The 72089-nt window shown below is 40.2% G+C and overlaps 1 protein-coding gene across 1 annotated transcript; it reads left to right on the forward strand.

Moving 5' to 3' along the window:
- The first annotated feature begins 26261 nt into the window (after positions 1–26261).
- TRIB2 (tribbles pseudokinase 2) lies at positions 26262–47203 on the forward strand. The gene is made up of 4 exons (XM_050315921.1): positions 26262–26330; positions 27204–27622; positions 31606–31898; positions 44853–47203. The coding sequence occupies exons 2-4, from the start codon at positions 27353–27355 to the stop codon at positions 45319–45321; spliced, it is 1032 nt and encodes a 343-aa protein (XP_050171878.1). The 5' UTR covers positions 26262–26330; positions 27204–27352; the 3' UTR covers positions 45322–47203.
- The last annotated feature ends 24886 nt before the right edge of the window (positions 47204–72089 follow it).

The following is a 72089-nucleotide window of genomic DNA, read 5'->3' on the forward strand; positions in this document are numbered from 1 at the left end:
AGCAAAATATATGCCTATTATTTTAGTTTTATTGTTTTAGTGGATCTGCTCCTACGTGTATTACACCAGCAAAGTGTAATAGAAGTAATAGAACTTTTGCAAGAATTTAAGCCACAGAATCAAAGCTAAATGTACACTGAATGGTTCCTTTCTGCCAATAGTCAAGTTACATGCCATCAGAATTCCATGGAAAACAGAAAATGTTTAATTTGGAGTTTAACAAATTAATTTTTAAGGAGTGAGTATCTGCCTAAAACCTGTCTCTTTGTGCCACAAAATCTCTGAGAAAGCAGGTGATTTGAAAAAAAGGGTTAATGAGACTACTTTTGGAAATCTGTTTTAAGCTGTACCAGAGATAAAGATCCAAAAGTTTAACTTAAGCAGAAAACCTAAGATTGTACTCCCTGAGGTATGAGCCAGTGATCAGTTCAGCTGCGACCGGTTCTGTTTCTATCCGTGTTCAGCTGCATCCCTTTCTTCAAGTGCTAAGCAACTCAATACCTGGTTTATGACTCAGCCTACAGAGATATGTGACCTAAACAAACTCTTTTCTATCTCCCAAAGGATTGTTCTTTCCTTCTACCAGAGGCATAGACTTAATTTTTTCTCAGTAGCTTAGTCATCAACTAAGAAAGCAGAGTTCCTTTGCTCACAGAAGGAACTGAAATCCACACCACTGTTTATTAGGAAAGGACACAACACCCAGCTGCAGACTGCCATAAAGTGGGTGCATGGCAGATACCTCTCTCCTCATGACTTTGATATTCCAGTGGGCCTGTATCCATTAAAGACAATTGAGTAAAGTTGCTTGCTAGTGTGAAGACATGAACTTAGTTCTTATTCAAAAATTTGAAATTGTTCTTTGAGCAAGGAGTATAACCCAGGCTGCTTCCATCTTCTAAGGAACCTGGCCTATAAACCATACACTTGGAAAAACTGACTCCACTGAACATAAGATAATTGTTTTTTCTCACCTAAGCTGACTTCCACTTTTTCTTTTTCAGGGTCTGGTAATGACCATCTCAGACATTAAACTTGCTTCTTCCCTGTTCCACAAGCCAACAGTTTTCCTTATAAACCAAATCCTTTGAATGATCAGGAACATCAAATTGCCTCATAAAGCATGAGGGTTTGGGTGGACTGCCTGCAGGAGCTTTCCTGGCAAGGCTGAGTGCTTCCCATGCCAGTAATGAAGACAGTCAGATACAATAATATGCTGAAACTGTACAGGAAATGTAATTACTGTTCAGAAAGTTTTGCTCTACTCCTGACAGCAATCAGAGGTGAAATAGACCCTTTTTATTTCCACAGAAATTCAAGGACTTCTTACACAGGAAGAACGCTCGGTGTCAGCAGAGAATTGATGGGAATCATGAATCTAGAGACACATATAAGGAGGGCTTTGATTTTCTTCTGTTAGGAGATTCAGGGAACAAACCAATTAGCAAATATTTGGTATACTCAAGACCAAAAAAATAGATATCTTATTTTCCCTTTGATCTCTCACAAAAACTTTGCCCTTCTTAAAATTGCTAATATGCACATACCTTAATCTAATTCTGACTTCTGTGATTGTACCTTGAACTCTTGTTAGTCAGTAAAGCCAACTTTCACTTGTTTCATGACTATTTTCTAGCACATGTACCTTATTAACTGTATCCAGAGTAACATTAAGAATGTTGGAGTGGATGGTTTGTTCATTAGTAGAAAAGTATTAGATCTATATTTCTAAGTTGTTTCAGGTCCAGTCTGAAACAGTCCGTACGGAAACCTGTGTGGATAAAATGGGTGTCTAAAATCTAGATCTCGATGAACAAGTTCCATGTTACATAAAAATCTTTTTATCAGGAGCTAAGGCTAAACATGGTGCATCACCTGTTCTGGTTACTGTCCATGGAGAGAGATGAGCCATACACTAAGGAAGACTGCTGGATTCTGTCAGAGGAACTAGTATAGTTTTTTCAACAATGTTGTTGACAAACTGCCATTCAAGAGCACTATATGTAGATGAACAGAGAAGTAAACACAAGGAATGTCCTACAATCTACTTAAATGTGAGATTCCATTTGACCTTTCTGATTCTCAGATGGAGACCAGAGAAGTCACTCTTCATGCTTCCCTTTCTTTTAAGGCAAGTTCAATGAGGCTACATCAGTTTTCACCTGATGGGGATTTGGCTCACTGAATATGAAACTAATGGCTTCAGAAAAAACTTCAGCCTTGGCAACGATAGTGTTTCATGTTAGTTATGTATACCTCACACACTTAGCTCTAACTTACTGTAAATAGAATGAAGAGTGCTTTGTTGCTGAATAATTTATTACACATTAAATATGGCCCAAGGCAACAGAGTTTTCAAGTTCCACAAAGGCCTTATATATTTCCTGCTGTTATAATTATGCAAAGGAAATACTGACAGTCTGAATTATGAAATATAGATTATCTATTCAGCAACAGTTCAAAGATGTATTGTATGTGAGGGTAGTGAGCAAAGACAGGGGATTTCAAGCATCATGTGTACTCCTACAGAAGGTACAGTATTTGTTTAAGTACCTCCTTGCTGCATAGCAAAGTTTTAGAACATGAAGAGACCTTCAGTTACCCCAACAAACAGGCATGGCTGACACTACTGACTCATATACCCTTTAAAGCCACATTTTTTTCTCTTTTCTTTGTTTCCTAGTCTTGCTTTATCCTTCTTTTCATGTTTAATGAGACATAAAAATACCTTTACTTCACTGAACATCTTTCATCCAAGCAGCTCAAAGAATACCACATTAAGGCTCGCAACACCTCTCTGAGGAAGGCAAGAGGTACCCAGAGATTTTTTTCATGTACTATAGGTGCATGTATCTCGGAAACAGAGGGTAGTAGCTCTTCTGAGAAGCAATGTATCTCAACATTACTCTTATACAGCATTATACATTGATCTAAAAAGGTGCTGCAAGACAGATCCTTCCTCAGTTAAGAAAAATACTCAATACTTGTGCTTAAATTAGATGTGTAGATTTGTTGAAGCTAGATGTTCTTAAAATGGCAGGTGATTAAAAGTTTCACTTCTATACCTCAAAGAAGTAAATATTTTGGGAAATCAGGATCAATGGATTATGAAGTGAGATTGAAGAAAATACCAAGCAGCATGGATGGGTTTTCAGCTACAGACAGATTTTAAGAATACTTTGCAGTTTTGCAATGATTTTCATCAGAGTTCAAAATGCATTATAAAAGTTATGAAGCACATTAGCTCTGTTTTACAAAGGAGGAAGCTATGCACAAACAGATGATGTCATTTCCAAAGGCTGACAAAAAACTAGCTTGGCACAAATGGGAGCACCCTGCTAGCTTCCTGGCTGCTACTTATTACACTGGGTCATAATTCCTCTCATATACTTTTTACATAGACTTATGTGTTCTCTTTTGAATCTGGAAAAGATATGTATTGATCTTAATGCTGGAAATTCTGATCTAGGATTTATACTTTATTTTTTAAAAAGTCTTCAGGCAGGGGACAAAGTTTTTGAAAATTATAAACATAAAAATGTATAAACATTTTGATTATTCAGGAGTGATTTTTGTGTGGGTGTGTTTATGTTTCTGTGCTTTTGAATTGGAAGGCTTTCAGAAAATCCTCACCTTTGTTAGGTAGTTTGCTAACTTTTCCAGATCCTGCTAAAACATCCATGTCCAAATGGAATTTGAAAGTTTCCTATGATATGTTTGAGTGACATATCATATTACCTGTGGAGATGATGCATCATAAGATTTCTGTTATTTTAGAGGATAGAAAAGGAAACAGTTTGACAACCAATGACATGCCAACATTCTAATACAAAAGCTACTTGTTCTGAGTGACATTCACTGTCTGAATGTCAAATCAAATGCACTTTGTTCTATATATGTCATATATCTACCCTTAGTCATGCAGTCATGGAACTTCACCCTTGCTATAACACTGTATGAAAGGAAAACAGTCTGAGAAAGCAATTCCAGCTTTTATAATAAGGATAGGTTGGATCAAGTTGAACTGAATCAGAATGCACTGCAGCCACTGGGAGGGGAAAGTGAGAGAAGATATTCTTGGCACCTGTGAAAACTAGCAAAACAAATGTGGTTTGACTAAATGGAAGATTCAGGGAAGGGGGCTTGATTTGCCCATACAGCCTCTCTGCTCTTCCTTGTACTTAGGCATTATGACTGAGTATTTAATTATATTGATCATGAACAATTTTTTTTTTTAAATTCTGCAGAATCACTGCCTCATTTAGTGGGTGGTACTCAGTAAACAAGGCAGCTGTTCAATATTTCTTTTTATCCACTTCATTCACTGTGTGTGGTCTCATGCCTTATTTAGTTCACACAATCCCAAATCAGCCCTGGGTCTGGAATTATTCACCAAATAGTATGTGATTATGCAATTAAAGACTGTATCAAAACACACAAAAGGGTAGAATTAGGATCGCACACAGTTTAATTTAAGTTAGTTGAATTCCCTACATTTTGCGTAGTTGATTTTTCCACCTTAGTAAACTTCATGTAGTTTTGTTTTTATTTTTGCTAAACTTCTGAGGAAATGTCTGTGGTGGCCCCTCATAAACCTCAGTTACTAGAACTGCAAAACTGTGGCCTAATTTGTGAATGGTGGAGCTATGTGGAGCTAAAAAGTCTTAATTCTCAGTGTATCCCCATAAGAGTCTCAGGACTTTCTCTGCTGGGTCATTGCTTGATGCAACAGCATCGTTATTTCCTATGCCCTTCTCCTAGTAGAGCCTTCTGAGAAACAACCTCATCTTTGCTGAAGGAGTAAAAAAGACTCATTGTAGATCTTACCTAATATAACTTTGTGCCTTACACAAGGAAACCCACACAGGTCTGGAGAGAGATGACACATCCCATTCAACAATTCCTGGCCAGATGGGGATACCTCAGGTATGATGGCATCCCTGATCACAAACTCTGGCCTATGCTTGTGGATTACCAGGGTCACTCTGTATTCCTCACTCAGCAAACAAAAGCTACAAGCTGGCTCTCTATAATATTAGAGATAAAAGACTTATGCTGTCACCTACTTCATTTCCACTGTGGTTTTCACTCATTTTTGCCATATTCCCATGTATAAGGGATCTTACTGTTAGTGTGGCTGGTTTTTTCATGCTGCTTTTTTTTCCCTTCTATTTAATCCAAGTCTAATTATACCCAAGTATGTCTAATTATATCCCCTAATAGCAGGCTAAATAATTTCCAACCATTTTTGGCTTTTACCCTGTTCAAATATTTAAAACCAGGGCCAGAATCTCCTCTCATTTCTACTAGGCTATGCCAGCAAGTAAAATTTAGCTTAGACCAACGGAGCCACAGACTCACAGTAGTGGCAACGTGGTGTGAGAAGAGGGGAGCAGTTCATTCTACAGGATAATTCTACAATCACTTTGGTAATTGAGGCCTAAATGGATTCAATTTGGCAGTTTTCCATAACTCAGACTTCTGAGGCTTTGTGGGGTCTGGGAGAGAGGAGGTGGAAGGGAGCAGGAGGATTAACTCATCAAAGGGTAAACTGATTATTTTGAATTTCAAGGGCAGAGGCTTTGGTATATGAATGAACAGAGGGCCTCAAGCCCACACTTAGAAGCACTGATTTGTGGGCACTACAAAGGGCTAACTGTTAATTAATTATTGTCACATATGTTGTGTGGATTGTTCAACCACAATTATTTTACATTGGGGTATAGCTGGAAATGTTATCCTTGTTCTTGCTTTACATGACTTGATGCAACAGATGAACATTCAGCTAACTTGTGCAAAGTAGCCTGTGTGTTGGCTGCTGCTCACATTTTTTTCCTCTTTATGTTGGCTGTCTTCCTAAATCTATTGCAAAATCCAGCGTCCTGCACTTACCACCACTGCCTTCTCTTCCTCCTGTTCCACCTCAAACTATGAATAACGAAAAGCCACTGGATTTTCTACCACTTTACATATTTAACAACGATGTAAATTTACTCCAAAACCATCCACCCAAAACCAGACTTGGCTGGGAACTGTTCCCACAGAAGGAATCCTAAATAGTCTCATTGACCAGTATCCAATATCAGTTATCCCATACCAAAACTGAAAAGATAAAGTAATATCAAAGGAGACTTTCTGATGAATAGGAGCTGAAGTCCTTGTTTTGAAATAAACATACTGGAAGTTCTTGTTTCCTAACCTTGCAGGGAAAGATTATCCCATAAATTTATGGGGAAATTACATCTTTGTAAGTTCCCCATAAACAGAAACAGGATGTTGAGGAAAAAGTCAATAAAAATAATTTTAACCAACATTAAAAAAAAATCAAGATCTGTCTTAGATGCTCCTCTGGAGATTTCATAAAGATTGGTCTTCATGCATGAATATAACAGATTTGTTGAACAACATAGTATGAAAATGTACGAAAAATACAGTATTTCCACTTCTGTCTTTGACTCAGACTGAAACGCTCAAGAATATACAAGTAAATTAGTATATTTTTAAATTAATTTTCAAACACAGCTTTTAAAGAACTGTGCACTTTGTATGTTTCCTTTTTAAAGAAAAAAGCCTTTTCTTCTCACTTTTGTGAGAAGGCTTTATAAGAGGAATATCAAACCCAAGCCTGAGGGCTGGGTCCAGTTTGCAATGCAATACACCTGGCACTACCATTCCCTGATTGTCCCTTTCCAATTAGCCCTTAGTCAGGAACTCAAAAACACGAAAGTGTTGCCTTCAGCTGAAATTGACCCTGAAATGGAAATACAGAAAACAGCACAATATCACACTATATTTCTTATACCCTTCTCCTCTTGACCTTGATCAATCTCTGGTGTTACCCACTACTAGCATTGTTTTATATTTATATTATATTTGATTGTATGACAAATTCATTTCTAGTCTCCAAATAAAGGTATGTGGACTGAATGATCAGAAGGGTGGACACCCTACTGCTGTGAACCACTAACACAGCCAGAACTCACTGAGATTTTCTCTTTCAACTGCATTTCAAACAAGGGATGTGGAAGAAGGAGGAAATTAATTACTTTATTGTTACATTAATAATTATATCAATGTCTTTCATAGAATAAAATCATAGAATCAACCACATTGGAAAAGATCTCCAAGATCATCAAGTCCAACCCTACAAACACCGCCGTAGTTACTAGACCATGGCACTAAGTGCCACATCCAGTCTCATCTTAAAAACCTACAGGGATGGCAAATCCACCACCTCCCTGGGCAACCCATTCAAGTGCCTGACTACTCTCTCTGTAAAAAATTTCTTACATATATCTGACTTAAACCTCTCCTGGCAGAGCTTAAAATCATTATATAATTGTTATATTATTGTCTATTATATTAGTCTTCTTTATAAATATGGTTATAAAGTGTTCCTAAATGACAGGAAACTTGGAGTTGACTGTTCCTTCACTGAGAATTCCATAAATAACTTTTTTTTTTCAAATTAGTTATTCAAACCTCACTGTTTTCCAGGAGAATGAAGTTGCAGAGCTTCCATTAGCAAACATTATTCTTTGAAAAGGACTTTTTCTTCATCCTCCTATCCCAAATTACTGAAAACAACTCACTTGGAAAATATGATAGCCCAGTGTACTGGGCTTTGAGGGGCAAGGTTTTTGCAGGAGTGAGGCTACAGGGGGTGGGGGCTTCTGTGAGAAGCTGCTAGAAGCTTCCCCTGTGTCTAATAAAGTCAATGTCAGCCAGCTCCCAGACAGACTCATTGCTGTCCAAGGTCAAGCCCATCAGTGATGCTGGTAGCACCTCTGGGATAGCACAGTTAGGAAGAGGAAATAAAACCAGTCAAACGAAAACAGCACAAAGAGGAGTAAAAATACATTTAAGTAACAACTCTGCAGACCCCAAGGTCAGTGCAGGAGTAGGGGCAGGAGGTGCTCCAGGTACCAGAGCAGAGATTCCCCTGCAGCCTGTGGTGAAGAGCATGGTGAGGCAGCTGCTCACCTGCAGCCCATAGAGGTCTATGGTGTAGTAGATATCCACCTGCAGCTCATGGAGAATCCCATGCTGGAGCAAGGGAAGAGTTCAAGGAGTCCTCCCCTTGAGGAGGAAGGAGTGGCAGAAATGAGGTGATGAACTGACTACACTCCTCAGTTCCTGTCCCACTGTGCCTCTGGAGGGAGAAGGATAGAAAGAAGATCAAGATGGAAGTTGAAACTGTGAAGAAGGAAGTGGTGGGAAAGAAGGTGTTTTAAGGTTTGGTTTTATTTCTCAATATCCTTCTTTGATTTCACTGGTAATAAATTAGGCAAATTTTCCCTAAGTGGAGCCTTTTTGTGCATGAAGGTAATTGGTGAGTGATCTCCCTCTGCCCTTACCTTACAGCTTGCAGTTGTGCTTCTCGGTGCATACTAACTTCCATCCAGCATCATGGAGGTCTTATCTGGGAATTTCAATAGAATCCTATGATTCCCAGGCACTACTTAGCATGCATCTCACATACACTTTTCAAGTCTGGAGTGATTCTTTGCTTGAAGGTTTGCTCATAGTTCTATGGTAATTCTAAATTCTGCAAAGGATAACACAGATGCTTTAGTCTTTGAGTGAAACCTCTGCAATTCTGCAGACTGTTAGTGACAGTTTATCAGCTCTGGTAAAACCAGTAGGTTTATATATGGACCATGATAAATCTTCCAACAATATAATACTGTGTTCCAAAACTTTGGGCTCTTCAATATCTGTGCGCTATTTTATTTCCAAAAAGACTTCTTGTATTCATTCCACTCATAATTTTTACAGTTGGCATGGTAACTGCCTAAAAATGTGCTAGAGGCATTACAGCTCCAAGCTTTTCTTGTAGCCTATGATGCTTAATCAAAAAGTTTGCAATACATCCCAGTACTGTAAGTGGTAAAGCTAAAAATATTGCTCTCTTCAGAGCATAAACAACTGCAACATGCTTTCAGGAAAGAGTTTATGCTTACAATGAAATGGAGAAACACCAACACTTGCCCCTTTATCCACTTCTGCACTCCAGCAGTGTGCAGCAGTCCTGGAAGTCTTGAATGTGTAGTATTGAGTAAATTTTTCCCTTACAGTACTATATTCTTTTAAGATTGAAGTAAGTATGTAGGTTGAAAGAATTTGCTCTCTTTAATATGTGACAAAGATGCTATTTAAAACCATGGTATTGCAAATGTGTACACATGGTGGGATTAGCACAGAAGTGAATAGTAGCACTGAACTCATGAGGATGCCTTACAATAGCAGTAACTTCTACGTTCAGCTACAGAATTTGGGTCCAGCCCTAATATATCATTCAAGTGGCCAAATATTTTCTTAATAAATGACTGATATTGTTATATATTCAATATTTATTAGAAGACATAGATGCAAACTTGAAGAAGGAAGATGGAGACTGTGAAACCATCACAGCATAATGCAGAAACCTGTAATGCCAATGGAAAGCTTACCTGCACAAATCTTAGATAAATCTGAATCTGTCTAAAGGATGGAACTGGAACTAGGGCTATCATAACAACAAACTGTATGAACATGGAACCTTCCTTGTTGGAGGGAAATTCCTTTTGCACACAGCGAAAGTGACACAGCTATTTGCAGGGCCTGTTATCTCTCCTAAGATGCTGGTCTTCTTGTTCTCACTCCTTTTTCTGATGATTTTGAAACAGGGATATTATGCCTACTCCAGTGTAAGAAGCATGATTAGTAGTGCACTGGTGGTAATGGTGGTGCAACTGATGCAGACTCTGAAATTGTTACTTAGATTTGCTGGAAAACCCTATGCTGCAAAGCCTTACCTTTTTAATATGTGTCAATTTGAATGTTTTGATGGCAGTCGGAGGTGCTTAGAGCTTCTGAGGATCAGGTTTTTTGATGACTTTCAAATTTGCACTTGAAAACCTTGCTTTGAAAGGTTTGGCCACAACAAGGTGTTGTACTCTAATGAGAATAGGAAAGGCTTTTTGACTGTCATTACAAAAATTTCACTATAAGATTGTGTCTTAGTTGATGCTAGATAACCTATTTATAGTTATAGTGCCTCACTGGTATGGTTTCACTGAGTTGTAGCAAAGGCTGAGCTGGTCTTGAATTTTAGTGGAACTCAGGTGAAAAATTTTCCTCTATTTTCTGTTTATTACCAGAAATATCCTGTAATTTTGTAAAGATACTGATTTTAGGTCCATTTTGATTTTGTACAACTTTGTCTATTATCAATTTCTCTCCTGTGAGTGGGATGGACCTTTTTGGAATTTGAGGTCTCCTGTAACTGTATGTGTTAGCAAAACCTCATTTTTTTTTTCAGTAGGCAGGTAGGTTGTCACCCAGCTCTGGGGAGACAGAGGTTGAATTCAAGGTGGTCGCTTCTCTGACTCAAATGAAACAAGATGGTGGCTTCCATGACAAGAAGAAACACAGTGATCCTACTTCCCCAGGAGTCTGAGTGACAACCTAATACTGAATAATTATAGTCTTGGGATGACAATGCTTTAAAATCACTGCCTTTCATTTGCATACACTTAAAATACACTTAAAGTAAAACAAAAAACCCAGGATCTTCTAAAGGCTAAACTATTATGTTTTGTAACATGTTTTCCATTTAAAATATAACTTTATATATAGAATGTGTGAGATACTTTATCAAGGAGATTTGAGGGGTTATTGTAATTTCTTTCTTACTTTGCAACTCTTTGGTGGTAATATTCAACTTAATTTATTTGGTTCAAATGTTAAGACTTTCTGTTAAATGCTACCTGTGCTGCACTAGCCAGGAAAGCCTCTCTCCTTCAGTGGCTCTGATTCCTGCAAGAGAATTCAAGATACAAACAGTCTCAGACTTTGAAGACATGTAACCATGTCTATCCTTAAGATTAATGTGAAGTTACATATGTTAGTAAAATATGTGGATATGGGCCAGTGTAACATCAAGGGACGTTTGCCAGGTCCTAGTTGAGCAATAAGGCAGGGTGTAGACTCTGATCCCATGCTTGGGTATGTTGCTAGGCACAGGGCAAAAGCTCTGCACTATCACTCAACAAGGTGTGCTGTCATTGCACAATAACTCCGTCCTGTGCACTGGGATGATTATAGAGTGCTATTTTCAGTGTGTGGAAGATATTTTATTTATGTGTATTTTATTCTGCTGACATGCAGAGGAAATAGCTGCTTGGTATATGTCACGTTACAGTAAGTGTATGGCCTATTTTTAGCTAGACAATAACGTGAAAGGTGCTGTTCTTTATAGGCCTCTGTGGGTGTTCATGGTCTTGCATACAAAGGATGCCTGGAAGACTTTAAAAAACCAATGCCTTTTTCCTGCTTTGAGCTGTGGGCATGCAGAATCCTACCTACGTTTGAGAGTGAGGAAAGAGGAGTTCAGCAATTTGATACCTCTGAGACTGAAAGTATACCTGTAGCAAAAAATTCCCAACACATTCTGTGAGGAAATCCAGGTTATGTAAAAAGATAACACTGCTCCTTGGAAACAATTTCTCATAGGAAGCAGCATGAAATTGTTTTCAGCTTCACAGTTATCTTGTTTGTTTTGCTAATCCTCACGAAGATTAATAAAGGAATGATGAGACAACAGCAAACTGTAAGCACAGGAAGCGACTATTGCCTGAAGCATCTGGATACGATTATGTAAACACGATGTAATAAGAAAGCTGAGAGATTTAACTTTTGAAATCTCTTTTATTCCCTTCTAAAAAAACCACCCTCTCCGAATATTTACCTTATTCCCTGAGTAACCTTTGAGCTGTTAAAGCACTGCAATTTTCACTGCAAGTTCCTTGCTACTATTGATCAATCTACTCTAGATTTGATCTTTTATCCAAACTTTTCCTGGCATGTATTCTGGTATCTGACCCTTTAATTAGAGAGAGAGGTGTCATTAAATCGGAAGGGGACATTTTGTATCTAAATGTTATATGTACTATTTTTCTCCTACCCACTGGTAAATACAATCAATATTTTGAACATTTATTACATGGTATGATTTCTTTGTCACTAAAACAGTGACCTCTTCTTTAAGAGTATGGAACACTCTTCACAGCAAGCCAGGTTAGTCACACCACCTGACAACTTTGCAGCTCACTAAAATTCCCAAGAGATAAACCTTTTTCAAAATACTGTCTATCATATATAAATGTTAGCAATTTTAATACTAATTCTACTAGTTTTTAGCTGTTTTTCTCCCTTGGTAATTCCATTTTGTACAGAGTGCTAGCTGTGCTGGTTAATTTTTTTTTGGCCCTTCTGTTCAAAGTACGGAGTCCAGTTTCACTCACAAATTACCTTGAATCTGCACTTTTCATAAAATATATCCTAAACTCATTTTGAACTCTTTCTTGTTACCTCTCCAAAGATAATTATGCAGGAGACATTGAGAAAAATGCAGAGGAAGATCAACTGTTCAGTAACTTAAGCACTTTATTAAAGCGAGAGAAATTTCCACTTTTTCTGTCATTTCATACCCATCCAATAATGTAGAATGACAGTAGAGTCCAGATGAGAGAAGGAGCAGGACTGGTTCCTGTTTGGCTCTTCTACAGCATCTCCTGTAACATGCAGAAAAGCCTGATTAGCCTCAGTAGCTCTTGGCAGAATATGGTCATTGCAGAGGCCTCTTCAGTGAACTTAGGTCTCGTATTTTGGTAGTACTAGGGCAGTCTACGATTTGGTCAGGCAGGTTTGTTTCATGAGGCCACCAAAAACATTTCTCTGGTGGTAGGAAAAAAGAACCTTCTCTTTTCCTCTAGCTTTTGCTGTTTAAGCACAGGGCTGAAAGAGCCACCAACGACACACACAAGGCCAAACACAGACTCCATTGTCCTTTTTTTTTTTTTTCCCAAACAAATTGTAGCTGAAATTTTCCAAAAGGAAACACATAAAACAAGGTTGAAACAGATGTCTTGGAAGAGTATTTTCAATTCAGTTTGTTGGAGTCTGATAAAGTAATAAACAACAAAAACCAAGGTTCCTCTTAACTAGTATAGTTAGTCAACCTTAACATCAGTCAGTCAACTAACTATGCTCATAATTGTAATAAGGAACTACTGAATGCCAGGCTATTACATTTTTGCCCATAATATTAAGCTACAATAGATAATTGCAGGTATCAAGATGGGCAGCTGTTTCTTTGAATTAATATTGCCTTTTTTTTTTTTTTTAATTTAGGTAAGATACCAAAAATGTTAAAAATAAGTAGGCATTTCTTACATAAAGCAGCAGCTGAGCGGTAGGTGGAGGAATGGTTGGTTGTTCCTACTCCTAAGCAAACACACATACAGTTTCATTTTTTAAATTAATTTTATTTTGATGGCAAAAAAAAAGTGATCTCTGATGACACAGAGTTTCCACTGGTAAATCTTCTTTGCATTTTTTCCTCTTTAATCTCTGAAAGCTGATGTAGTTCATTCCAATTGCCCACAGCATCAGCTTTATTCTCTTGAAAGAACTTGCTCTCTTTTTAGTTTTCCTTTAATGTTTTGAGCCCTTACCAGAAATGGTAATCTTCTTAAGGTGTTGGCAGGAGCCACAAAATTCACCAAAACTAAAGCTCATGTCTAACCATTATCAGGACCACCCAAGTGATTCAGGTTTGTCACACAGGATACTCCTTTATATGATTTTCTAGGATTAGAAAGGAAAGACAATTTGGGGTATTGATTAGTCAGGTTAGGAAAAGGTTATGAAGATCATTGTACTTAAATAACACAATATTGTAGTTGTTTTGAAATACATTAAAGTGTCTTGTTTATTACAGTTAGTCAGTATATCAGGGTTATTTGATTTCACGTAGCCATTATGGTGCTGGGTCCCACATGTGATGTTGAGGAACTTCCCTTGGTAATTATGACCAACCTTTGCCTGAACTCCCCTCTTTCTGTATGCTGGCACTGAATCCTATGGAGCTAGAAACCCCCCGGGAGATGGCAGATACTACACCTCTCATATATAAACATTCCCCTTGCCCATGACTTTGCAGCCTTGATGTCCTGTGATACACTGCCCAGGCTGAGCTATAGAAACCTGGAGCTGCTACCCCACAGTGGGATGGGGAAAGCAGAGCATTCCCCAGGACCTGGTCTGGGTATGGCTGGTCTGTCCTGCAGTAAGAGCAAGCCCAAAAATCAGGTGTGAGTGTCACCTTCACTGTTTCTCTTTTTTTTTAATTGTGGTGGTTTTTTTTTTTTTTTTTTAGGGAAGTGAAAGCCTTGAATGGGGATGTCTCTGGAAACTCTGAAGCATTTGGATTGTTTCAGCAATGGTTGGGAGTTGCCATTGTAGCATCTATTGAAAAAACAGTGTTTGCATCACAAGAGTGGGATGAGATACAGTGATACTTGAGCCAAGTCACTGCCACTTCCCAGCACAGTTCAAGGTGTTGACTAGTCCTGGAGTAGCTGGCATCCCAGTTTAGGAAAGATCACTTCTTTCACCATCTTGTACAGTAGTGATTATAATCTGCCTGATGAATCTTTCCTTTCCTGGAGCAGAAATCTCTGTGACTGACAGAAGATCATATTTGGAGGCTCCACAGTTCTGAAACTGGCTTATTCTGGAAATCTGCCAGTGTCACAGCCTGGCAAAGTAGAGGGATCAGAATTACACTTGCTAGTCTTATGAACTGGAATTACACTTGCTAGTCTTATGAACTGTTGCATCACTGCTGCAGGATGTTACAAGCTTTTGAGTTTAAGGGACAGCTCTTTACTTTAGTCTTAGTATTGTTTCCGTTCATTTCCACATACCTAAGACCTGGAAAAAATAAGCACTTCTCAAGTTTATGGCACTTTGAAAACATAAAACTTCTCTGTTCAATAGCCATTGTCCATCTTAGCTGAGGAAGCCAGGAGAAAAAGTACACATGAAATCCCAGTAAGTATCTGACTGGAGACCCACATAGATGGATACATTAGAAGACAGCAGGTATTCATTCATGCCTTGAGACAGAAATAAAACAACCTTATGTTCATTTCCTCCCCACACCTCCACCATTTTCTGCTGTTAACAGAAAGGATTCCTTTAGCACACAAGTTATTTTAAGATCTTGAACAATTTACATCTTTTTCCATGGGTATAAATAACTCCACCTGTTGCAGTATCACATGCATGTGATCATTAAAACAGATGCAAGTAAAAAATAGTAGCATACTACGTATCAGTCTAAGAGTGATTCTAGGAACAAAGCAGATATGAGACACAGGCTTTTCCTCTTTCAGAAAGATAAAGGGAATTGTCCAGTCTGAGGTGGATTTCCCAGTGTCAAAAACCTATCATGCATCCATTGACATTTTAAAAGTTACTGAAAATTTAAAAAATTAGAAATTGTCCTTGATCAAGCTGTTGAAGTTCACAGACAATGTTTTGTCACTGCACATAGTAGGGATTGTCGAAGTGGTGCTAGGGATGCATTCAATTTGTTTCAGCTTCACAAATTCATGTGTCCCCCTTTCACTGTTACATCTGAAGAAAACACAGTTCTCCATGAGTTCATTAATTAAGTGCTTTTCCCTCATTTTCCCGTAGAGATTCGAGACGGAAACTGAGAAAGCTCAAAATTATTTTGTGATACAGTCGGCACAACAAACGAGAAGATGCAGTATCTGTGTCAAACTTTGCATGCTGTTCCTCACTACAGTGGAACAGCCATACTGCAGATAAGAGAGATCTGAGAGCAAACTTTGTGCAACTTGTTCCCAGTAAACTACAAAGCCATAGTGCAAATGTGGTTATTTTTAAAGTCATATTTTGGCTTCTTTGTTTGGTGGTCATATCACATTTTCAGCACCTAGAAATCCTCCGCTTATGACAGTGTCTGAATGAAATGTTGTTACTGACGTAACAATTATCTCCTCACCCTATAGCTTTCAAGTTATGACTTAATGTTGAGAAAACTGTGGGCTAAGTGAGTGAAATAACTTCAGTACCTTCAAAGGATGTGGTTAGAATAGTCTGCAGGGGTGGGAAGAGAGTTTTCCTTTGCAGTTGGTAGAGTAGCAACAACAGAGTGGCTTTCAATTGCTTCTGTATTGCAGCTCAGGGCTTTTAGCCCCTGTCTGCTGCACCCACACACGATCTGGTGCAGTCACTTAAAAAGCATATAGCAACCTCTCAGCTCAAGGAGTCCTTTCAAAGCAAGCTTCAGTCACCCAGGGGGCCAGCAATCTGTAGAAGCTGCTTTTTCTATCCCTGAGATGGAGTATCACATTGGCTCTGCTGCACTGGGACCACCCTATGCCCATGGTGGAGAAGTAGGATTTGCTTTTCATTAATTCTGTTACTATAAAAAATTCCTGTAGGATATTCTGTAGTTAGAGCACTGAATCATTTCTGAAACTTCCTATTCAAATATTTGTTTTATATGGCAATGGTATTAGTAATGTGCAAGTTTTATGCACTGCTATTTCCTCCCACACCCATTGAAAACTAACAAGAGCCAGCCTGTCAAAATAACCATGCGAATTATAGATCAGCTATAACATGCTTCAAATATCCAGTGTTCCAGCCTAGGTGATACTATATAACTCTGCTTTCACTCTGCAAAACTGCACAGTCCACAATTCACCACAAAAAAGCCTACCAACTGAAGTCTGGAATTGCTCCATCTCATTGGAAATACATAAATCGGGTGCTTAAAAACAGATTATTTTCTTCTATGGTTGATGGAAAGAAACAGAAAATTTCCTTTCAGCTCACCTAGTATTTAACTTATCCTTAAGGAGGGCCATGGCTGGCTACTGATGGAGCCCAAGGTGACTGATTTCAGCTTAGGTGCTTGTTATATACTCGATTTTCAATAAGAAAGGGAGTCAAGGCTACCTCTGAACCACCAAAAAGCTTGCAGGAAGGTTAAGCTCTCTTTGTAGTCTTGGCTCTGGCATTACTACCAGCCGCTCCCGCTACTGAACTCTAGTCCGTTTATGGCCCTGAAGGCTACATTCAAAATTATCAACAAATGGGAGTAAGTAATGTGTCTGCAACGTTTGCTCATGTGGGATAACAAATAGGAAAACTGACCCTGAGGAGCTTCATAGGGGCCTTATGGTACAGTATGACTGGGTAATAAAATGGCAGAGGAAAGAAATCCAATGTTGATAAATGCAAAGCAGTTCACAAGCGGGAAGATAACCTTAACTGCATGACCCAACAATGGGCTCTGATCACAGAGAGGACACAGAAATCTTGGAGTCATTAATACAGCCATAGTCACAGACTGTCACATTCAGCATAGCAATTAGTAGTGATCAGAAATGTAAACCAGGATCAACAACTATTAGAAAGAAATACAGAATGAACAGTGTGCTGCTATAAATCCATACAGCTGCTGTATCCTGAATATTGAGTAGAATTCTGTTTTCCCATCCCAAAGGGTATAGAAGAAGCAGAAAAGGAACAGTGAAATTAGATATTTTATATAGGAATTATTAAATAGACTGAGATTCTTCAGCTGTGAAAAGAGATGGGATATAATACAGGTTCTATAAAATCATGAACAGCAGGCAGAAAGTAAATACAGAATAACTGCTGTTTCTTCTAATACAGTAACGAGAGGGTATCAAATGAAATTAGGAGGCTTGAATGACACAAGTTCAAACAAAGAGTTACTTTATCATATGTACAATTGAGTTATGGAATGCCTGGGCACAGGATGCTGCAGATGCTAAGAGCGCATGAGGGTTCAAAAAGCAAATCAGAAAAATTTGTGCTAGAGAAATCCGCTGATGGATATCAAATAGAAAGGCACTGCTGCTGGTTCAGCAAGCAAATCGGATGCAAGTCACTGGGAGATGAGCCAGAGAGACCACTATGAGGTGTGCCATTATACTGCTTGCACTGTCTGGTCCTCTGCCGTGGATATTTGCTGTTGCCCTGTGTGTGAGAGAAGGAACTGTGAGAGATGGACCCCAGTCTGACTTTGTAAGGTCATTTTATGGTTTTAGCGTACCTACAAAACTCCTGTGCTTGAAGAGAAGAAAAGCTCATTTTCAGTAAGATCATATATCTCTTTGTCTGGTTGATGTCATCACTTAAGTAAATGGAGGGTAAAAAAATGCTCATGGAAATCCAAACAGGAAGCACTTTGCAAACAAAGAAGCACAGGCCGGTGCCTGCAGAGCTGCTAATCTTCATGCTCCATGGAATCTGAAAGAGACCTCTCCTACCTTCAGCCAGAGCACAGATGCAGAAGGACAATGAAATGATCTTTTTTTTTTTTCTTCTCCATATTAGGGCAGATCTGATGCTTATCATTTGAAAGCTGTGACACACCTGGGCAGCAGCAGCACAGCACTGAGCCAGAATCACGACAGTAACTCTCTCTGGGTAATGTTCTAATGATACCCGGGCCAGCACTCAAGGAAAACTCTCCAATTTTAGAGCTCTCACAGACTTCAGTCTTCAGTGCCAGCAGCGTGGTCACACTGAGAGTATAGTATGAAGCAAGGCTTTGTTCCAAACAACCCAGAATTGGCTCATCTAACCAGCCCTACCTCTCAGTGTAGGGTGACCTTCCCGATTAGCCTTTTAAAAGCCTTTCACTATATATGGCACTTTCAGTCCTGGCAAGATAAATCTGAAGGGAGAGCAAAGGGATGTCTCATGATGCAAGTACTAAAGTATTCTTGGATTTCCAAGAAAAAATACACAAAACAACTTCCTGACTCAAAGAGAGCTGTATCTGGCATGGGAAACTTCTACAGTAGACCTCATCCTGACAGGGAAGTATTAATCACAAAATTTAGAGTTTGCTTAGGTGGAAATAACAATGACTTGGTTGTATGTTTTCTGTGCTTTTAAAATGTATTTTGCATATTTCACACACAAGCAAGATAAAGTCCTAACCAGTAAAATTTATATTCATTGCCTTGGAAGATCCTGTTTTACAAAGCTGAAAAAAAAAATAAGAGATGTATCAGCCAGCCTGGAGGAGAAAATTTAAACCAACAAAAATGTGAATAATAATTTACAGCAACTCAGAAAAATTTCATTAGATCTTAAAAAAGCCACAATTAAGAAAGATTCGCACACTGGCTAAAACCAACATCCGTCTGAGGAGGGACTGAAAGAAAGTTAATATTTTGCCAATACTTCTGCAGACAAAATAGGGCAACCAGGTAATTATAGGCCTGTCAGTTTGATGTCTATTCCAGGCAGAGTGATGGAGTTCCTGATAGGAAAGTCAATTAATAAAGTATTAAAACAGTGCAATTTAATTAATGGCAATCAACACAGATTAATGAAAGAAAGATCTTATCAAATTAATGCGCTATTTTTATAAGGCTACAAATTTGGTGGATAAAAGGAATTGTGGTAATATTTTATACTTCGACTTCGGATGTATTTGCCATACAGTACTATGAGAGATTCTGACAGACATCAGAACTAACACGATGAACACACCTGGACAACCAACTTGTTTTAAAGCTAGCTAGCATGGAACCTAACAACCTAACATAATGTGGGGCTCAGAGAGTGGGTTCTGCAGCGACTTCTTATCAGCCTTGTGCTTATTAACGATGCTTCCAGCAATGCAGGAGGTAGTGCCTTTGTTAATTATACTTTCTGAAGAACCAAAATTTGGAAGTGTGCAGAAATGGGCAATGCCTTTTTGGCATTGCTTGAGGATCCGGTGCAAAAGAAATACCAGGTATTTTCATGTAACCCAACATAAAGAATCTATTTAAGAACAAATATCTTAGGCCTTACTTCACATGAGAAGAGTTCTTCTTTGGGAAACCGAGACTGAAAAATGAACTGTGGGTCCTGGCAGACCACCAGTTGAGCCCCAGAGCCCTCGGAAATCATGTTGCCAAAAGGGCCAGTGCAATCTTTTCCTATGTGTAGAGGATAGCATCAAAGGACAGTAAAGAGCTTATGTTACTTCTGCATTTGACATCAGTAAAGGTACTGTAATCATGTCAGTCCTGATGTCAGCAGCTCAAGAGGGATGTTGTCGGTAGTTCAGGGAAGAACCATAGGAATATGAATTGAAAAAATGGCAGTAAAATGGAGTCACTCCACAGGGTAAGTATATTTAGATTTAGTATATCAAAGCAAGAGCTAAGGAATAACTTGATTATGGTTTGTAAGTGCTTTCATGTGGAATAGACACTATCTAATAGGGGAGTTTTCGCTTATAAAAATATACAAAGAAATCCAATGGAAAGCTGAAGGCACATTATTTCAGTTAGATTAACGATAAGAAACTATTGCAAACATTTACCATTCGCTGTGATAAGCTGGATGTCTTTTCTGTCTAGTCCTTCTCAAGTCCTGCTCTTATTCAAGAAGAATCAATTCCAGGTAAGTAATGATAATGACCTATGTTTCAGAGTCAGAAATGGCCTTAAGGTGGTTTATGCCATTTACATCTGTGAGTGAAGCTGTAACTATATCAACATACATTTTTAAGTAAATAAATTAAAGATATTTCTGAATGAAGAATGGGATCCAAACTTAGCTAATAGGAGTTTCTGGTGTACATCAATAGGTTCTTCATGAATGATGGGGGTAGTGTTTCTCTCTAGCTCTGCTTTAGGAACCTGCTTGTTTTTCAGTGCTACCCAAAAAGCTGGCAACATAGGATTGCAATGAGGTTTTGGAGAATAGCTCCTGGAAGCACATCCAGTTGTCATGTTTCCATCTCACATTCGCCTCCACCAGCATCATGCTGATGGGTGCAACTGAGGAAGCAAAATCTGGCCAAGAGGGATCTGGTTCAGGTCATGCACTTGTTTGGAAAACAAACTACCAAAGAAACTTATTACTCAAGTGCAAAACAAGCCTTATACAGCCCTAAAAGAAAGGAGAGCTTAATGGCAATTGGCTGGAGTGTGTTCAGTCCTAAAATGTTAGGAATAATTAGTCATAATATTTCATATCTTGGCTTACATATAAGAGTTTCCCTGGAATGTGCAAACATAGCACTTCTCTTCCTGATCTTACCACCATGGCTGTGCTCTCCTCATCAGGCCCATTACAAAAGAAATAACCCCCCTGGCTTTTTCTTCTCTTAGCAATACCAGTATAGCTTAAAATATGGGAAATACAAAAGACATGGCACTTAAATCTGATCTGTGAGGGAGTTTTTTCCTCTGGTAATTTCATAAAGCTAAAAGAGAGGGATGTTCAGAAGAGATTTCCACATGTAAGATTCATTTCCATTAGCAAGGGATAACATTGATATGGATATACATAACACAACCACTTTTTAATTTCTGGGATTGGTGCCATCTGTGAATAATGAGAGTCAGTGGTAACTGAGAAATGTAAGGTCTAACTGGGGGAGCCAACATCCCACAGCCTTGACAGTCAGATTTGGAGGGCAATGTTGTGATTTAGAAGGTAAATTTGCTTTTGCTTATGTTATCTGAGACCATCAGCAATGCATCCAAGATACAGATGGAGATTTGTAAACTACCATGAATGGTTAGACTGGGAACATATTGTGGTCATAGCTTCAGCTAAGATCTTGGGATGTAATACTGTTACTCTGGAATATCTAATAACTGGGATCCCAAACCAGAGACAAAGGTCACTGATTCCTAAGCTGAGGAGTTCTTTTCTCTTAGGTAGAACATCCTCCTATACACAGAGATTTGTTCTGAGAACAAGTAAGATACTCAGGTCTCAAGATGAATAAACATATGAAAGCAAACCTCAAAACACTTCAGTTAACAGCTTTTTTCCTTACAATTTCTGTACAATATAACTAGAAGGCAGTTTGCAGAAATGTTGGACCTGCTTCTCTCTATCTCCTTTAACTGGCTTCTGTACATAAATTACTTTTTGGAGTTTTTTTTTATTGCACTGTAGTCGGTTGTAAATCTTGCACTGAGTTATTCAATAACACCTTTTTTGTTTTCTGAGTGAAGAATGAAGCCTAAGGCTTGATTCTGACTGCAGATATGGCACCTAGGTATTTATCCTTACATACTTTACTGTATCCTTATTTCACACACACGTAAGTCCCATACATGCAGTTCATGGAAATGGTACATTTCTTGTTCAAGTTATCTCTTGACAGCAACTCATTTAATATAAAAAAAAATGGACTCAGAGACCAAAAGTCAGAACCATGAGATTTTTTTAAAGAACAGATGTCTTTGAATTGCCCTTTTTGATGTACAGAGAAAAGATTTGTCCCTTTACAGTCCCATGATTTATCACTTTCCTTAGCTTTCCTTACTCACATACTATAGTCCCAGTGTAAATGATTACTAAAAATTATTACAAAAAATAGAACAAAACATATCCAAGTTGGCATGGGGATCCAGCCTTGACAACTAGTGGGGAGGTACTTGTAAGCATATTTTGAGCTAGCTACTTGGATTAATTTTGCTGAAATGAGACTGTCTTCTCGATATGACAATTCTCAACACTTAATAGTTGTTTAATGCTCCCATTAGGCTAAACCCTAAACTTTGTAAATCAGCAAAAAATAAAATTAAGGTCTTTCTTTTACCACTTCAAAAATTATTATCCTTTTTGTTCTAGCTTGTGTTTGTACATCGCTGATAATATATTTTCTGTAAAGGGACAAGGAGCAGACTGACCTGGAAAAGGAAGTCTTTTAAATGAAGAACTGTCTTTGATCACTCACAAGACTTTTGCTCTGATCTAAGCTCATTGACATCAATGGAAGAAAGACTGCGATTGGCTTGGAGGGGAGGGTTGGCTCCTGTCCACACAGTGTCCATACTCACAAAAGCAGATGTTAAAACAAATTGAAAATCAATCTTACAGAAAAAGATACTTTTCTTTGCACAAGGTCAGATTTATGACACATTTGTCACTTAATTTTTTCTTCGTCTCTGAAATAGGAAGCTCCAACTTCTGTACCTATTTTTGCTTTTTACCTGCAGATAAACCACGGATCCAGAAAAGGGGAGAGTTTGGTGGACACTTTATATAGCATGAAAATCTAAGGCCTTCTCCATAGACTCTTCTGTGATATCAAAGAATAGGAAAAAGAAAAATAAGGCTCCAGGAAAAACATCCCCCCAACTGCATTTCCTTTAAAAAGAGACATTCCAGAGAGGGAACTCAGCATTACAGTAATGGACAATGTCATCAAAGAAGTGGATATTTGCAGTCTGTTTAAAAGATAAAGAAACTTCTAATTGGATTGTCTTTCTTGGTGACAGTTTCCAGACAAGGTAGATCAGCACAATGAAGTCCAGAGATCAAAAGTCACTCAGTAAACAGTCCTGAAAGCAATCCTTCCCAGCTCACTTGGGGGAAAGAAGACAGTCTTCATTCTGATGTGTCTAAAGAAAGATCAGGGGGAGCTATGATAGTTTTGTCATATGCCATTTCTGCTGGCTACTTCTTTGGTACCATTGATTCCATAAGCATTTTACAGTACATATTCAGAAAATTTCTCTCATTCAACTGAGTGAGAAAATATAATGAAACAATATTTGCCACTACCAACATAGTTTATTTCAAACAAGTGTTTCTAAGTAGTGTGAACATGACGTTTAAGCTTGGACCAGCCAACTGCATCCCTTTAGCCCCGACATTCTGGCTGATGTGTTTCAAGTTACACATCTCATCTGGTTAAGCACCACAGCTACGGCAGACTGGCAAGTGTTAGGCATAACTTCACTGCTGACTTAGTCTTCAGATTTTGATCCGACTTTTATGACCTGATTCCTTTTCACATCTCACATGCTATATGTTGATCTACTCTACAACTTCAACTGACTGACAATGACTTAGACTAAAACAACAGACAGAGGATTATGTCCACCTGATGTCTCTGAAGCACATCAAGCAGTTTGCTCATTCAGAGCTTATTCCTTTAACATTGGACTAAAATGGCGGTATCTTCATTGACATATTCGAGAGCAGAAGCAAAGTTTACAAAGTGTTAGGTTTGGGGAAGGATGAAGTAGAAAAGGGAGTGAAATAATTAACATATTCTGAAATAGTAAACTCACACCATGAATAGATGACTGTCACTCCACACTACATGTATCCTTCTATGCCTCTTAGGGTAGAATTAAATCCAGAACCCAAAATTTATAATCTCTTCATCCCAAACTTGAATATTTATGGCAAGGGTATCCTATTCTACCCTGAATCACTTCTTCAGACTTGGATCACAATTCTGGTTGGAAACTCCTGAAAAAAAATCAGGAGTTTCCAACCAGAGTCTTAGGACAAACTAGACTTTTCATCCCTTTCTCCTTTCACTCCTTTCTCCTGTTGGGCTTGGATGCTCTGAGTAGCCTTTCCAGAGTTGCCCGGGACTGTGGCTCCAGCTGATGCTGGGTAACTAAGAAAGTTAAACAGAAAGCATTCATCTAGAGAACAAAGGTTGTTGCAAGAGCCTGGGTTTCTCATGTTTTGTCATAGTCAGAAGGAGCATGCAGCAGGAGAGGAAGGGAAAATTGTGTAAAAAGCCATCTACTAAGAAAAGAATGTTTGATTTGGATCACAGGATGTGATACTGGAGAATGTATTGCATAACTTTATGGCTTGTCCTTATTTGCAATGATTCAGTATCCGGCACTGCTCATCCCATTTCTAAAAATGGTACTGAAAAGTTACAGAGTATTCAGAGGTGATGGGAATAACTGAGGAAAGGGAGGAAAACACCTTTTCATTTTACAGCAAATAGCAAACACTGCGTCTGCAGGTCATCCTACAGGTTGTTCTGATCACTGGTTCTATGTCCTTCCTCAGTACTCAAGTGACATTCACCAGGTCAAATCTTCTCTGTTGTCAGAGGCTCAACTTCTCCTTGCCAACTTAAGACTGTGATAACCATTTCTTAATGAAATTTATCTTGTAACTGCATAACAGGGTAAGTATAGCCCTTAGTGTGGAGGACAAGACATGAGGCTGGTGCAGTGCTGTGGAGAGACAGCTACCCCTCACCACAGCCACTTCTGAATCCTCCCCCTGCCAACACTAGCCCCTGACTGAAAAGTCCCTGCAGCCTCTTTGGAGCCCTGTTCAGAGGTATTTTTCTCTGCCCCAAAGCAAACATCTACAGGACAACGTGCTCCATCAGGGTTATTTATTTATTACCATGCTTTTTCCTATCCCTTGAAGAGAGACATCACCAAAACCTGCAGGTGTTCATCTCAAAACAGCCCTTCTAATATTTCTGATCCTCCCCTGTGCAGATGTGGGGAAAGAGAAGTCAAGGCACTAACAGTCCTCTCAGTAAAGGTGGAACAGAGCTGTGCTCTCCCCAAAGCCCTGCTCTCTTCTTACCATCGTGTCTTTTTCATGTTTGTTTGGGTTTTTTTCTCTCTCTCTCTCTTTTTTTTTTTTTTTTTTTTTTTTTTTTTTTTTTTGATGGAGGGAAGAGGTGTGATTTTGGGGCTTGGTTTGGGGTTTTTTGGTTTTATTTTTCAGTTATTGCTTTAAAGAAATTAACCACCAACACCCATACAAAAACTAGGGACTATATGTCAGGCTCGTTAGGAGTTCAGGGAGCCACTCATCAAACTTGAATATATATCCAAACTCCTTTTATTTAAACAAAAAGGGGACAGAGTTAAAAAAAAAAAAAAAAAAACCAGCAGCCTGCAGTGGTGCTGGGCGGAGACAGACCGGCCTCATTCATAGCTTTCTCTGTGAAAAGGTTTACGTTTTCCTCTTGTCTCCCAGTCGTCCCCCTCACCCCGTCCACCCCCGTTTTAAGTTTGGGACGGATTAAGACAAGTCTGGAGCGGGGAGAACTCCTCCCACCCGACAGCACCGGGAAACAACCCCTTGCTCCTCTAAGTACGCGTGGACCGGCTCTGCCCGGAAAAAAACCGATTGCTTCATTGAGAAAAAAGAGCCGGCCCGCACACGCGACACTGCACCGGCCCCGCGCCCGGCGGACTCTGCTTTTAGGGGCGACTATACCATTATCGTTATTCCTATATATTTATTTGTTTGACATTACAATTAACAAAACCATCTCAGCCCCAACCGCAAGAGCAATCCCCCGGGAGGCCGGACCTGTCGGAGCTGTGTCAGCGGGGGAGCCGCAATCAGCATCACAGTGCTGGTGAACACGCACACGGCGGTACACACACACACAGATCCCGAAAGCCCCGACCCCGCAGGCCAGCCCTGAGCCCGCGACTGGGCTAGCCGTGGCTGCGGAAGGACGCCTCACCTTGTTTACCCCGAGCGCGGCGGGCAGGGGAGGCGGCGAGGCGGGGCGGCCGGGGCAGGGCGCGGCGCGGTGGGCGGCGGGGCCGGGCCGGGCCGGGCCGGGGCGGGCGCGGCGGCGGGGCAGTCGGGCTGCGCGCTGGGCACCGTGCGGGCGTGCGGCGGCCGGCAGCGAGCACGGAGGCAGCCAGCGTCCCCGCCACGTAAGTAGTCACCGATACGTCGTGGGGGGGAGTCGGTGGAGGGGAGCGGCGCGGCCACCCCTCTCCTCCTCCCCTTGTCTTCCCCCCCCCCCAAAAGCGGAAAACAAAAAAAAAGCAAACAAAATCTGTTCCCTGTATTTATTTTTTTTAAGCGATTACAACTGAGTGCCCCCTATGGCCTATCGCCCTCCCAGCCCCTGCAGTAAGAACTCGGCCCCTTGTCGCCGCGCTGGTTTTTCTTTTCTTTGTGCGTGAACTCCATTGAACGCGGCGAAGGCAGCGAGCCCCTGCTCACAAATCCGCTGCGCAGGGGGAGCGTGGGAGCGCTCTCCCGTTCCCTGGTTGCACTTTTTGTTCCGTCGCGGCAGGGACAGCGCGCTCCTTTCCGCCGGCGCGGCGCGGATCGGAGCGGGGCGGTGCGCGCTCCGCCGCGTCCCCCCGGTGCCCGTGCGGCTCAGCCGAGCCTCCCGCCGCGGTCCCTCTCCTTTGTCGGCCCCCGAGTTAAATGCTCCCTCGCTGTTTCGCGGGGCATTCTCGGAGCGCCCCGGGCACCAGCGGCGAGGCTCCCGCGCCATCTACAGCCGGGCCGCGGCAGCGCGGCGCTGCCGGGCCGTAGGGGAGCGGAAGGACGGTCCCGCTGCGCGCACCGCGCTACCGACCTTTTGTTACCGCCCGCGCTGCGCGACCCGCGGGAGCGGCGGCCGCCGAGCCCCGACCGCGCCGCCCCCTTCTCTCCTGTCCTTCCCTTTCCTCTCCTCCCCAGCGCCCGGCGCCGCTGCCCCGCCGCCGCGCTGCTCCGCTCCGCGCCGCTGCGCGCCCGGCCGGCGGCGGGAACAAAGGGCCGCGGGCTGAGCGCTCTCTCCCTGTGCCCAGGACGCGGCGCTGAGGCTGGTCGCCCGCCGCCGCCGCGCTCCCGCTCCCGCCCCCCCCGCCACACAAAGGCAGCCGCAGCTGGACGGGCGAGGAACCGCGCTCCACGCCAGGGCTCCGGTGCAGCGTCTCGGCTGGTCTTCTCCATACTCATGAACATACAAAGGTCAACCCCTATCACGATAGCACGATATGGGAGACCGCGGAATAAAACCCAGGATTTTGAGGAGCTCTCGTCCATACGGTCCATCGAGCCAAGCCAGAGTTTTAGCCCGAATCTAGGCTCGCCGAGCCCGCCGGAGACCCCGAACTTGTCGCATTGCGTTTCTTGCATCGGGAAATACTTATTGTTGGAGCCTCTCGAGGGAGACCACGTTTTCCGAGCCGTACATCTGCACAGCGGCGAAGAGCTGGTTTGCAAGGTAATGCTTCTCCTTGTTCTCCCCCTTGGTTCGCCGCTGTCGCGCGTGGGTTTCCCGTATCTCGCAGGAGGGCAAGCACGGCCGTATACCTTAGTTATTGAACACAGGAGAAACAAAAGGCAGGGAGGCAGGATTAAAGGCGCATCCTGTAACTTTTCCCTCTCTCCAGACAATAGCCACGTTATAGCGGTGGCTCACAGCCAGCTCTGCCTCCTGCCCCGGGGAATATTGTTCTGGAAATAGCCGGTTTTGAAGTAGGTTTTAACGTGAGTTCAGATCAGGCGACAGCCTCATCTTCCCCGCTCTCACTTTTCAAAATGGAGTAGGGAATCCCCAGCTAATTTTAAGGTGTTGGGACCTGCTGGCTTCCTCGATTTTTTCCTGACCCCGATTCTGTGAGTTGGGGTACGGAAGAGGATGGAGAAGCTAGGGGCGAAGGGCAGATTGCCATCAGCTTTGTCTTAAAAGTGATTTAAAAACCCTCACATCTAATTAATCAGCCTGAGCTCCCTCACAGTGGAGGTTGTTTGCAAACAGCATCCTCCCCCATTGTACAATTGAGCAAGAATAAAACCTGTACACCTACGGTTTTTAGAAGTGCAGACAAAATAGCTATCCCACTCTTTGTAGCCTGCTGGCTTTTCTCTGCCTCCTCCCAATTTGCTCCCGCTGTTCAAAGGTGAGCTGTGGGAAAAAGAAACCGACATATGTGCACATCTGTGGAGGGATGTTTTTCTCTTTTCAAGCTGAGGGAATGTTATCCTTTGTTCCCAAATTGTGATTCTCATTGTCTGTAGTGAGCCAGACTTCTGTCCAGCAAACTGAGGCAGTACGCAGTAGTAGTTTTTATAACTACGTAGCAAATAGCAGTCTTACTGCACATGCTGCAGTGTTTGTATTGTTCCAAAAACACGGAATTATGCCATTTGGCAAATTTCTAGTGTCAAAGTAGCTGCAAGATGGAAAAGTAGACATATTATAGGTTATTCCAGGGATTAGTAATAGTATTGCTGATTGTTTCATAGTTTCTCATACTTGATTCATAAAAAGTTATGGACTAGCCTGTAGCAGAGAAGTGAAAATAATTGCTCCTGCTTGCTATTTGTGAAGATTGGAGTTCAGAGGGCAATTCAAATATACTTACTGATTGAGTTATAAAACCAGATGTTAAGGCAATGTAGGACTTTGTGTGATTATTTTGGGTAAAAAAGGCCCTTTACTTTGCAAAGGACTAATATTGCATGCTGAACTGAATGCTTTGTCACTAGACTGAAACAGAACATGAGAATTTCGAGAATGAAAGCCCAGCTTGATGCAGTAGTACAGTGCTGCGCTCTAGGACGTTGGCATCTTTTCATGAAATAAACAGATCCCACAAAGCTGCTGCTCTGCATGAAATTCTAGGTGAACTTGCATAGCAAGTGGTAAAGCGGGGGCTATGCACTTCTTTGTTTCCTGTTTGGTTTGCAGGATTAAGGCACTGTTTTGATAACAGTATGAACAGCATAACTGCAGCTCAGAAAGAGTGGACTGTTATTTTTTTTTTTTGCCTTCCCTTTAAGCTGTATGTTTTTGAGCTGATCCTGACATTTGAATAGTATCAGTTTTTCCATATGTGCGAGGCACTACTAGCTGTGCTCCAAAAATACAATCTTAGCCTGAATTGCTGGTTTGTGAACACGTAGTTGTCAGTCCTGAACTCGGCTTAATTTAATGCATGCTTTAAAATGCCTGCAGTATCATGACAGCTATTTGTGAAGTAGCCTGCCGGCAGAGACCTGCTCTCTGATATCTTACTGAAGATGCTCTTAGAGATTGCTTGCAGAAACACTGGGTTGGATAACAGACACATACTGATGATTCTCAAGATTCATTTGGCTGCACCCTGTGACTGTACAGATGCCGTTATTTGCTTCAAGGCTCTGTGGCATCCAAACAATGGTAACTTCTCACTTCCAATTCCCAGCGAGAACTAAATCAAACTGCAGCTTATTGGACATTTTCTGAATTGAGGCCAGGGATCTTAAAGGCTGGGATACAAAGAAGCCCTTTATAAAAGGTATTCGAGACTGTAGCAGTATGATAGCCCTTCCGTCTACCCGCTTTCAAACACAGTACTGGTACATATCCAGAACTACTTATTTAACATAGTTTGAGAACCGCAAAATGTAACTAATTTACATCAGGATAATCTGGTTAGGAGAGAATTCTGTAAAGAGTTTTTTTCACATGAGGGTTTGAGCTGCATGAATGTTCCTGCTTAAATTTTATTTTATAGCAGCTGCTTTGTAGAAGAGCTATTCACTTACAATGTAGTAGTTACGAGTTTTGAGATCCAAATGTCAATGAATTCTCTTCTGGAATGAATTGCACACCAGGGATTTTAGCAACACCCCCTCTCCGCCCTGGTTCTGTGTCCCTGGCGCACCATGTCACCAGAACGCCTCGGTGCTAATCCTCCCCCAGTAAAATGTGCAGGGGCTGTTTGGCAGTCTGCCTTTAAGGTTGTTTTTCCCTGTGCCAGAGAATGGCAGCACAGGTATGGGGTGAGGGGAGGAGGAGATGTGTGAGGAGTGGGTGTCCTGGTTTCCTGGGGTTTGAGTCCTTTGCTGTGGAAGGAGTATGGTAGGATTGTGCTCTGAAGCATTAAATGACTCGTGTTTTGAAGCCTTGGGTAAATTTTGATTGAACTGTATCTCAGTTTTGAAAGCGTTTTAAAGCTTTAGAGAAAGCAAGGAGAGATTTGCTTCCTGGAGAGGATACAAATACCTGGTATTGGTACACAAATGCTAGAACATAGAAAGAAAAAAACCAATTGCAGTTTGAAACAGTGGTTAGAGAACTGTACCAGTTCTTAATTTTTATGTTCTGTTCAAAGGACACATGACTACTTTAAATTCTTTTTACCAAAGTAACAAAACACCCACGAGTAAGTTACATATTAATCGCATTTTTATGCTGGTAGAAATGCTAATTCCTTGCTTTGTAGTCCTCTGGATCAGGTATAATTAAAAATGAAAGTCGCTGCTATCAATATTTTGCTCATAGTCTCTTTTAGCACACTGACTTCTGTTACTCTCAATGAAGTCTTTCATTTTCTTGTAATGCAGTCTTTTCTCAATTGACTCAAATACTGGTTCATTCGTCATCACTAGATTATAGTAACTTTTTATTTGGGTTTTCCAGCAGCTTTTTTAATTCTTATAGCTCATTCATAAGATCAGTGATAACATACTTAGTAGTAAAGGGACACTTGGCTTTTAATCGAGCACTTGATTGAAATGCAGAGGGTTCAGGGTGGTTTTGTCTTTGCCTTTTGAAGGGTGTTTGTCTGCACTCCAACAGGCAGAGCTATTTCCCGGGTTTTCCTTCTGATCTTATAAACAGCCATTGTGGAACTGAGACTTGGAAAGTGAAAGTGACTTTGCTGTTTGTCAGAGATGAAAGAAAGGCAGGAATTAAATAGGAATAGCAATAGATGGTACTTTAAAGCTGAAAATCCTTAAGACTTTAATGGGTTAATAAAATCGAGAGAGGCAGGCATGTGTATCAGGGTGGATTTAATGTGACAGCTTCTCTAAATACAAAGCTACTGGCTGTATTTTCTATGAGTTTATTTGGATGGAAAACAAAAGATGAACATGTTTCTTTCTGAGTACTGCCCTTATACACCACTGTTCTTCACAGCTTAATTTAGGTTACATTCTAAATTTTATCAACTGTTAGCTGATGAAACTATCATGCTACCAGTTTTGAAGAGTAGCCTTTCCTGTCAAGGTTACGAGTGTCTTTTTTGTGGGGTTGTACAGCCTGTTTTATCTTGTCCTCAGGACCGTGAGCTTGTGACATCCTGTTTACATCGGTGTAGCTTCAGCAGCAGCCTAAATTGTACTTAGAGATGGTTCTGCTAACAGAATTAGATGTACCATGACTTCACTGTCCTTCATGTTGCTAACCCTGGCTTTACTGTCGTTGTTCTGCAGGTGTTTGATATTGGCTGCTACCAGGAGTTATTAGCACCATGTTTTTGTCTGCCTGCACATAAAAATATCAACCAAATTACTGAAATAATTCTTGGGGAGACAAAAGCGTATGTGTTCTTTGAAAGGAGCTATGGGGACATGCATTCATTTGTTCGTACCTGCAAGAAGCTTAAAGAAGAGGAGGCAGCCAAACTCTTCTATCAAATAGCTTCTGCTGTTGCACACTGCCATGACGGTGGACTGGTACTGCGAGATCTCAAGCTGCGAAAGTTTATTTTCAAGGATGAAGAAAGGTAAGAGTCTCCCTTAGTTTACAGGTGGTAAACTTGTCAAGGGGTGCCTGAGGTCAAATATTCAGAGTTGCAGGACATTGTGCCCTTCATTGTTGCCGTACCATTAGTTTGTGGTACGCTTTATTTTCCTCTGCAACCTGATCACAGGGTGGTTGTGCCACTTTACCTTCTGGCTTAGGCTCTGGAGTAAAGTAAGTATAGAGTGATATTGGTGTCAGTGCTTGGCCTCTGCATCTCCACTTACAGGAGTACCCTCATTCCTAAGGGGAGATGTTTCCTGGAGGAAGGCTCTGAATGGATGTCTGGTGCAAGAGCTGAGCTACCATAAATGCTGCTGGTGTTAAAAGAGGAAGGGAGCATAAGATCCAGTATGTTAAAGAAGAGGAGGGACTGAAATTGCTCCTTCCAGGGAGGAGGCATGAAAAGGAAGAACAGCAAAGTGTTCTTTGTAGGACTGCTTTGAGGTTGGCTTCTTGTTTTCCATGCTGGAAGGGTCCGGAGGATGCTTCTAAGAGTATTATGTGGTCAGTAATCATACTAAGACTAAAAACTACCTTGCTTGTTTGCAGTATCAGCTGTTGTGGTACTTGAGGAACTATTTTTTTTAAATATATTTTTTTAAATTTAAAAAAATATCTCCCTGCACACCCTCCTGTATAAATGATTTGGGGAAGGAGTATGGGAAGACAGGGAAAGAAGAAATGGATGCTCTGGGTGTATTGTTGAAGTGCCATTTCTGGTGTGGAGCTATAGCTATACTGTTGCACCTGTCTACGCTATATATATATAGCTATAGCTATACTGTTGCACTTACCATCTCTTTCTTTGTGGCTACCCATTTTCTTTGTTTTGAATGATAAATGTACTTGCAACTTCCACATAAGGTATCAGAGCAATAAACAGAGAAATGTCAGGCTTTCACAGAGGGATTAAATTGCAAGATGACCATTACAAAAACCCAAAAAAACCCACAAAAAAACCAACAAAAAAAAGGAAACTAGTTGGAGGGGGGAACCTGCCTTTGTTCTTCTTCATGTCTTGGTAAAGAATGGGGAGGAGTTTTGCGCTTTTAATTAAATTCTATAAATTGTCTCAGAACTTGTTCAAATTACTGCAGAAGGAAATGGATGTTCTGGAGAGCTTTGTTAAAAATAACCAGTGCATATTAATTCCATTTGGGGCTGTTTGGGGGAGTTATAAAAAACAGCCAAGGCACATAAGTTTTCTACACTCTCAGGAAGTCTGTGATCCAAAAATTAGAAAAAACTAATACATAATTAATTCAGGAAAGAGAAGTTCCTGGCCTAACATAAAAATGGCAACCATCTATCAGGTTTAAATATTCTCTGCTTAAATTTTATTGCAAGCTGAGTTTTGCAAAATAAACTTCTCCTTTTAATCTATTTACGGACTGAAAAATAAAAGACATTTTCGTTTCTTAATTCAGTTCAGATAGGAAATAGCTATTTCTTATTTTTCTACTGCAGACCCAATATATATGATTGCCCTTTCATCCTTTTTGAATAAAAAAGCCTAAAACGAAACTAGCTTAGTGTCCATTCATAGCAAAATGCAGCGTGGATAGATGTAAACTGTATTTTCACAACTTTTACTCCCCAGTGTAATATTTAAGCACCATTATAGCACCTGTGATGAAGATAAGAAGGAAACTTTTACAAAATAGTTGAGGGAGGAATTGTTCTCTGTTGTAGGTGGTAACGTCCTAATGTTCCAGTGGATTTTTTTTCCTGGGGATATATGTAAACTTATGTGGTTTTGCATGAAGAACAGGACTTGGAAAAGCTCCTCCAAGGGAAGGCAGCATGAGCTCAGAGCAGTGCAGTGCGAGCAGACGTGGGCCCGTGCTGAATACGGTTTTGAACTCCTACCCTGCTGCTTACTAGGAACTGAATGCAACACGAGGCATAGGGCCAAATCCTTCAGCCACCCAAGAAAAGTGGTGTGTACTATAATAGCAGTGTTGGCTTTTATGAATGTTTTTAACATAACTGTCCTCTGTGATATCACACAGTTACTCACTTTTGAGTACTGTCTTCTAATTATACAATAATATGCTTTAAAGGTCAAATAGGACTTGCTGGTTATTTTTAAGATAATCATAATGTGGTTTTCTTCTGGATGTAATGTTGGTTTGTAAGTAGAGAGGTATTGTAATCCTTTCTCTGCTAAATAAACACAGATGAAATGTGAGATAGAAATAGAACCAAAGAGCAATGACTGTCTTTTTTCACATGCTCTGATCATCAGACTGTAATCAGTCATCACTTTCAATCTGCTGCTATATTTAGGCTGAAAAATCTCCCTGGTCCTTCCGAGTTCACAGAGGTGTTTGTTGCTTGCACCCCTCTAAACTCACATCTCCCTGAGGCTGCTGGTGCTGGTGAGGGTGCCTGTGTGCCAAGCAACCTGTCCTTCAGGGGCTGAGCGATGGCTGCTGCACCATCCCTTGCTCTTTGGTACTTGTAATGAACCAGGGAGTGAGAAAAAGAGATCAAAATGATGTTTTGAGAAATCTGTGTGAACTCTGCTGCTGTGTGTTGCCTGCTCTTCAGTGGAGTGCTTTCTTGATAGTTCTTTTCCTATTTCTTCATGGCTATTTTTCTGCAGTTCACTTTAGGTACCTATCACTTTGAAACTTTCTCGTCTTGAAGACTCGCACAGCTTTTATTTTGGTAGAAAAAAAGATGGGAAATCCAGCATGCAGGCAACACATGAATGGAAAACTTGCTGCTTTTTTTTTTTTTTTTTTTTAATAAGATGCTTGTCTGCTCTTAGCTGAGAGCTGCCAGACTGAAAGAGCCAGAGGGAATGTGAGGGATATATGGAAGCAGTTCCATTTGTTTAAAAAAGAAAATCAATTAAAGCATTTCTTAGTACATCACCTTCCATTGATCCTAATGATATCCTGGTAGTTCAATATAAAAACAGAACTCCTGGAGTTTTTCAGAAGGGTGCATGCAGCGTTGAAACTCTTTCTTACCCCATTCCTATTATCTAAATTACAGCAGGAATTTGCAAAGATTCAGGCTCCTGATCTAGCAGCAACATGAGTGCTCTTTGCTTCAGCTGATGTCACTGCTAAGAATGCATGTTATTTGGATGTTGTAAATCACTGTGCCTTGGGATGTTTGTAATGAACTAGGAGGTAAGAATAAAGTATTGTTGGAGGCTGGTAGCACTGAGCACTTTGTAGGGGTCCTGATCTTACTAGTGACATTCTTTTAATGTGCTAAATCAAAGATGGACTGTGATGGTGTGTTACACTACTGCACGTCCATAAGTACCTCAGCACTTAAATTAAAAATTCCAGTGTGGAAGCAGAAACAATTTGTGTTTCAAGGTAATTTGTAGCCTTCTTTAAATCCTGAACTGCAGGAAGTTTTAAGGTATGGTAAATTGCATTCCATGAAAATGATGTGTGCTGTTGCCACACAGGTTTTCTGTTTTGTATAAAAGGTTGGGTGGTTGTGGTTTTTAGAGGAATATGTGCCTGTGGATCCCTTTGTTAACTATAGGTGAAATAGGCAGTCTTGTAGAATTGAAATTTCAGAGTTAAGTTCCATAAACCTGCGGTTGATCTTGATGAAGCAGAAATTCTAAGACATTACAGCATGGCTGGAAATGTTTTGTAAGACTGGGTTAGGAAGCAGCAGCACATTCATTAAATGAGTGCAGTGACTTCCAGAACACTGAAAATATGGAAAACAACACTGACTTGCCATGCTGAGTCTCAAAAGACTTTCCGAAGTACCTCTAAGGTACTTGAATACTTCAAAAATTGTCCTTGGACTTCAAAATAAAACTGGAATCCAAAACAGTGGAGATGAACTATAATAAAACATGTGGTCTTGTATGTTTTCTGCTTCCAGTCATGTTGTTAATTATTTTTTGTCCTGGGTGTTAAGCCAGGTCAGTGTTGATGTTGTGAGGCTCTTGCTTTGGAGTATTTTTTCTGTGTTCATGGCATGGTATTTACTTTCCACGTACATCCTATCCTCATAGTAGGCCCTTGGGCAGAGCTACTGTACCCTTCTCCTGGCTGGTGTCCCATAATGATGTTGCAGAATGGGCAGGTTTTTTTGGGTTATGCTAAAAATAGCACTGTACACAGTATATAGCTAATAAAGCAGCTCATCAGTTTGATACATAGCAGATGCTTTGAGAAAGAGCCACCTCAAAGATCTCAGAATTAAATGAAGCATTTCAGTGTTGGTTGTTTCAGTGGTTTGCTTCGTGCAAGAACATTTCTGCTGTCAGGGAATTATTAATTTCTTTAGTGCGTTTTTAAGCCTTTAATTATATTAAAATATTAGCTGTCGTAATATTTGAAGCTTAAAGACCTTGTACATTCATCATACTTGTTGAAAGGAAAATTAAAATAATTTTGGTATTTAGATATTGTAATTTTCCTGTATTCTTTGAGTAAATATGAGGCAGGTGGGATTCAATAAAAATAAATACAATTTGACACTTTTTGCTCTGTGCCAGGGGAGTGCAGCCAGTACAATACACTAATTTAGGAGCCTGTCTTAGCATAACGTATTTACTTGGTTCTCCGAGAATAATTTTTTCTTTTCTCTGCTAGAATTTCTCAGCTTTGAGTGGATGATGCTTTAAGGTGACCTAGTTACATTGTTTGCAATCCTCATGATGCAAACCTGATCCCACAAAAAATACGAATGCATATATCAACCTTTTTCCACAAAAACCTTTCCTTTTCTTATAGTTAACAGTAAGTTTCCTGCCCAGCATTTGTGAAGTTGTAATGTGGTCAGCAGCTTTTTCACTGTGGTGTTAGAATTTGCTGTTTTCCTCATAGTTCCATAGAGAAGAGGTAAGATAACATCTAAGTCCTAGAAAGAGAGTCCTAAAATAGAAGAAAATCAAACAAAATAGGAGTGCTCTTTAAATACCAGAAGATTTAGAAATAAAACTAGCCTTCATCTGTTTTATCATTTAAGCATTACCCTGAATGGGGCCACGGGACTAAAGAGCACACTTTCTCCAACAGTGGAGAGTCACAGGTCAGATTTTAAACCAGAAATTATTATTTGTAGAATATGGGGAGGAAGGCAAATTTCTTCACAGGCAGGAAATCTCTGCTGTCAAGCTTAGGATAGAAGATGAAGTGGTTGCACAACTGTTTTCCACTGGAGGGTTCGTGCCCCCGTTGCCTTTATGTGGTTTTGTTACTAAGTCTCTGTTTCTCACTATGTTCCTGGGAGTGCTTTGGATTTGTTGGGTGTGTAGTGCCTTTCCCAGCGGGATGCAGGAGGTAGCTGCAGATGCTGAACATCACACCAGCTCTGTGAAGTGCTTAACTCTCCTCCTGAGGGTGTAGATAGTCACAGAGATTAAGTGTTGCACCTAAGGTTGTAAATTAGAGGGCAAATTGGCTGGTCCTGTGATGAGGATTGAGCTCAAATGGATGTTGAGTCAGCTCAAGGCCCTTCAGTGTGACAATGAGCGGAAAGAACCTTTGCTGTGGTACCCAGTGCTGGAGTTTGCAGGAGGTTTTACACCTGGACTGTGCTATCCTTTGGTATGCATTTAATTTTCTTCTTCATGTCATTCCTTCTTCACTATCTCAGTTCAAACTGAATGCTGTGTTACGTGTTGGCTGTCATGGTTAGGGGCTATCCTGAGATGCCCATCAAAGAATTGATCTCTGGTAAAAGGTGCTTTGCAGTCTCTGGAAGTAATGTGTTTTAGGACATCTCAAATTGGGTTCAACAGCTGGTCATCTTGAAGACTTGAAAACCTCCATCCATAGACTTGGTGCAAAGTACTCCAAGGTGACTTTTGAGTGGAGACTGAGGAGGTCTGTGCTGAGGGTGAGGAAGGGAGACAGAAGCCCAGCTAGGCACAGCTGCAGTGGATTGTCAGAGGGAAATTCTTCTGGTGCGGTTATCGCACTGGGAGATTACTTCAGACTGGGGAAGGAGAGGAAAGGTGGAGATTGTAAACAGGAGCCAACCTGGGACTTATTTAATCTTAAGCACCTGCTTTTTGGTAGATGTGAATTGCTTGGAGACAGGGTTGCAGATATCTAAGCAAAAGGTTTTCAGTAGGGTTGTGAAATAATGGCATGGTTCTGCCTTAGAGATACTGAGCACCCATCCCAGGCTCAGAAAGTGCAGGGCTGTTTTCACAACATTCAGTTATGTTAACAAAATAAAATTGTGGTCTCCTTTCCCTCCCTGTGGAGCTTCATCATATGTCATATGAAAAGACCTAGAAAAGATGGTGAACACAGCATATGGTTGACAGCAGAGCCTTTTAAAGCTCTGATCTTCAATGTGATCTAAAAAGATAAAAGTGAGGTGGTGCAGTAGCTGCCCTGAGCCAGATGCTTATCAAAAAGTGGACTGCTCAGAATATTGTAACCAAGCCCCTCTGTGGAAGGATCTCCATTGGATTTCAGAGTCTGCACCCCAGTACACACATCACTACCCTACCTGCTTTCTGGGGAATGTGTTTTCTCCTTAGGCAATAATGGCATGAAAGAAATGCAGTATCTGGCATACACGACAGGCTGTTCCCAGCAATCCTATTTAAGTGTTATAAAGCTGAGGTCTTTGGGGGCACCAGCCCTTCCTGGAGATGTGTCAGAGTATTTTTAAGTGGAATTCTGTAGGAAAAAAAAAAAACACACACACACAAAAGAAAGCAAAAGAACAAGTAAAAGTTCCAAGTTGCTGGGTATTGCATGTCAGGAAGGAGGTGTGGGCAGGACTGAATGTGCTGGTAGCATCCCTGTGGAGGAAGGGTGGGGAAGATAGAATTTTTAGAGGCTTCCTCATTCTATGGAAGTACCAGTGAAGAAATCTTCCCTTAGGAACAAGGTTCATCCTGTAAACCTGTGCTGCCTGTAAGTCCCAGTTGTCTTTCGAAACATATCCTTGAGCCTGTTTCATTATGCAAGAGACTGTTTGTCTGACAGCCTTTGTGCAGTGTTTGGTTTTTTCTTCCCTGAAGTTGTGTAGGATGTTGTGTGGTGAACTCCTATGCTCTGTGCTGTTATGAATTGGAAAGGGATCTTTTGATGAAAGAAGCAGAATTTAAATTTATGGCATAACATCCCCACTACCACCAACCCTCCTCCCCCGATCCTGTGAGCCTCGTGCCCCTGGAGGAGATGGGTAGTTGTGAGTTCAGAACAAGTCCTCGCACCAAGCTGCAAATCATCTGCTCAGGGTTTCCTTAGCTGCCTTCCCTGTCTCACTGGCTCCCTGACGGCAGCCTACTTCTGCATTATTTAGGAGAGATTCCCTTAGTTAAAAAAAAAAAAATCAATTAGCAAAAGATAATTTTCCAATGTCAAGCTTGACTATTTTTTTTTTTGTGCCCCCTTGTGGCTCTAATTGTGTGCATGCTCTTCTCATCTTTATGATGGGGTGTGAGCAACTGACCTTGAATAAATGACCTGTGAATTATTGGCCACATAGGAGCAATCCCTGGTCTATTGGGCAGTCAGTGGCACGAGTGCCTCTACCTAGGGAAAGACATTCCTCGCCTCAGTCAGAGTAATGTTGAAATATGAGATAACACTACTTGAATGCCTTCAGTTTTTATGGTAGGGGGAATATTGTGAGGCACCTTTAGAAATCGCCATTTTATATTTACTTGCAGTCATAATAAAATGGAAATTCAGATGGCAGTGACAGTTGTTTCCTGATCTTTGGAGTCTGCATAGAATCTGTAAATCTGGATCATCTTATTTGACCCAGCCTGAGTAACAAGTGGATGGTGTAGCGGGAGTGTCCATAGCAGGATGGCTCCTTCAGTCTCTTCCCAACACAGTTGTCATATGGGGAGTCTTGTGGTACAAAAATGGTGGGTCTGGTCTGCAAGTTAGTGTTTCCAAAATGGTAACGGTGGCTCAGCTGTGGTTCAGGTGTTTTTTCTCACACAGATGGCTTTGGGGACAGAGTAGAAACAACTGCTTTCATTGATTCAGGCACAGGCTCCTTTACTACTGATGGCCTATTCACTGTAATGGAGATATTTTCCTCTGTAAAACTCAGACTTACACCAGTTGATATCTCTGCTTTAAATGTTTCAGGTTTTTTTTTTTTTTTTTTTAATAGGGCTTAGAGCCCTCTGAATAATTCCACTGATTTTGGTATGGAAATTGTGTTTTCTTTTGGAGACCAGGTGTGAATGCTGGATTCTTACAGCCCCAGCTTTGGTCTCAAAAGGCAGGATAGCTGTTGGCTGGTAGTCCCTAAGCTCTGCAGGAAGGAATAACGTGAATCAGTCAGAAAAAAGTGTAGGATGTGCAACAAAACCAGAGATGGGTGCTAACGCAGGAGGTTGCATTGAAGAATCTTCTGGAAGACGTTTAATTGATTAGGTTTTGTTACATTACTGAAGAGCAAAGTCTGAATGCAGTCAAGTAATGAATGGCATATTGATAAGAAACTCAGAGTGGTATTGTCTTTCATGGGTTTCCCTGACGGTTTCTATGGGGACAAAGACGCATTTCCCGTCCGAGTGCTGCTGCTGCCCTCTGATTGCACTTCTGTGGTTTCATTCACCAGTAATGGGAAAGCATTCATAGGCAGAATAGCTTCCCCTTTTTAAATAGCCATGATTCAGGGTTGTATTTTTTTTTAATGCATTAGACTAATGCAGTGTTTTATCAATGATCTGATAGATGCATAATGCTCTTTTTCCAAGTGCTTATTCAGGGTCTGCATTAAAACTTGAAATTATGTACTGTAATTACGTAAGCCTTGACAAAAGTCTTTGTTGCCCTACAGTATGTGTACAAAGTGATTCTCATCCGGCTGTGGCAGTAGCTTACATTTGAACTTTAGGGATTAATTTTGTTGCAACTGTTTGTCAAACTCAAATGCTGGTACTTTTGGAAAACCTTTTTTCTTGTAGGGGTTGTTCAGTTGACTAATATGAGTTAATTATTTAGAGAATGAAGGTTTTTTAGAACAGTAACTTAAAAAAAAATTTTTGTTGTCCTTTTTCTGCACTGTGATGGGAGGCACTTCAAAGTTGATTGTGATTTCACATCTTCTTGTTTGGTTTTGTCTGTCCCTTGCCTAGCAAATGTCAAATTTTGCGTTGTCTGGTTAATCTACAATTGGATGCACTCCGTACCCTTTGCTGTGGAGGTTCTTATTCTCAGAATCTACTTGCAGTTTTCAGGGTCTGTTTGTTGTTGTTGGCTTTTATTCTTTTCCCTGGGTATTTGATTTCAGTGCTTCCTCTGAGGGAGAGCATGTGGGGGGGAGAGAGAGATTGCATCTCATTCAGCATGTCTCTGCATTTCTGTGTATTTTGACTTCAGAATCCCCTCTTTCCCATTCCCCTCCACACTCCCCCTGCTCCTCCCTCTGCTCCAAAAAAAAATAAAAGCTCTCTTGCTTGTAGAAAACAGCTCTTTTAGGTAATGCTTGAAATGTGGGGGAAGGGAAGGCCAACCAGAGCTGGAAGCTGTTTTTCACAGAGAGGGGTGCTACACAGTGGGAAATTGCAGCTCCTGAGCCAGGCTGCTCCTTTTTGATTGCCTGAAAAAATGTGAAATGACTGTTAAGAGGGGGGTGAGCCTTACCATTTACACCTGCTTGATGCCCAGTTGTGGTACTGTACAGACTGTTCTTTGTACGAGGCTGAGGTGGATGAAGTTGTCTTGTCAGTGGGGAAAATGGGGAAAATGGGCTGGAGTTGGTCTCCTCGGCCCCAGTGCTGGCTAGTGGTGAGGGGCACTGCCAGAGCCAAGCCAGGGTCCTTGGCAGAACCATCTCGTGAGTGCTTTCTGTTACCAGCTGTGCCAAGCCGGCGAGCCACGGTGCTGGCCAGCACTTCCCGAACTACTGTGCTCCTTGCTGTAAGGATGGCAAACCAGTGTTGGCATCTAATGCAAAGACACTGGACCTTACAAATGAAACCAGGGACACCTGAGTTGCTTCTGGGTGTAATTGGGAGGGGAGAAAGTCACACTGAGGCCATGCACCTGGCACTGTGTGCTCGGGAGACGCAGGCCCTGCAGTCTGGGAGGGAAATGCGTGCTCAGTGTCGTACCTGCGCTGGTTGCAGAGGAACCATTTCACCACTTTCACCTTGCACACAAGGGTGTTTCTGGGAGAGGATTTGGGTTCTGAGGAGGAGGAGTGAAAGTTTTGTTTTTGTTTAATTTGGGACCTTTTGTTTCCTCAAAGCCTGTCAGCTTTGCAGGATGAAAAACCTAGTTTGAATGTTTTCTTCATTTGGCCACAGCTTATGGAGGAGCAGGCAGATAAGGGCCAGCTGTTGTTCCATTTGCTTGCTTAAACAAAATCCACTGCAGTGTGCATGGAGGCTGCAGCACCTTGCAAGGAAAGCACTATGAGGATACGGCTTTTGTGTGCTGCTGCTTTTTTATTATCAAGAAATTATTTCTCCTCTTGAAGAAAAGATGATTTTTTTTGACATACCTTGCAATCTGCTCTCTCTGTTTTTGTATCATATCCATTGTAAAAATGAGAAATTAGGGAATTCCAATAATTTTATGAAATACAAAAGCTTCTCACTGAACTGTTTTTCTAAAATTTTTGTGCAACTCCCAGAAATGTAAAACAGGATAGAAAAGTAAACAGTGTTTCCCTGCAGTGTTGACACTGGGATGGTAGGGGAGCGAGTGTGTGGGGGGTGAATTCCCTCCTGGAAGTTGTTTATAAATAGCATACTCTGCCCTGCTCCTTGTGTGTTCTGCTTCTGTTAGTTAGCAGGAGTGAGTTGATGCTTTCCTGTCTGGCAGTTCAGTGACTTAATGCATGTTTGAGTAGCTGGCCTCTCTGTTTTATTGCCACACATGCTTTTCTATGGAAAAACTGAGGTGGGCAATGCAAATGGAACCACGGCTCATGTCCCTGTCTTCCCTTTCATTTCCTCTACTCTGTTCTCTGCCCTCCTTGGCATGTTTTTTTCCTCTGGGCATTTCTTCTTACTGCTCTCCCTGTGCTGTGCAGGTGCATGAACTGAAGCTGAGCACTGTGAAAGGACTCTTCTCTTGTCACTCTCCTATCGTGGACCCTCTGAGCTGTGTACAGAGGGAAATTGCTGTGGTCTTGGTAATTGTAGTTAAGATTCTCCTTGCAACCAGCTTCCTGTGTGAGGTATTGCTGCTGTAAAGTATTGTTTGAGTGCTAATGAGGGGATTGTCCATGGCCAGAAGTGCTGTTAGGCTGGCAGTGGGTAATTAATGAGGAAGCAGGTGTGTTGAGCAAAGCCCATCGAACTGGAGGAGCAAACACTGGCCTATTTAAGGAGAGAAGGAGCTGCCCTGACACACTGTGCTTGGGAGCCAGGTATTCTGAATTTTGTATTTATGACTTCCTCATTTGGGGCATGTTGCCAGAGGGGCTTTCACCTCTACTAGTAAATGTCTCTAGCTGTTGAAAAGGTCCAAGTGTTATTATGAGAGTTTATGGCATAGTTGCTTCTGGAGTCCTGCACAGAGTAAAATGCTCTTCTGTTGATTCAAAGAAGATAGGTCTGAGCTGCCCTGGAACCAAGTCTAAAGCAAAGCTAGCCTGGATGTCTTTCGGAGCTCAAGCCCAAGCAGTCTTGTCTTCAGTACACATTTAAAAGACAGGGCTCTCCTTGTCTGTTTTAATGCCATTTAAATGATGTGCTGTAGTCAAGAGACACGAGTTGTGCTTTCTGGGATGAAATTCAGTCCCTGCCTGTGAATGTCTGTGGTATGGAAACATGACCATAACACAGGGCTAAGGGTGGTTGTAAGAGACTAGTGGGGTTGAGGGATGAGGACAGTAATACCCAAAGTTGAGTTACAATCCCAAGTTGTTGAAAAGAAAGCCTGCACTGCTGCTAGGTCATTCTGCCATCCAGAGGCACTGGACAAGCCCTGTTGCATTGTAGTGATTGGTTCTCAAAACCATCTATTGCTTGCAAATAGTCTAAAGGGTACTTGGTAATCCTTTGGGTGCCTCCAACAGGGACAGATTTTTAAGTATAGATAGAGACCCCAGCAGTGAGAATTAAAAGGAAAGAAAGGTTATGTTCATCTAGTGCTATGACAAGCAGCTCTGCATCACTTTTTCTGCTCCTGTGTGATATCCATAAGGGAAGAAAATTGTCTTGCAGAGATAATTACTGCAGCACAATGACGAGTTCACAGTGCTTTGCAGGAAGAAGTTTGAAGTCTAAATAAGGCATCCCTGTCATCTCCTTGCAAGTCGTCTGCTAGCCTCTCTGTTCATTCCAACATGAGGAGCTCTTCTGGTTTGGCTGGATAGATAAGCTTGCTGTTAATCTTGGCAGCGTTCAGCTCACCTGATCTCTCTTTGCCCAAAAGTCTCTTTGGGGAGACTGAAATCTGATAAAATTGCTCTTCCTTAATGCTGGGATAAAGAAAAATACGGGTTGGTTAGAGGTATCATTTAGGGTGAGAGTGACCATTTTATTCCTGTTAAACCTTGTGGAATTAAAGGTGCAAGGAGCAGCTTGCCTTTTGAAGGTATCAAAATAACCCTGTTTATTTAGGGCTGGATTTGTGTTTGGACATGAGTCCTACACGGGTGCATTACAGTGCAGCCAACACAGAAAAAATCTTAAGGTTTATATCTCCTTTTGGAAAGCACATCTATTTAAAGTTAACCAAAAGCATGAATACAGCAGTTCCTTTCATCTTTTAAAGACCTTATTAATGAGTTTACTGAACAGAAATATATTTGAAATCTTGTCCCTGTATGTGTGACAGTATTACCTATTTGTCTCTAATATCTCTAACTAGCATGGAAGAGATGGTATCAATTATCTGTAACAACTGCTGCAAGTGGGATTTTAAACTGATTCATTTCTGCGGTTGTTGAATTTTGTAGAGTTTGAATCTTGTAACCATGTAATGACAACAACCAGGAATTTGTTTGATGTTTACTTACCTTGATGTTTTGGTTTTCTTTTTGCCCGCAGGACTAGAGTGAAATTGGAAAGCCTAGAAGATGCTTATATTTTAAGAGGAAATGATGACTCTCTTTCTGATAAGCATGGATGCCCAGCCTATGTGAGTCCAGAGATCTTGAACACAAATGGCAGCTACTCTGGCAAAGCAGCGGACGTATGGAGTCTAGGTGTCATGCTTTATACCATGCTAGTTGGACGCTATCCTTTCCATGACATTGAGCCTAGTTCCCTCTTCAGCAAGATCCGTCGTGGGCAGTTTAACATTCCAGAAACTCTATCCCCCAAGGCAAAATGCCTCATACGTAGCATACTGCGTCGGGAGCCATCAGAAAGGCTGACTTCACAGGAAATTCTGGACCATCCATGGTTTTCTACAGATTTTAATGTATCGAATTCAGGATATGGTGCTAAGGAAGTATCAGATCAACTGGTGCCTGATGTCAACATGGAAGAAGACTTGGACCCATTCTTTAACTGAGCACAAAGACTGGTGTTCAGAAGGTACACAACCTGGAGATGGACACATGAAGGAGCCCTTCCTGACCGCGTTAAATCACATCCTGCATCAGCCTAGCTTGGTAGCAAAAGACACTCAGAGGTCCTCGGGTTGAGAAGGAACCTCCACAAGGAGCTAATATAACAAATGTAGCATGGGGACAGATTGGGGGGGCGGGGGGAGCTTGCTATCAGGTTAGATTGATTTGGAGGAGAAAAGGCAGCATGGAGCAATTGTAGCTTCTCACCTTTTTGGAGCCAAGGAGACTGCACATGCCAATTTTGGTGCAGCTGTATCACTCCTGTTTCTGTTCCATTAAAAACAGTGGTAACTCATGACAAATAGAAACTCTTTTGCCTCAGCTCACATCTTGGCATCGCACTGTTAGATATTTAACTTCAGCCATTATTCAGGGAAAGTACAATTGGCTAACATTTTTTTTAATCGGATGTCTAATGATTAATGGGATTAATATAAGAAAAAAATTAGGTGCACAAAGATGGACATGAAAAGTGGGTGCTAAAAACAAACAAAATTTCAGTTCATGTCTCTTGATAGCTATTTTCAACTCATTTCTTCTAAATAAACTAGTTAATATTCTTGTCAGGAAATGACATTTTAATGCTTTGTTCCCTTAAGGGGAAGTAACTGTCATTTAACAGGCTGTTCTGTTTTGTGTCAAATGGTTTGTTGCAGGAAGCTATTATAACTCGAACTTCCAGATGCATTACTTCTATAATGGGGGGGGGGAAAGAAGAAAACTGTATAATTTTTTTTTAAAGATATGAGATACTGGCTTCCATATCTGCCATGCTGCACGTATATGACTAGAGAGGGCAGAAAGCCCTTAACCGTGTCTTTGAGAACCAATCTCTTCTTTACTGACTGGCCCACATGTAAATAGAGGGCTCTTTATTATTGAAGAAGAGTATTGTGGGTTTTTTCTTTGAATTCCTTTCAACTTGGGGAAAGAATTGTTTGGTTTTGATTTTTGTTTATGTCCAGACTAAGAAATAAGAGGGTATTAATAAGCTGAACATTTATATTACAGATATTCCTCTTGAAACATACACAGTAATATGCACCTTTTGTATTGTCAAGACTTATTCTATTTATTGAAGAAAATGTCACAGTAGTGATGTATTAAGCCAGTACTTCAATTACGGGTTGACTTGGGATGACATGTTACATGCTGTAGTTAACACACTTCTTTTCTGTTCAGGTATTTCTGTCCCTAAATAACTTTTTATTTAGCTTCTTTTTTTTTTTTTTTTCTAGATAGCTTTATTTGATTTAGACTGGCAAATGTTTTTATTACTGCTTTTATATTGCTGTATGATACTGAAATCTCTTGGCATAAATATTTGTGTTTCCAGTACCTCAGTTGTTCTGATATTACTGCCTGTATACGTTTTGTGAAGTGGTCATGTTTTTTGGGTAGGTACATGTGGACTCTGTAGTATGTAAATGTTACTTGAATTTGTGCTTAATTATAGTATGTGGCATGTGCGTACAGCTACTTGGCATTTGACGTATGGATGCTATTTGCCTGCCTTGCAGGAAAGTTATGGTCCCACTCTCAAGAGGATGTTTCACAGTTCTTTATCAAGAGACAAAGCTAGCTGCAGCTGACCTGCCTTGGTTCTATTTTGGTAACTAAGAATATAAAGGAGTAATGTTTTTACACTCTGAAGATGGTGCTGTGTCAAGAAGGACTTTTTTTTATTTTGTAAGTACCTTATAGGAGGAAAGATTGGTGATGTGCATGGTGGGGTTTTACTGCCTCTGGTGCTTTGTCATGTATTTGGTTTAATGTTTTTGTCCTAATCTCTTCAATAAATAAAATTGTGCATATTTAACTAAACATCAGTGGTGAACGATATTCTTACGCTCAGATGTTATTTTTTGTGTTGCTGTGATCTGTGTGCCAGTCCTGTGATCTGAGCAAGCTTAGCACTTAGATTTACAAGGTAATACTGTAAGCCTTTTCATAAAAAATTTTACCATTTGCTATGAAGAAAACTGGCTTTTATTTTATTTTATTTTGGCTTGTCCCAAGCCCAGTTACCTTTTCAAGAAGGGTATTGAAATGTGATGAGAACTTTGGTGGTGGTAGGAGGCTCTTTGGCCAGTGAAGAGATACCAAAATGGAGCGAGGTGCCCCTTGCACTTTTCAAAATTCCAGAGAAATGTACCTCTTGCATTTGCACCTCAATTCCAGAAAGGATGGATATGAATTTGCACCTCCTGATTTACTGTCTTTAATTTAAGGCCAGATTGTGTTTCTGTCACTTATCTTCAATAATAATTAAAAAATGCAGATAGTGACATCATGTATAAGTGCATATGGGGTAATGCTTTGTGAATATGAGGCAGGACAGATGAATCCTGATCCATTAAGAAAAGACAATTTGAACTGTGATTTGATTTGAACCACTGTGCAGGCTGTTTTCAGCACTTTTATAGTTTGAAAAATCTAAGGGTGGCTGACAATTACCCCTAAAGAAACCCGAGAGCATTAAACCTCCCCAGTCCAAGAGTATTGTACCAAAACTGCTAACACAGGGTTCACTGTTACAAGTCAGTCTGGCTAACTTTGTACTACATGATTTCATTCTGCGTAATTCAGTGTATTGAATATTTGAGTTGGTAGGTTGAGAATTAAGACTGTTGATTATAGCACCAACCAGAAATGTTATTAACATGTAGAAACACTTGAAGATCAGTTTTTAAATGATCTGTATGCCTGCAGCCAAAGTTTAAATTACTTGAAATTCTTTCAAATCAAACTCCCACAATAAATGTGCTTTCTAGAAAAAAGCAGATTGTAATCAGTCATAGAGAGAAGGGGAGCACTGAGGATTTCCCTCTCCCCCACTAAAACTTATGTGAACAGCTTCTGTTCTGTTTGGGTGGAAGTAGTTAGACCTTATTTTCCAGCAACCTGCATGCTTGCTTTTTCACTGCCAGTAATTATATGAAAAATGCAGCTGACTAATGATTGCTCATTTGCAGTGAATTTTTTACTTGAGGCTAAAGCTTTCTCAGTGTTGCTGCAGAGGAATCCTTTGGCAGCTGTAGTCTGCTTTATAAAATGCTGAAGGGATGTCTTGTTTTTGGAGATTCCTTGTCCCTAAAGTGAAACCCAAGAGGGAAATTTGCAATTCAAACAGCTGATTTCTGCTTTTCTTTTTATTTCATGGGCACTGCTAGTCTAGTACAGGTATAGCACTGCTTGCTGCAGAAATGCCTCAAGACAGCTTTCTTAGTGCTCCTCAACCCTTGATTTGGGTAGCAGTTGCAGTTTGATGCAGGATTTTGCTGAGCAGACTGTCAGATAGTCTTAGTTACCACTTTGTCCTGGGAAAAAGGATGATCATCTCACAACTATGCAGGGGGAAAAGCCATGTCTACCTACAAAACCATTTCACAGAATATGACCCAATGACAGACTTACGGACCAGAGGCCCTCAATCCCCTCTGTACCCCTCCCAAATGAAAAAAAAAAAGGTTTTGTTGAGGTTTTTTTGGTTGTTTTGTTGGGGTTTTTTTGTGTGTGTGTTTTGTTTTTTTTTTTTTTTTACCACAACTATATTCTATTACTAAATATTTTGTCAGTGCAGAACTGTGTGTTATTTCAAGCTCCAAGCTTTTCTTGAGGACTGCAAAAACAAGTGACAGTTATTCTTTTGGCACCATGATGTCGTATAACCTGATCCCTTAGCCTCACTGAGGTGTGCATGTGTTATGGAGATAAACAAATCAGTTAAAAATGCATTATCTTGTAGATGAAATAACCCTGGTCAACTTGTGTTTCTGAAAAGAAAAAAATAAACACAAAAGCCCAACTCAAGCCCCTAAAACCCCCAAACTGCATTGTCCTGGCAGGCAGAAAGGGTATGAAATGTGATGCCAAGGAAAAATTATTAAGAAGGGGAAAAAATAATACTCTTCATCCTGAAATGATTGTGTTGAAATTTGGAAATGTATGAGTGAGCTCTGTGACTAATAGCATAATGAATACCAAAAGAATTAGTAATGATCTCTTCTTTATTCTTAAAGTTTTGGCTAAGGTTTCTATGAAAAACTTAATAAGTGACAGTCTAGCTAGCAACTTAACTAGCTTGTCACTGTCCTGTTCTTTCAATAGAAGCATATGTTGAGAATTGGTAACATGATGAGACAAATTGAAATCAAAGTGTAAGTAAAGCAGAGTGTAAATGTCCTGTAATATGGTATAATTCCCCTGGAACAGGAAAAACAGCTGAGGAAAATTTCTTAAGAAGAACCACAAACCCAAAACCCAACTTAAATCAGGCCAGTTCTGCAACTGAAATTTGCTTTTCCCAGTGTTCTTGATAGTTACATTCTCAGTACCAGTTTCTGTGCCTCCATTTCAGCTTTTTTGACTTCTGAACTAAACAAATTTAGACTATTACCTTGAAATTTTGATTCTCTGGAGATGCCTTGCCAGAGACCTCTGTAAAAGTTTGAAACTCTAGACCATATTTGACTTGGAAAGCTTTAAGTATGTCGGTGAGTATATACAAATGTGAGGAAAAATACATTTACAGTGATGGTAGTGTAAATTCTGAGAAATTAATTTGATATTATTTGCTCTGATGTAAGTGAGAAGAATGCATTTCTTAAGGGCCTAAATGGGCCTGACTTCTCTGCTCAGAGGTGTTATTTATTCTTTTTAATACTCAGTTTAAATTCATTTAGACTCCTCACAAAAACTGGCTTAGTACAGGACTGGATTTCTTTGTTCTGGGTCTCCTGCCTCCTTCACCCAGCATCTGTAGCCAGGAGGGGAAAAAGGAAATAATCTTGGCGTGGCAGCTTGTGGAAAGTAATAGGTTAGTTGCTGCTGTGCTTATTTCTGCTCAAGAGATTAAAGCATTGCAAAGCTGATGCTGATGTCATTCCAAGCACACAAAAAGCTGACGTCAGTTGTACAGTATATTGCAAGGTGTTTATCTCCATCTGATTAGGTTGGCAAAGTGGGCATTGTGAAAGCAGCACACAATAAAGGAAACAGTGTTTGTCCATGCTTTCCACTTGCCCTCTGACATTGGAGTTCAGTCCTGGAAAGACTGAAACACGTGATGCTCGATAAAGCTCCTGTAGAAATCTGTGGTGCTACCATTGGGCTCAACTTTTTCCCATCTAAATCTCCAAACGTCAGTGCTGAGTACACAGTTGGTTTGATGTGGATGTTGGGCATCCCTTCCTTGCAGGGGAACCCAGGTCTGAATTTTTAGGCTTCTCAAAGCCCATCAAAGTGACAAAGGAAGAAGGGATGCTGTGAATCACAGTACACACTCCTACCTGCTTAATTAAGTGTGGGTCATTGGTCAGTGAAGGAACGCAGAATTGCTGCCAGTCAGTGAACTGCAGGATGGGAGGCTGCTGGCCCTGCCTGTAGCCCCTGCCTGCTACCCCACCTGCTGCCCCTCCCTGCTGCCCAGAATATGCAGGCAGCACTGGCTGCTGCTGTAGGAGCCCAAGTTACGCTGCCCTGTCTGCAGGAGCGTGCTGGAGATGTGGAGGGCGGAAATAGAAAGCAAGTTTCGTCCTTCAGTTGTGACCAAATGTGCCCTTATGGGCAGAAAATTCCGCCCGTAACTGCAAATACCTGCAGTAAGAGGACACCTAGGAGTAGTGTGCTCTATGGGTCAAATCCAGTTCTTCAAGGTACAGGGCAGAGGTGGATGAATGTGTGCTCATACTGCGAGCTGACTTTCTTTATTCCAACTTAGTTTATTGTTTTTCTCATAACAGTTCATTATTAAAATGTGGTCTCAGTCACTGGAAATAAGGATAAAATGCATTTTAGAATATCGTGGGTTGAAAAAACCATTCAATTCTATGCAATTGTGGTTTAATTTTAGGAGCTCAGTATCAGCCTGTTAGAAGAGGGAAGTGCATGCTTACTGGTCACCAACGGGCATTTTATGACTTCATATTTTGTTTAATTCTACTTTCTCCTATGTGTAATCACTACAACTGGAGATTATTGGTAATATTTAAGTGTTTGTAATTGCTAATCAAGCATTTTAGTTTTCACATTAGAAAGAAATGTGCCTGATCCATGCCTTTAGAACTGCTGTAAGATGAAATGTGTCTGTGGGTAAAAATTGCAGCTCTTCTGGGTAGCAAGTTTCTGACAGAGCTCCAAATGCATTAGGGTAAAAGGATTTTATTATGTACAAACTTTTTATTAGAATAAACGTTGCTTCAAAAATTACATAACATGCCTACTCTCCTTGGTAGCTCAAATCAAGGCCAATCAAATCAAGCTGCTCAAGATGAGTAAGTACATGCATATTTTACCAGTTGTTACTTTTTAAAAACTCTCTAATTCAGTCAAAGGAACATATCTTGGAAGAGCAATAGCATGATTGCAACAGAGAATATGTGGCAGAGAAAGAAAAAGCATCTTCATTTTTCCTTTCTTTTTCTATTCAACATGATGGGAGATGTTGACAAATCCATTTTCTTGGTTCTGTGTAGAATATCGAGTCTTTGCCCTGTCTGAGGAGCTGCTAACATGAATAACCAGTGATCTCATGTAACCTCAGGACAGCAGTGAGATTTGTCAGAAAGTTCACAATGTGCTGTCTTTAATTTAAAAAAGGAACATCAGCAACATGAATTGCATGATTCAGAGAAATCCAGTGACATTTTGCTATTGTCTGCAGCTGATAAATCTGGAGGAGTCAACATTGCCTGATTTCATCCCTGCTGATTGATCAGGCCATGAGTATAACCTACATTTTACTGCAGGATGAAATTTTTTCTGGATAAATTTAGCTGTGTGTAGAAAGCCAGGACATGATCAAGGTTGCATTTATGTTCTCCAAGCACAGCAGATGAAGAGTGATTGTGCCCTTCCTCATTTTTTTTAGCCTTTATAAGTAGTCTTTATGCATAGGTAAATGTAAAGAAGATAAAGCTCTTTGTCCCTTCTGTAGGAGAAACATTACTGAGCTATTCCAGAATAACACTACATGCCAACCTGTCCAGGGCCAAGTGGAATTTTGAGTTCTACTTATTTGCTAGTTGAGCAAGGGTTAGGCTGTACCTTGTTTTTTCATCAAGCATGCTGGGATTGTAGAACTGATTTTGCAAAATACCATAGTTTAACAAGACCTCCCTCTTCCACAGTTCTCCTCCAACAATGTCATCACCATTTTCTGTAGTTAGTTATTTTTAGAGAAATTAAGTTTTTAGGTTTTGGATAGTCTTACCCATAAATGAATGTTGAAGATAACGACTGTAGCAGATACCGGGTATTTTATGCAAACGATCATAAACTTTTGGTAATCTGTTTTCCTAAATTACAGAACAAGGATGAAAATCCCTCCATCACTGTGTTTAAACAATTTTATCTTGACTTTTTCCACCCTGCCAATACACTTTGCTTTTATTTAGAGCAACTGCAATTGTAAGTGACACTTGCTACCATGGGGTTTGTGCTGTCAGGTCACTCAGAGTGCATTTGGAGGCCACTATGGTGAGCACATCATGGAAGTAAGGGAGAAAAGTGTGTGTTGTGTATTATATCCAAAGGCTATCTATCTCAGAAACACCAGACTTTTCTAAGGGGTAGAAGGCTTCTCATCTTCCTTCTAATTGTAGATGGGATTAAAAGACTCTAAATGTTGCTGTTCCCATCCATAAGTAATGTTTCTGACATTGTAGCTGTTGGATGCCAATTGTTCAGAGAAGTGGAAACCACATCTTTCAATACTTCTTGACACCATCAATTTACTGTGAGTTCCACTCAGCTGAATCAATAACAGATACAATTCTCAGAGGCCTGGGGAAGACCACCTTTCAGGAGGTTAGTAGGTAGGCTGTAGGCTTCGTTGTCTGGTGGGGGAATCACAGTGCACTTGCTGCTGAACTAGACCAAAGACTGATATTAAGGGCAATTTCAAAGCTTATTCCAAGATTGTTTTCACAAGAAAAGGTTACCCTGTCAGAGCACAGCAGGGGAGATTGGCCACACTCCTGGAGTCATATAGTCAAACCCAAGCTTTGTTCTGTCTCAGCTCTTAAATCAAGTTCCTCACAGAGGGAAGAGGAACCCACTGCCACCTTCACATGTAACAGGGAGGACAAAGACAAGATTTGGACCACCTAATGCTATTGAAGCTGGGAGTAAGGGCTTACACAAGTGTAATTTGGGGGTAGGATTTGTCCAGCTAAATGTTGACAACTATATTTCTCTCTGCTGACTATAAAAGGAGCTCAGCATGACTAGCTTAGGCGTAGATGTCTAAAGTTAAATGGGATTAATTCTCCCTGCTTGCCAGAGCCCTGATTCATTTGCATACACAGAAATGTCGTGTTTCCTTTGAGATACACCAGGTACCCAAGACATCTACACAAGACTTTCAGATGTGACACAGAAGCTATGGAAGAATGACTTCTTGTGAAGAGGCAGCTGGAGATGTGGTGGTGTGCCCCCAAACATCTCAGATGGCAGTGGGTGGACACATCTATATAGACATCTATGTAGGGTGGTCCAGAAGTCTTCAGCTTTTGTAAACCTAAGGCTCAGAACACTATTCTGTCATTAGCTTGAGAGTTTCCTAGGTGTCAGCACTTGGCTACCTTAAAAAAGGTAAATACATGTCTAATTTATGTGGGAAATACTCTCCTTCCCTCTTCAGAAATGGTCACTTGTGAAACAAGCTTGCAAATGTTGGTCCAGAAGGGTTTCAGGCCAAAGGAGCCTGACCCTTATGTTAGGTGCTCAGCCATGGGCACACATGGGCTGCTTTAAGCCTTTTACATCTATAAGTTACTGGACAAAACACAGAAAATAAATCCAACTGCAGAGAGAGCATAAATCAACATCATAAAAAATAGTAATGATGAATGTTGATACATCAAGATATACTGGGAGACTGAATAAAAGATTGAGAGCAAATGCATTTATTTACTTTTTATAGCATGTCACTATTTTATTTTCCTCCTGTTACCCCTGTAGGATGTGCTACATAGAGCACACTTAACCACCTGTTCAGTAGAGAAATTAAATGCTTTAGAAAAGCATTTTCTATTTCTTCACTTTAGTGTCCACCAGTAGATGTTCCCTCTGGCTCCAGAAGCAGCTGGTGTAACTCAAATAGCTCATTAAAATGCCTTGTGATCCTTTCTGTTGTGTACATGGCACTTTAACCTGTTTGCTCCTGGACTTCCTCCCCCTGCCACAACTTCCCTCAAAAACAAGTTGCTTTTTATTTGGGAGAGAGTTTTGTGTATTTTCAGAAAGGAAGATTCAAATTGAGCAGAGCATCGTAAATACAACACTTGCTAATCTCTCTGCTTGTAGGCATTAGGAAAATGAGTTCCTAGCATTTGCTAATACTTCTCCAGACAAGTGTGTTCATTAAACAATGTTAATGTTTTTCTTCTCTTAAAAGCCAAACTATGGTATGAAGCAGCCTTGTGTTTAGCAGTTGCTCACTGGCTAAAAATCCTATGGCAACCAATAAATGGAAGCCAAAAAATGTTGCAATATTATTTTAGAGGACTCATCTGCTTATTTTTACAGTTAGCCTTGCATAACCTTCTGCATTTTTGGACTCTGCCTTATGTAGAATATTTCTTAAAGTTTCCATTTATTTCAATTGTGCACTGCACATTAGGAAAACTCCTAAAAGAATTAGAAAAAATGAGTCACAAATACTTTCCCTTTATGATGTTATTCTGCCCTTCTATAACCTATTTATGTACTGCCCTTACATAATACTTATTTGGTGTTACAGTTTTACTGAGGATCTGGCACTGTCTTTTTAAATCTGTAAACCAAAGATGAAAACAGTGTCGTGATGGTAGTTTGAAATGTGCCTGCTTCCTGGGATTTAAATATGCGGACAAAACAAATGATGTCTGGCTTCCAGCTGATGACCAGAGCTTGGTTTCTAGCTCAAGCCATCATATACTCATCTCAATAGTGTGTGGGGTTTGAGGTGGTCTCTTTTTCTTTCAATGTGTTTATGGAAATGCGTGTTTATAAACAATGAAAAGCAGTGTAATGGTAGGTTTAAAAAGACGTATGAAAAAAATCCATTTGGTATGAATGCAGCTCAGGTGTTTGGTGTGTGCCCATTTCTGTGTTACCCTGGCATAGCTAATAGTTACCAGCAGAATAACAAACACTACATCTGTAAGATTTGGCGTTGATGCATATAATGGCCATGCAATGATATATTTCACTCTCTCCTCCCACAAAAATAGCAACAAAATCCTGGCAGCCCGTTAATCTGTAGCCAATGGTGTTGCAGTACATGAATTCGCTTCAAGCCAGCTCTCTATAGATTGACTGGTTCATGCCTGATGTTGCAACCCCATCACACATGATGAATTACACATGCAACTCTTGCAAAATTGTATTCTGAGTAAATAAAGGCTTAGAACTTTGTCTTTCTTTAGCAAACGGGAATCTCACGTAGAATAGAGATGGATGAGTTTCTGTTCCTGCATGTGTACATAAGGCTGTGTGTGCACATACATAAATGAACAGTCCTAAGTGAGGGAGGGGGTGGGGATGTACCATTCCTGCTTGTCACATATCTCTGCACCGAGCTGAGTGAGAAGCTGAAACAGGAAAAATGACGTATTCATCAGTTGCTTCAGAACATCACAGCTTATTTCTCCAGCAAGAAGAGCTGGGAAAAGGTTTGGCACTTCTGTAGGCTAGAGATTTGCAGCAAGCTGTGCCTGCTGTTTGAAAGGGAGAGAGCTGATGGGAGGTGGCAGCACCCTGTCCTTCACCTTTTCGGGCAATCCTTGCCCAAACAAGTTCTATTATTGAGAATTTGTGTTGCCTTGTGCATATATAGAAAAATAACGGGGAACCAAACAGTTCAGTTCTTGGATTCCTCAAATACCCTCAGGTAAGTTCCAGCACCCTGAGCTTTAGTTTTCTGCAGGAAGGATGTCTCAGTTCCTGAAAGTTCAAGGATACCAGCCTGTGGAGCCTAGAGAGTGATTAATCTTATCCCAAAGCAGACACTGATATGTCGTCAGATGAGTAGTGCCCTACACCCATTGCCCAAGAATTTCTTTGCTTTGTACAACAGGAACCCAAACATACAGCTCAAATATAGAAGGCAACATCGTAGCTACCAAAAATCAAAAGAGCTGTATCCTACTTCTAGCCTCACACAAAGGCTAGGAAAATAAATGTAATAATTTACATTTCCATTGGTTTCCATGGGCCTTGAGCAAGGACAGCAATTTTTATACACTCAAAAGTGTGCATTTAAAGATAATTAAAATATATCTCTTCATATGCTAATCCTGTTAAAACGTGAACAAGAATTGCAAGATCTTTGGGACAGGGACAGTGGGTTTTTTTCTCTGTGTTTGTATGTAGCAGCATAATAAAGTCTGGGTATGCCTAGGACTGGAGGTCCTTATGACTACTGAAGTTAAACTAATACATTAGAATGACTGAACAGTTTTAGGATCAAGTACAATATGTCTTATCTTATGAGATCAGCAGCTTCCTATTCTTCAGACAAGGCATCTTCTGTGTTCTAATTGAATTCTTTGTGGGTTTTTTTGTACAAAGGGAACAAATTTTATCTAGGAACTTTAGCTGCAACTGAACTAATATTGCAAAACGCATTTCTCACGAAACCTAAGCAGGTTTTAACCCAGCTTTTGAAAGGGAAGCAAAATATAATAATCTATTTCAGCAACTAGACTCAGAAGATAATCTATTAAGGTTAAATGGAAGCAATGGAATAATTTTCCTTCTATGGTCCCTCTCTGAAAAAAAGTTCACATAAAAATCTCATAAACTGAGGTGTTATCATTTTAGATGCTCCCCATACACTTTGGAATACCAATTCAAGAAAAAACATACAGTATATTTTCTGAGGGTTTTCTTTAAAGCAATATTATTTTTAGTTATATCAAACACTGATTACATTACACATTATATTACTATACTTCAGAGCAAGCAATCATCTTCTTCAGATTTATAAGAAAAAAAGAGATAGTAGAAGTTTTTTATAAATTTAAATGTACTGGTGTGATAAGTGTGGTTAACTGGTTTATGAAACCAAAGTGAGTGTGACATTGTCAACAGTGATTCTTCCTGACCCACACTGATGTTTTGTACAGACCTGTTGGGTTTATTGGTTTTGTTCATTTTATGAATATATTTATTTGTGGTCAGACTTGACAAGTAGTAGAAGTACTACCAGGAACAAGGCTTTTGTCATGACAGTTATAGTCATGAAGCTCTAGTTGTAAGGTACCTGTACCACCCTAATGAGCTGCCCCATTGATTCATCTCCAACATTTGGACCCAATTTCAAATACTCCAAAGCAAGAATTGAATTCTCCAAGGGTGTCCTCAGGCTTCATGCAGGCTGAAAAGCCCCTGCTTAGGATCTCAAAGAATCTCCTTACCTGAAGTCAGCACTGGAAGACCCAGGTGGGCACCAATCCACTGTGTGCAGGGCTGTGGATTTTAGGAGAGTCCTGAGTAGCAGTGCTGCACCTCAGTTTTTCTGCACACCCCCAAAACCTAACCTTTGCATAGTTTCATGTAAAAATAAGTGTTATGAGGGCAAACTCAGTATCTTCATAAGGTAGAGGTATGATGTCCTCTTGTTTATAAACAAATATGTTGTTTCTTGCAGTAGGATATGCTATTGTTAAACAATATTGTTGTGAATTGTCTCAGTACTCACTGGAGGTTAATGCAATACACATTTACTGATCTCTTAATTATGGTAGGTTAATTATAACAAACCCCTCTTTGTTCTGGGGTTTCTTTTACTTCATGTTTCTACTGAAAATGAACAGCCTTCTTGATGGGGAGGTAGCAAAATAGGGTGAAAAGAGTAGAAGGTTGATTTATTAAAAATAAAAAAAGTGAAATTAGACGAAGAGGAATGCAGAGCACTCTCTCCTGCCTTCTTACAGCAGGATATATTCCAGGGTCCCTTTTTTCGTTGCTACTGTGCCGCTTGTCCCACGTGCCATAGCAATGCATAATTCCTGGTCAATGCATTCAGGAATTTCATACATTCACACATGACATCTTTCCAGGTTATATTGTAGTGGTTTCTCCTCTTGTCTTTTAACAAATGCTCTATAGTTTTAGTATTTCTTTTTAGACTTCATTGTCTGGTGTGTTTTCTTCTGTCCCTGGTTTAAACTTTGTATTTATTTCTCTTATGATTGTACAGCAAAACTAAAATGACAGAAATGCAATAAAGTATTTTCAGAAGTGCTGTTTTTTTGAAAGTTCAGAGTTTATAAACAACCTGTGTATGTTTTGGAGGCCTGACTTGTTTGTTATTTTTGGTGCTGAAGCTGAACTGAACTGCAAAAGCCAAGAAATGTTGTAAGCACAACTCTAACTACTGTTATAATCTTATTTCACTCAGCTTCTGAGAGCTTATATGGACACTGAAAGGAATGCAGGCCTGGCTGAGTTCTTTTCCTGTGAAAAAACATTAATTTGTTCCACAGCATCACTATTTTTTTTTGGACATCTATGTTCAAGACCAATTTTCACTGATCACCCCAGAGGAGATACGGAAGGACAGAAGAGGAGGCTACACTTTTATGTAATTTCTAGGCCTCTCAGAAATTATATCCTTTAAGAGTAGTGGATTTTAAAAGGTTTGTGGTTTAGTGCATTTAATAATATACATTATTGCTTTGCAACTCAGTATTCCTCTGTAAAATATCCCAAATGTCAGCTTTAAAAGATAACAAAAATAATGCACATTATCAGAGCAATTTGAAAAAACGTCAGCTGGCCATTTCACAGTGGGGACCTTCAGGCATAATGATGTTTTGATCCCATTTCTGGCCCACAACATGTTGGAGATAGCTGTTAGGTTCCAGACCTGTGTTCAGAAGTAATGGCCTCATACTGAGTTTTGCTATAATTTGGACCATGGTGTTGAACAATTTACCACATCACAATTTAATATTTAATTTCATTTTTAAGAATTTTGTATCATTATTTTTTTTTAATAAATGAGGCATTTTAAAATTATATTACATCTATGCAATTACTGCATAAAATTAATACTATATAGTACATATTATATATTAAAATGATTACATACTATATTGAAATATATTTTTGTATGAGCGAAATTTGAAATTCCTTACATATTTATATCTATGTATTTATATTTAAACAAAGTCCATTCTGTGGTCTCTTTTGTTCAGCTAGGGAAGGAAAGAGTTCTCATGCTGCATGACACAGAGCTATTTCATCAGGCTGCTCTGCACTGTTCCTTTCATATAACAGGGCTAATCAGAATCTCTTGTGAGAAAGGAGCATGCTGCAGGTGCCTCATTGCACAGGTTTTGCTTTCACACTGAGGAGCTTCCAGGACAGAATGACTCAGGTAATTGATGGTATCAGTGCCTACATGAAATAAGATAAAAATTTGAGTGGAATGAATGGAGCAAACTAATAGAAAGAACTTGAATCTCCATAGTCATCCAGCATCTTCCTGATCTCAATCTATTCATTTTGTCCTTCCCCCATTCCCACTTCTTTTTCCCCTTCCTCTTTCCTTTTTCCCCTTCCCCTCCCTTCCCCTCCACTTTATTCTACATCACATTTGCTCCCTTTGGACCTCCTCCTGTCCTGTGAATGGTGCTGTCAGTTCTGAATCTTGAATTGAGGAGCGCAGTTATCTGATCAAATAGATTATTGCTAGAGAAAAATCACTATTGCACAGTTTCTTCCCTTCAAAATCCACAGTCTGAAAGGGAAACATCCCCCTTCTATTCCCCATATGTTTGAAGAGTCATACAGAAACTGGAAAAGGCAGGCAATATTTGTTTTTTGTAAGTGCGTTAAGACAGTTCAGGCTTTAAGCTGTAGCCCAACCAGTATCCCCAACTCTTATTACATTCAATCAAATTTGAATGCACTGTATTAGAATTTCATTTAGATTCTGTAAGATTTGGCCTTTTGAAATCAGAATAAATTATAATGTTCCAGTCAATAGTTTGTCCAACAGACAGCAAGTCACTTGATTTTGCTGTAGTATGTCTCAATCTGTTAAACAATGAGGCTTTTCTTTGCTGAAGTGGGACTGGTGTGCATGCAGTAAGAATAAGCTCATTCTAACAATTTTGCTTTGCTTTTCTGTTTTAGAGAGAGTGAGTTTGTAAATACACTGTATTAAAGCATGTTTGGTAGCAACATGTGAACCATGCTGATAAAAGAAGAATTGACCCAAACTACTGAACCTCAATCTAAAAAGATCAAAGAACATCAGGCAATTTTTGCTTTTTTTTTTTTGTGGGGTGGTGTGTGTGTGGGCGTGTGTGTGTTTGGGGTTGGGGGTGTGTAGCTTATTTTTTCATAGCTGTTTAATTGTTTGTTTGGGTTTTTTTTCCAAGACTGACTGAAAACAAGACTGTAAAATGCTGCATGTCAGGGAATTCTTATACCACTTTTCTACCTGAGAATGATCCAGAAAGCCCACGAGAAGGATTGATTTCATCTCTTTTGGCCAGTATAATTAAGTGCTAACTTCTTTATCTGGTGAACTGAATAGGATGATGGTAATTACTAATCACAATCAGGAAAGGGATTAAATATGAAGCTATACATATCCAAGATACTTTCCAGGTGGAGGAATAGGTTTGCTGACTTTAACCTTTTGTATATTGATTTTCTCAGTCTTGTTTCTCTTCAATAGACTGCAGACCAGATGCTGTCAGAGAGCAGACACTTTGAAGGACAAACTGTCTTTGCCACAAAGCTCCTTAAACTGGCATCAGGATATCCCAGCTATTTCAGAATAAAATCAGACTGATTTCTCTATTTTTAGGAGTATTGTCCATGCCTTACAATTTTTGGGGTTTACATACAGTAGTATTGCAATCAGAAAAATAAATTTACTGTGGAGAATGAGTTGCATAAATATAAAGTCATTAACAATCAGCTGGCCAATTGCCTGAAACCTTTTTTGGTTTCTTCGTGGGACATAATTACAAGTACTTATTCATACAAATGAGTCTTACACACCTAAGTAGACCTGTTGACAGTAGTGGTGAATTGAAGGTGGAAACAAAAGGGGGTTGTGCAATGTCTTTTAAATTTAGGAATAAAGTTCTCATTGTCACAAATCTTGTGACAATGATGGTATAAATTTACTTGCTTCTGGCAATATATACACCCCAATGCGATTTTTAATTTTTAATTTTTAAGAAGGCAGATGGAAGAAATCAAATTCAGAAGCATCAAATTGTTTTGCAAGTATTTTCAAAAGCAAGGGATGATGTGGTTAGGGCAAAGATAGAGGCTCTTGAAATGTTTAGTAAAAATATAAAATTAGATCTGTCTTGTGCTATTAGAATCTCATTGAGTGTTGATTTCTCTAGAAGAACACACCAGTTTAGAGAAATGTTTATCTTACTTGATATGTCAAACCCTAAATTCAAGACTGTGGGAGACAGACGTGACAAAGTTGACAGTGACACCTTCTAAAAACAAGGAAGAGGGTTGAAAAGTAGCATTATAATAGCAAAGAGCAATATAGTGAAAGGGAATATTATACTTCTTTCAGTAACAGAAATAGGTATTAGTATTAGTTTCTTCAATAATAAAAAACTAAACCAGAAGAAATAGACATATTTGTAATACTTTTCAAGCAAACATTTTAAGGGTCTCAAAATCAAACTCAAAGGTGTAAACCCACTTTAAACTTTCTTAAAGTGGAACTTTAGGCAATAATTATTTGCTTTTGTAATTCAACCAGATCACAGCAGGGGAACGATCAGCTTGAAGTGATTGATGTCTGAGAAGGTCTCATGTGCTGATTTCTGAATTTATTGTCATGAAGGTCATCTCACCCTTCCACGCTTGTCATTACATGGGATGCTTCCCTGTTTTTTTTTCTTTCCCCATCATGTTTCCTTTCTCCTCACCTAATATGAGTGCCCCTTGGCTTCAGGGTCCCTTTCTGGAGCCACCAAGCAACACATGTTTCTCAGCTAAGGTGGGATTCAGTTATCTAAACAAGGGTGTCTGTCTGTGCTTGGGACACCTTGGTTAGCTTGCCTAACCCTCAGCTGCTGGTTGAGAAAGTGCAGGTGCCCTTTAAGGTCCGTGTAAGGTCTGTCACACCAACATATCTTATGCATCTCAAATATTATGAAGACACTTGCTAAATTCTGTGACAGTGTAAGTGTTTACATATGAGTTTGGTTTCTAGGCTACCAGTGGAGTCCAGAAAGTTGCTCATCTTGTTCTAGGCACGTCCATGTAGCCCCATAAAATGCCTAAGAAACCCTGTTGACATCTTCAGCTTTACTTATCACCAATTTATAACTCCTCATTTCAGTCCCACATACTTGCCCCCAGGCTACCTGTTCCTGGCTCAGCAGCAAGACCCACCCATCAGCCCAACAGTACCCTACAGAGTCTATTTTTCTGGCCCAGTACAATCAGAGTTTTAGGTATTGACTAGTAGCTTGGTGTCAGCGACAGTCTCACAGCTCTTTGGGAAAGGATTGAAAGTCCTTTGCTGAAAGGAAGCTGACTGTTCTTCCTGTTTCAGTCCACCAAAATCTGTAAAGAGGACGCCACAGTAAGTGGACAAGAAAATAACTCATGCAGGCATTTTGAAATGCCATGAAATTTGTTTCTTTTGTCGAATACCAGTTCAATAATTCTGCCTTTCTGATTTAAATTTGGAATCCCTTGTTTACAATTATATTTGGGACAACATAAAATGTCTGTGCAGTGACTAGAACTATGTGAACTTTTAGCAGAGGATGTGTTTCCCAAAAGTTAACTTGACATTTCCTCATCTTGTCATCTGGTTGTTTAGTTTTGGTGTCTTCTAAAAATATAACTCTTCTTTTTTTCTTCTTCTAGCACCTGGAACTGGCAGCTACTTCTCATAGAGGATATTCTTTTCTCCTTTATATCCTCTTTCAAGGTGAGTTTTAATAATATCTCATGTGCTACAAAGAATCTGTCTCAGTAATTTTATTATTTTGTAAAATATCCCTTTTCAGCATTAAAAAAAACCTGCAACAACTTATCAGGAAAACTACATTCAGTTTTTTTCCACAGTGGAAACTGTGAATTATTTATAACAGTAGTTTGATTATATTAAAAAGCACAATCCCAAGTCTGCAGTACATTACTGGCTCCATTCCTTGCCTAAAACAGGCATGTTTATATTTTTCCTCAGTAAATATGTGATAATTAAATGCAAATAGACCATATTTTTCAAATGAATTCCCAACCCTGGAAACTTGGATGATGATAATCTTGCCTAATAAATGCACAACTGCAAGTGAAATCAAAGTTTACTGAAGCAGAACATTCTTAGCAGTCAGTAGCAGCCATCACTTAGTGAAAAAAACATCCAGGATTAATATAGACACATCATCGAAAAATGGATAGCCTAAAGGTATTCTATAATCATGGAATATACCTAAGTATTAATTGAAAACACTGTGCACTCTTTATGGGATGTTCTCAGCTAATCCATTCCTTTAAATTATTAGGCTATATTGAAGTCATGCCTAAGGCTGTCATCAGCTCTCTTGCATGTTCCCCATTGTGTGTGTTATCCCCTGTTTCTAGGTCAGCTTTTCAGCCTTTTCCTTTCCCCTTGTGGAAGAAAGCAATTTCTCTCCCATATATTTCCTTTATGAAGAGACATACGCATGTTCCTTGGCTGGCCACACCTGGTCTTCTCCCTCTCCTGCACAGTCCGAGATCCCAAGTCTCCCTTGGGGCTAGTGGAAGGACTTTCTTATTTGCATCCCATGAGTGGCTCTGTTTCTCCCCATTTTTTAAGGGATTGGGTCTCTCTGATGTATTTCCAAATCTTCCGAGCTAAAGGCAGAGGAATATCAAATACCAGAGAAGAGATCATCAAAGAAAGGACTATTGCCTGTCCAGTCTGCAATGAGAAACCGAAACCTCTTCTGCAGCCATCCTCATTCCCTCCTCCTTTTCTCATCCTTCCCAGCATGCTCCACTGTTTTACAGCTGTTTTCTAACATCTGAAAATATATTATCATATGTCCTTAAGAAGAGCCTAAAGCGTGGGATCTTGTCTCAGTGGCAGGATGCTGGCAAGAAGCCGAGCATTGTTTTCGTACTACCAGCTCTCCCTGCCCCAAATAACTCCATTTTCCTTGCTGGAATTCCTGTAGCTGTACCCCCAAGACCATATTCCTGAGACATTTGGAGAGAGTCCTAAGAATATCTCCCCTTTTTTCCTTATGACTTCCTCACAAGAAAGTATTTTCCCCCTTTACCTAATTCTCCTTACCAGTTAAAGACAGAGGCTGCATTTTGTTCACTCTTAAGGATTTTATGAATGGGGAAGAATATTATACAACCCATAGGAAGCATGACTTTAAGGTCTGACAGCTATTCCTTCTGTAGCTCACTTGCTTTCACGCATTAATGTTTTCTTGCCTGAACCTGGAGAAAGAGAACCATTGCGGGGGAGGGGAAGGCAGGTTCCTGGAAGAAGGAGTAGCTGACAGGATGTTGCTTTTGTTGGAAAAGATCCGTCCTGTTGACAACAGGGAGGACCCAGTAAGGCTGAGTGCTAGCTACCAACCAAGTAGCATGCTGCCAATCAGAGTGCAGAGGCCAAACTTTCCTTCTTCCTGCCAAGAAAAGACATTTGAATAAGGGCTGAAGTATGATTTCAATTTCACTCCAGTTTAATGCAGACAGCAGAAAAACACAGTGACTCACAATGCATTCTTGACCCTTCAATAAATAAAATTTCCTCTCAGAAGTCTGCAATTTTGTATCTGTAGAGAGGCAGGGTGAACACTTGGTCCTAGGATGTACGCAGCACACCAGCTGAGTTTTCATTCTCAGAAAGGCCAAGAAATAAACATGTTGGAAGTTTTCAGAAAAGGCCACAATTTACATTAATGTTCTGTTTCCTTCACAGATGCAAAAATAAAAAATATTAAAGGGCAATAGCTGATTCTATTCCCATAGCTATAAATCTTAACCAACCTGCCCCAAAGCAGCTGCCTCTTTACCCTCATGTCTTGCAACTCTCTCCGTGATGTATGGTGAGGGAAGTGAAGCAAAACGGATGGATGAAGGATGCATTGCCACAGACAAGGCTGTAAAGTTACTGTGTAAGCTACAAATTTACTACATAGCATTGCTACACAAGGTAGGGGAGATTTTTTTTTTTCTAAGTCCTCCCTTGCTTGTGGTCCTATTGCCTAAAGAGTTTCTTGGTCACAAAGCCAAGGCCAGATGAGCCCCCAAAGTTGGCAAATGTATTGGCCAGTGGCATTGTTTGTTCTTTATCTGTATCTGAAGGTGACCAGGAAATATGAATAACAGCTTAATTTTGGATTTTAGATGCAAGCCTGAGGTTTTCACTTTATGTAATGCTTTCTGAAATGTCCTGAAAGGAACTGAAGAGTTAGGCTGAAGTCCAGGAAAGGAAATGAATGGTAGAAATGATACATAATCTCCCCTGACATCCTGTTAACACAGCCTCGTGCTTAGCCCAAGAGCTCTGCCTTGCAGATCTGGCAGGGTGAACCAGACCCTGCCTACAAATGTGTTTTTGCAGCCCTGTCCTGGTTTGCTGTATACTAAACTCTTTACTGCATGCCAAGGTCTCTTGAGTTTGCTGCTGTGACACTGAGCTGGGAAAGCCACGCTCAGTGTGCCACATGCCATCCCTTGGTGCCTTCCCTTCTCTGCAGTGTAGTGCTTTGGACTGGCATATGTTCAGATCGTATAGGCTCATGTCTCTTCTCAGATATTTAGAGCCTGGCTCAAAGTCTGCTAAATGCGAAAGAAAGATTTAACGGACGTCACGAAGTTTTGTTCAAGCCCTCCGGGAAGAGCTGGGATGAAGGACAGGAAGTACAATGTACTGTGAGGTTTTTTTTTTCCTCCCCAAAATAATTATTTATTTATGAGTGTATTTATTGACTTCTTTGATGTTTTAATCATTGTGGAAGCATAGCAACCTGATGGTTCCCTATTAACATACATTTAAATACAAAAGGGCCAGTTTACTTTTCAGCAGTTTGAGCACCTGCAATTCACATTAGCTTCAGCTGGAATTCTGTGTGGTCAGCAAATTAAACATTCAGTAAACAATGCTGTAACAGCATTGGCTTTAAGATGAAATCATAAATACATGAAAACAGGACAAAGCCTATAGCTATTTGTGGCTATATGCAATCTGTTATGCCTCTTGGTCCTGGAACAGAAGGCTGGAAAAGATCTCAATGACTGTGAATTAGTTCAGCTCCACAATTACAGCACCTGAGATGAGAACTGGTACTTTGCTTATATTAGATAACCAACCCAAAATTGTCACATAAAAGGAAGATTAATTTTTTATTATAATACTAAAAACAAATTCATCTTTGAGCTGAATTAGTCTGATTTGCTGAGTCCTTCAGGCCACAACCTTTCTTGTTTGATATGCTGAAACTACTAATTTTTCATTTCTAGTGGGAAGAATCGAGAGGGTGTGATTTTATGCAACCTCATTTTGCTTCTGAAATATGCCCTACCACAAAGAATCCCATTTGTGATATTTATCATCTAACATCCATTCATTTCTATCAAAATTATGGTGCAAAAAAGATTATTCTTAATGAACAAACTGAACCCAAGGATTTGTGCATAGTCAGTAACTTGATCTACCAAAGCTGATCCATTAAGAGAGACTTAAAGGACTACTCAGGCCCTGTTTTCAAGTCAGATCTGAAGTGTGTTAACTTGTTTTGAAATGGGGGTTGTGGGAGATGTCCACTGAATGTGCTAACAAAAGGAAACTAGAGAGCTTAAATGCAACCAGAAAAGACATAAACCCAATATTTTATCTGCTTGGGTAAGATATTACTGACTCAAGAGGTTATACACATCAGAAATGAGATTTGGACTCTTGCTCTTGGAAATTACCGCAACAGGAAAAGGCTACATCCTTCCTTGGATTTAAAAAGTGTTGTGAGAAAATCCTGTCATTGTGCCAGCCTACCCCACCTTGTTCTGAGTACCAGGGAGTCATCATAAATACTTCAGTGTACTGACAGACTTTTGGAGAATTGTGAAAGTGTATGATAAGAGGTAGTGAGCAGTTTGGAGCACTTTTTCTTGGTTTCCTACACAGACACACCAGTGTTTTTCTCCTTTCTAATGGCACTTCACACAGCAGTGGACTTTGGGCCAAAGAGGAGCTGAAGATGCTTAAAAATGACCCATTATTTACTTCAGAGGAGTAAGAAAGGTAAAGGAGGGAGAGCATATGGAACATCTGTGTGAAAAAACCCCAAACTTACATAGTAGAGAGGAATAAGGATGTTTCTTAGAAATGAGGACCAGAGTGGGTACAGCATTGACTGGGTTGGCACAGTGTCCTGGCTGAAGTGATCAGGCTCCAAGTGAAGTCCTTCCCTCTCAGCTGGGACCCAGGATGCATTAATGCCCCTCAATGAACAAAGGGCAGCCCCTGCTACGCTTGGAACAATCACTTTGTTTATCCAGTGCCAGGAGCACTTACTATCACATCTCTTTCAAAGAGATTTTTTTCTGATTCATGGAAGTGAGGGAAATACTCAGATGAAATGCTACTATTTATTATGAGTGTCTCCCTCAGACCCCTGTGTTTCAAGGCCTGTACTAGGAACCCATTTCTCTTTTGCAATCCTGCTTCTAATACTTCTTTCAGTAAACAACAGCTGACCTTCATAAGTATGTGGAACTGACTGGCCCCAGGCCCTCTCATCTCTAAAAGGCAGAGCTGTGCTGTTGCAGACGGATCCATGTTCTTCAGCATGTTTTTATCTTTTTTTTTTTTTTTTTTAGTAAGGTGAAGAAGGTGGGTGTATAGATGGTTTGGGATGGAAGGGAACCTCATGAGACTCTGAAATCAGGCAAGTCTTGGGGTTCTGCAGCTGGTAGTTCTGCTGTTGTTTCCCTCAAATGAAACAGTCTTGCTGGGATTTTGGAGGAACCAGGAGTGACAGACAAATGGACAGGCAGGGAGATTGCAGTTTTATGACAGAAAACAGGAGAGGGGAAATCTCTAAAGTTTTATCTGTTTGTGGTTTCACCTCTACTACATGAGAAATAGTATTCCTGAGACCCCAACCTCTTTAGCCCGAATTTCTGCTCTGGAGAACTTGATGTGATTATTTACTTGGGACAGGGAAAAGGGGATGTGGCAGAATCTGACTGATCTTCCTCCAAAGAAAGGAAGACAACGACCACACATGCTGATGCCATTAGATATCTAACTGGCTTCAGAACTACAAAGATGTGTTTATTGTTTACAAGTTTTTCTATTTGCACAGTATTTGCCCAAGGCCCTTGCAACCAGGTTTGAATCCTTTTTTATTCCTCCCACTGAGCAGTGGTTTATTTTGTTACAACTCATTTCCACACTTCATGTGAGACAGATGCCATTGTCAACTTCTTTCCCTTCCATTTGGTATTTGGACAAATCCTTGTACAAATCCTACAGAGCAGATCCTATCACACAACTTGGGGATATTCTGTCAAGATCTTGGCTGTTTGTCATTGACTTCAATGTGTTTTGAAAGGAAATTTCCTGGTATGTTGGTCAGCACTCGTGGGCCTGCCAATGGATGGAGGTCTCAGCCAAAAGTAACTTTCTTGAGCATGGTGTTTAAATCTGTAGCATCAACCACTGATGCTAGAAATTCAAATGCCAGTAGTATCATGGATGGTAAATGATAAGGTATAAATGAAATAGTCTATATGGTGCCTAAAATGGAAGAAAAATTCTCCAAACATTAGAATAAATAAGGTAGAGAGCAGTTCGTTTGTTTCTAATACATAGCCCTAATGTTGCTAATGCATTTTAAATATACTCCTGGGTGAATGTTTTTATTTTATTTTGTAGGCAAGAACTAAGCCCCTGTTTCTCTACTTTTAGATTCTTTTGCACTGAACACTCCTGTGTTATTTTGTGCTGAGGACTAGGGAGAAATGAATAAGTTACCAAAATAAATCAAATATGTAAAGATGTGGGTGATGCCAAGTCTTCTCATAAGCCTGTATGGAAAAACCTGAATATGGACAGCAGTTTTATCTTTAATGCACCCGGATATAAGAACATATTTTTAAAAAAATGTTTTATCTGTCAGCTTGCATAAAAAAGGAATTTATACTAGAATGGAGAGAGTATTTGTTTGGAGGGATAAAGAGCTGTAGCTATGCAAACATGCACCCAATAGAGGTTAGGCATTTTGGCCTTGACTTTTTGGAGCTACTAAATCTGCTTGAAAAATTCCTTCTATTTAGAGGCCAGAAAGCATCCTACCACTTTCAAAGGACTACCTGTGTCTGAACTAAAATGTAGATCTATAACACTTATATAGGACTTTGCTCTGATTATTGACAGCAGAAATTTCTGTAGCATAAAAACATGTCTTCTAGGAGTGATGCTGAATCAATATGACTCAACAGAATAAACTGGACCATTTCAGATACAGTCCAAATGGAGATCACTAATGTGCTCTTCTATAAGTCAGAAATGTCCTCATCTGCAATTTATGTACAGTAAAGATTATTGTCTTCTGAAGAAAGTATTTTGAAGAGCTATTCAGTGTAAATTGAAAGTGCTTGAGAAGCTTGGAAACAGACCACTCATAGCAGGAGATGGACGTGAAAAAATGTGCAAAACAACAACTGAGATAGAGAAATAGGAGGAAATGCTTTTTCAGCCAACCTGTAATTAGCTTGTGGAAGTCACAGCTATAGAGAGTCAAGGGCAAGAATATAATTAGATTCCAAAAGGGACTGGAAATGTATATTGATGTAATTAATTATAGCTCTGGATATATTTCCTAACGTGTTTTTTTCAGCAATATTAAACCTCATTCTTCCCCCTGGAGGGATTGTGTTTTTGCAGAAGGCCAAAGAACACATGGGCAGGAAGCAGCTCTTAGGTAGTCTGCAATGCACAAATGACACTCCTGAGGGAGAAACAAAGGTGGCGTTATGGTGTTGAGCAGTAGGGCCAGTAAGGTGCTGGGTGGTCTGTGTGTGTGTGAGACTGACACAATAATGACTTAGACTAATACTCAAACATACAGTCACGGATGCCAGATGGTCACCAGCTGGGAGACAAGTCTCATTTTTGAAATTGTACATCCCTTGTAAAATAAATCTATTGCTATCAGCCTCTGTAAACTTTTACAGTCTGCTCTGTTGGCTGAATTTAACAGTACACTAAGTATGGTAATTATAGATACTGAGGTAAATTTAAGTTACAACTGGAAAGTTTTTCAAAGGCAACTACTATCATTAGTTTACATAAACTAGAGAGGCTACTGTCGTGTGCAAAGACTACAAGAAGAAAAGCTTTCCAATGTTGCAGATTCATTTTTTTCAGTAATATGTTGCAAGCCTAGGTAATGCCCTGGAGTTGACAGTGTTTTATTGGGGGTTTCTTTTGCCCTTTCTTATCACAGAGGAAACGAGGTAATATTTTCCTTTCTACTTAAATACACAGCTTAGTAACTAACACGTTATGAAAAACAAAGTAATCAGGAATGGGGTGGTACAATCCCAAAAGTAAAATAAAACCCACACTGGAATACTAATAAGCTATGTGATAAAAATACTGAAGGCTAGACATTCTTCTGCAAATAAGCAATAAAAACTTTCTGCAACTTCCGTTCTTGGCAGAAGAGACTTGTGATTGCATTTACTAAGGAAGGTCAGGAACAGACAACCTGACCAGGTTGTTTGATGCTCATCACCAAATGGGCTCAGCTCCCTTGAGATCTGCTCTGCTCAGTTCCAAGGATAGTTTTGACCCAAAGGGCCATATACAGACTTATAAAAAGTATTTATGAAAAGAATGGGATTGTGTAGCTGAGGTAATAGGTGTGGGCACATATGATCCCCTGACCTGCTCACTGAAATTTGAGGGGTGCTTTAGGGCATTTTCTAGTTAATTTGGGTGGGATTTCTGCTTGGCCATGGAAACAATTTTTGGTTTTTTGTGGTTGGAAAAAATTAGAAAGATATTAGTAGATGATCTCTGACTAGATCTGTTTCTTTATTTGGATTTTCCATGTATGATGAGGCAATTCAAATTAAAATAAAAAAGATATATCAAAATAGCCATTTTTGTACTGGCTTGATATGGTCATATCTGGATTGAATTTTGAATGAACCAAGTCTGGCTGTAGTTATTTGTCCAAGCACAGTCCCATTTCATAAAAACACTGCTAGAAGCACAGAAGGGGTATTGTAGTGCAGTACAGAAATACACTGATAAAATTGTGTGAGAAACCTAGTATCTGCTTTCAGTAGCAATGTAGCCTTGAACCATAATAGGTAGCAGAAAAGTAAAAAGCTTTGTCTGTTGCTCAAAAGTAAACTGTGCCTTCTAACAAAGCACAGACAGATAACTTTCAGTCACATATCTCTTTGGAATAACTGCTTTTCATCAATGACCACTAAGTGAATGCTAGACCTGGGTGTGTTTTACCCCTTAGAAATCTGGGCTACAACCACCTGCTGCCTTAAAAAATATTGCTTAAACAGCCCCTCCCCTTGAAAAAAGAAAACAAAGAAAAGAAAGGAAAAAAAAAATTGTGCACATTTTCAAAGGGACTGTTCCCATTCCAACTCTTTCTTGTATCCATAGAGAATTTTGTATGCATTTTACAAAACATTGTTTTTGACAGAAACTTGAATGTCTATCAGTTTTATT

This window comes from Myiozetetes cayanensis, unplaced genomic scaffold, assembly GCF_022539395.1.
Source record: "Myiozetetes cayanensis isolate MyiCay16 unplaced genomic scaffold, myiCay2020 scf2-11, whole genome shotgun sequence".
Classification (NCBI taxonomy): domain Eukaryota; kingdom Metazoa; phylum Chordata; class Aves; order Passeriformes; family Tyrannidae; genus Myiozetetes; species Myiozetetes cayanensis.

Coding starts and splice junctions, on each gene's coding strand:
- TRIB2 (XM_050315921.1), top strand. CDS start 27,353: ATGAACATACAAAGGTCAACCCCTATCACGATAGCACGATATGGGAGA. Junction 27,623..31,605: donor GCGAAGAGCTGGTTTGCAAG/GTAATGCTTCTC, acceptor GTTGTTCTGCAG/GTGTTTGATATTGGCTGCTA. Junction 31,899..44,852: donor ATTTTCAAGGATGAAGAAAG/GTAAGAGTCTCC, acceptor TTTTGCCCGCAG/GACTAGAGTGAAATTGGAAA.